At 37.4% G+C, this 72,089-nt stretch overlaps 2 protein-coding genes and 1 pseudogene across 2 annotated transcripts; 1 reads left to right on the top strand and 2 right to left on the bottom strand.

Moving 5' to 3' along the window:
* The first annotated feature begins 31,866 nt into the window (after positions 1-31,866).
* On the top strand, positions 31,867-37,061 carry LOC122671439. The gene is made up of 11 exons (XM_043868643.1): positions 31,867-31,952; positions 32,055-32,249; positions 32,353-32,437; positions 32,596-32,671; positions 32,795-32,971; positions 34,150-34,252; positions 34,515-34,624; positions 34,783-34,872; positions 35,026-35,106; positions 35,204-36,046; positions 36,863-37,061. Exons 1-11 carry the CDS (start codon positions 31,883-31,885, stop codon positions 36,953-36,955), a joined length of 1,923 nt encoding a protein of 640 aa, XP_043724578.1. The 5' UTR covers positions 31,867-31,882; the 3' UTR covers positions 36,956-37,061.
* A 3,098-nt stretch (positions 37,062-40,159) lies between these two features.
* Positions 40,160-61,487, bottom strand: LOC122671440 (PHD finger protein ALFIN-LIKE 2-like). Its single transcript, XM_043868644.1, has 5 exons — positions 61,238-61,487; positions 61,113-61,145; positions 60,618-60,840; positions 40,760-40,880; positions 40,160-40,670 (listed from the first exon to the last, which is right to left on the bottom strand). The coding sequence occupies exons 1-5, from the start codon at positions 61,335-61,337 to the stop codon at positions 40,419-40,421; spliced, it is 729 nt and encodes a 242-aa protein (XP_043724579.1). The 5' UTR covers positions 61,338-61,487; the 3' UTR covers positions 40,160-40,418.
* Positions 61,488-65,965: 4,478 nt separating this feature from the next.
* On the bottom strand, positions 65,966-67,006 carry LOC122672400 (annotated as a pseudogene).
* Between the last annotated feature and the right edge of the window lie 5,083 nt (positions 67,007-72,089).

Here is a 72,089-nt window from a genome sequence, read left to right as displayed (position 1 = left end):
AAATCAATGTAAATCTCCCGATACAGACGAGTCAATACCGATACCTCAAACCATGATTAAGCTATTATTGTATTAAGAGGGAAAAAAAACTTAAAAATGAAGTGGTGATAGTTATTAAAATGAAAAGGTGGGTCTAATCATGAGGTCACCCCACATCGAAAGCAATGAGAATCAGTGGGCGTTTTGCTTTTCTCTACCGTACGCGCACAAAGGGCAGATGTTTCCTCAATCACTTACTCTTGCAAAATCCTTTTAGTTAGGCTTTATGGGCTCGGACTTCTAATCAGCCCAATTAAATTCTAAGTCAACTCAGCCATGATTCATTCAATTCAGTTCCACTTGACTCGCTTTTCTCTAAACCTAGTGATTCCAATGATTCAAACTTGATCGGAACAAATGTGGGGACAAATGGAGGTCATTAGGGGATCATTGTTTCCTCTCTTCTTCGATGATCGAGGGGAAAAAAATTAATTTAGACAGAATCAGTGGGAATGGTTTAGAGGGTCTGAGTCTCATAGGAGAGATGATAAAAAGTCGCAATCTAGATTAGGGTCTAGGACCCATGATTCCGTAAAAACTCCACACCAAACTTATCTAATCAAGGGTCAGGTTCGTGTCAGATTGTTGTCCAAGAAAAATATTAGACACCTCGATGTACCTAGTTAAAATGGACTTCAAACCTTGGATATACTAAAGAAAAGAGTTTTAAGCCAAACAAAGCAAAGAAAATAATTAGTAGAGAGGGAGAAGAAGAAAATGTCACGACAATCCAATTGCACTTAGGAATGTATACGGGTACCCGAAAATCCGGCGCATCGGCATTCGTTTAAGGGTATCCAAATTTTTAGTAGAATAATCCAAAAAAAATTATCCAATCTGAATAGATATCCAACTAATGATATAGAGGGTTTTTGAACATTCAACAGGTTCTAAAGAAAGAGGAAATGAGAATTAATATGAGATTAAAACATGGATTGAGAGTGAATCGTATCAGTTTGGGAGATGAAGGTCTGGGTACAAAAGTCTGGGTTACACAAGTTAGTGATGTAAACGGATAGTCGAAAATCCAAATTAGATTTGCATCTGCATCCGTTTAGGGATATCTATATCCGGGCAGGAATATCTGGATCCGTCAATATCCGATCCGTTTACTTCGCTAGCTGCGCTTACATGGTTAGTATATTGAATGTAAAGCAAGCACGATGTACTGAAATTATAAAGCTATCAAAATATAGAACCTAGGCTAAGGTTAGACATGCTAGAAATTACAGAAACGCGATTGAACATATAACATAGCAAGGTAGGCACATAGGCATAAAAAAACAGAGAATAAAATTCATGTGAATGGAGAAAAAAACATAGAAATTCTGTGCACTTGAAAAAAAGAGTGAAATGCACTATGCATGAATATGAACAAAGGAAGAAAATCACGCAAAACGTATGGGGAAAAGAGGAAATTAAGTAAAAAACTCAAAAATATAAACTAAGGAAGCATAGAAGTATCATGGAGAGAACAAAGAATGAAGAAAAAAGATAACATTCAAAGTTTGAAAACTTAAGAGACATGCATTGAAATACATTCCAGGAACCTTCGGTCATCACTGATGAAGATGAAGCTGCTACCATCGCCAATCACTTCATCCATGCAGACCAGCTCTTTAAGCAATCTCTCATGGCTCTACACAAAGAAGCCCTTACTCTTACTGCACAGCATGGTCTACTTGCTTTTCAGTATATTGTAGCTGACGGCAAACGTATTTTCTTCATCCAATTTCCCATGGGCTACGAAATCCCTGATGAGATTGCAGCTACATCCCATGACTTGGTCCTTAATCTACAGAGACTCACTCTGTTGGATGTTTCGGTTGCCCTTCTCTATGAAGTCAAGGAGGCTCTTGCCGAACTTGAAGCTCTGGCCGCAGCTGAAGAAACAATTGCACCGCCACTCACAGCTTCAGATTTTCAAATGGATTCGGATGAACTCAACAACGGATCCGATTGACCTTTTGCTTACGTCACCACCTACGTCAGCAACGCATTATTAAAGCATCATGAACAGTTCCCTACAAAAAAACACTATTCATGAACAATGTCGGCGCTTCGCGCCTACCTTTACTATTCGGATATTATAATTTGTTTTAAGATCCGAATCTTCCTTATATAAGGATAGCTTTGTTCCTCTTTGGAGACATCTTCAGAACGACATCGGCGCTCCGCTCTCTCTACTCTCTGCTTTCTCCTTCTGCTATCTTTTATATCCTTGTAATAGAATTGGTATCAGAGCCTTAGTACGCTCACAACACAGCTCACCACAGAGACTCACTTAATTTGCTAATGTTCTAGGAATAGTATCAAGGATCTACAACAGATCGTCGCTCCTATTCTTTGGATTTACAGCAGAGTGAAAGAGGAGAACTTATCTCCAACTACTTGTATGGTAAGAAGTATATAAAATCTTTCTTTACTGCAGCTTTATTTTAGTATTTTGACTATTTCCTCAAGGTCGGTTCTACCGCTAACGAGGTGTGAAGTACCTTATTATGCTTTACTTTCAGTTTATTTCATTAACGATTCCCAGGCCATATATCCTGTAGTGGTGGATGTCCTGAGTACACTAAGGCTAGGTGCCGCGACGGTGTTTTGGACCCTTGTCTACCCATACTATTAGACGGGTTTAGCTCCCAGGAAATCATTTAGCGTTTTACGCTAAAAACAGAGTAATATGGCAGCTTCAAAATCCCCCTGTTCTGCCGACCAAGATCACCCATATCTACATAGTAAACATGCAACTTCCAATACAACCCTTAGCAATACCTTAAATTTTCTTGTTGATCTAAATATTTTACAACATGAAAAAATTACAAAAAAATTAGATAACATAGAAAAATTACTTTCTGAATCAGTTGACACACCACCTGTTCCTGATATTCCCCCACGGGCCACATTCTTATGTATTAGTACTCTCACTGAGGAATCTGCGTCTGATGATGATTTTCTTTATCTTAAGGAAATAATGGATCATTGGAAGGATAGATATAAAAATAGTCCTAATCCTGATAACCAGACCCGAATCTTTGGGATGATGCAATAACTCTATGCTAACCACCAGCAAAGTTTCGAAGCACATCAATTTGTTTTATTTTCTGACGACGATGAGGATACGATCTACAATGAATCTTCCGCGTCATCTTCCGAGTCTGACTCCATAGACTCAGAAATTGAGGCCGAACCTCCCCCCAGCGTCCATGAGGAAGGAACCAGTTCCAACACCACCTCAAAACACAAAATTGATAGTCATGATCATCTAAACGATGATGAAGACTTCCGTCCCCAAGAGGGTGTGCGTACATCTTTTGGTGAATCTGTTTACACAACAGAAACAGAGGGCTTTTACACCAGAAAAGATGACTTACATAAATATGGGTTAGCCACTGGAGGCACCTACCTAGACTTGACCCATATACCTTTCAAGGATTTTGATAAGGCTATAAACGAATGGGCACAAACCTTTGCCGTTCTCATAGCCAATAACAAGGCTACTTGGAAGCCTGAGAAATTCATTGAATACCTCAGTGGTTCCTTACAGAGAGATGTTCTGCAATTCATCAGAAAATTTGACCAAACTGAGGAAGGCAAACTCGCCAAAACCAACCTTGTTATTTTACAGACTAATTTTGAAAAAATTTTAGTCGAATTTGCGAAAATCATAAAAACAGAATTTTGTGGTTTTCATGCCCCTGATAAACTTATCGAAGATGTCACATTTAATTTAACCAAAATTAAGTTAAACAATCTTGATGAGTTCGAGGCTTTTTCTAAAAAATATGTGAGCCTCTATCAGTTACTTGATTTTGCCAAGTCTGAGTACTGGCGCAATCAATTCTTCCCTAAGTTACCCCCACCTTGGGACGAACTTTGTTACACTACCTATCCTGAATATATCAATACTACCAAAAGTAATGATACATTGGGAAATTGGATAAATTTTGTTTTCCGACATATTCTTGACCACTACCTTAAAGCAAGGGCAGCTAAAGCTATCAAGCACAAGATCACCCGGTCTGTGTAAAGATATGCTCAAAAATGAATTTGAATTTGGCACAAAACCAAATTATTCTATGAAAAAAACTATGACAACCAAACGGTTTTCTAACAAGAGATATAGATGGAAAACCTTTACACCAAAAGACTTTTCATCACAGAAAAAGGATAAAACATTTACTAAAAAACGGTTTATCAGCAGAAAAAATAATTCTTACACTAAGAAGAACAAGGCCAACTGTACTTGCTACTTGTGTAATGAAAAAGGGCATTTTGCAAATGAATGCCCAAATAAAAATAAAAATGCCAGATTTGGTACGGCTGGAAGAAGTGTTCTCTTTGTCACCATCCCAACGTACTGGTAATGGTGAATTCGAATCCACCAAAGAATCGCCAATTGGATGTGGTGTGAGCAACCATGGTGTGGATCATCATGGGTAATTGATCAAGGACCTGTGTACAGTCGCTTTGGAAAACTAACTGTCCGACGAGTCCCCATTCAATAGCAGCAATACTCCAGGGTTCATGTCCAGGGTAGAAGATAAGTCGATGTTGTTGGTGATGTGTACGAAAAATGCTTTTAGGAAAGTCAAGCATAAACTTTTTATAGAGAAAATATTGTTCTTCATCACATTGACGTTGTATAAATGGAAAGATCTCTCGGGGGAGAATATCTCGTGCTTTTTCATATAAACATATTTTCCTAATTTTATGAAAAATGGAATCTTTTAGATTATCATCTATAAAATCGGATATGAGGAGAAAGTTGTATACCTTCTCAGGAGAAACAATATCGTCCCAATCAATTTGTTTAATTGAGTCGAGGACAATGTTTTGCAAATCTAAGTGTTTTTGATAAAAAGCTCCTAAAGATTTAGAAAACTGTGTAAGAAATGTTCGGAAGGGTTTCTTCTGTTCGGACAAGTGTGCATGCTAAATTTTATTGATAGATTCATACCATTTGGTAGGTACGCCATCATGTCTGTGAAAATCAGTTGCTTGTGTAGCAGACTGAGAAAAAGAAGATGGGAGGTGAGTGGGCAATTGTTGTACTGCCTGCGAATAGCTGAGGAGAGGGACATTCCATAAATAATATGGATCTTGACTGTCCTGTTCTTGACTATTTTCTGGGTAGAAATAGGGACTGAAAGGTTGATAAAGAGGAGTGAATTCTGCTGGGGTGACAGGAATTCGCACATAATCAGACCTTTGGGTAGGGCTATATGCTCCAAATGCAGACCTTTGGGTAGGAACTGCCACTGCTGACTAGGGATCTCGGATGAGTATTCCTTGAGAGGAATTCGCACATAATTAGACTGCAACACGATCGGGTTGTATCATGCTTAGCAGTATGACCAATGACACCTACCAACCCCTAGGAGGTGCCACTGGCCATGGGTCACATCACCAATGGTGGGAGATTCTTCCTACCATCATAAGTGAAAGGAAAAACTTTTGCCTACCACCATGTGGGAAATGAACGTTACTAAACTGCATAACCAACCATTAGACCTTTCTTGTGTCTATCTATCTCCTCCTTCCTATAAAATGACATGTATACCCTTGTTTAACCTAACCTTTAAAAAAACTCCAAATTCTAGAAGTAGAATAATCGATTCAAGAATCCACAACAAATTGACAGACAGAAAAGAACATAAAAAATTGACATCTTAGAAAAATACAGCCGCGGTGAGCCCGTACATATCCATCCATAAATAATTATGGTCCGCACTTATTGGAACCGTTCACACGAGTTTATATAATTTTGTAGCACGTGTCTATTTATCTCTTGGCACTGACACTTTTGTAATCCAACATATTATTAGCCATAATTAATTTAAGAGACTCTTTTTTCTATAACGACGGCTGGTGGATGTACATGAAAGAAAGCTACCAATATATTTGAGTAGGGGCAAAAATGTCATTAAAAATGATGTTTATTAATTTGGATTCGTTAGAAACAAAAAATAATAAGAATAATAATAATAATAATAATAATAAGTTGTTGATCCATGAAGAAATCTTCACCTGCTCGTGGCCCTTTCTTGAAGTCACCATTTTTTGTTTAATATTTATCACCTTCAATTCGCGGGTACCTCCAATTCTTCTAATAGGAGAAGTGGATTTCATCTTGGACAGTGTTTTTCGGCAGGGGATAAGGTGGTCATCTCCACCCCCATATGAGGAATTAGAGAAATTAAAGGGGACAACGAATTGGAGGGGATAACGATAATTCATATCATAAATTTCAAATGTATCATCCTCAGTTGTGAAGACTCGTTCTAATTTACAATGATTTTCTCTGTCATCTTGGAAAGCCTATATATATCAATTCTGGTTATAAAATCAAAAGGCTCAGAAAATGATAAAAGAAAATCCTTGGCGATTGAAGTCTCTTGCCACAACACATTGTCATACATACTTCGAATGTATATATAAAATAAAGCATAAATATATGTTAACAATGAAATAAAAATCATATGAAAATAAATTACTTTAGTGGTTATGGGATGACATTCGGAGTTAAATTGATTTTGCATTACACGGAAGTCATTTTGATTCTAAGATGGATAGGAGTAACATAGTTTCATTAATTAGTGTCGTTCAATTTTAATTAAGTGGTAATGCAAATGCAAATTACATCAAAATAAAAATTACATTGGAAATTATAACTTTTATTGCAGTCTAGGAACTAGGCTACTTAATCCAAGCGATCACGTACCACCCCTGATCAAAATAAAACTAATTCTAACCTTGTGAAATCAACACACCAATTTGGCTATGGCTACGGCTACCCAAGGGTAGTAAGATGTAATTTGACATACAATATTCGAGAGAGATTCAGTTAGATACTTCTAATAGACCTAGATTTCATTTTATCTAGGCAGGAGATTAAGGTTTCCCTACTGATGGCAATGCCGAAGGTGGAGTTCCTTTTGCTGCTAATTAGATTTTATATCTATCTAGACAGTTAATCCTGTAATTTTTTTCTTTTCATTAATTTTATACTTCGATACATAGAAAGAAAATAATACAAAGCATTATATATTTAAACCTTTCAACTCTCACATTAGGGATTGGAAGTCTCAAAGATGAGCATGGATTTGACTCTTTGATATGCCCCTTAATTTAACCTTCTTTGAAGTCACATAATTTTTTTTTTTCTTAGTCAGTTCATCCAAACTCATTTTGGATTTTTCACTTGTCTTTTTGCTACTTCAACACTTTCTTTTGATGCGTGGGTGGGTGTAGGGGTACTTTAAATTATCCTTTTAACTTCGATTTCCACCACTTGAGAAACTTCAAAACCTACATAATTAAAGGCCAATATAGTTTAAGTAAAGTACAAACACAACATTCTAAACCAAACTCCTTATCCTTTGATTATTAAAGTGTAAACCTCTAATTATAAAGAAAATTAAACCCTTTTGCTCTAGACAAGACATGAATGATAGACTAACTTAGAAATATCTGATCCCAACTCATTAATGCCACATTGCCACATTCCATTCCCATTGAAGTGTTGTGTGATTGAATTGAATTCCTCAAAGTAAAGACAATTGCTCTCTCTCTTTGTTTTTTTTTAACACTTATCTTGTGTTTGGTATGTATTATTGGAGCACATTCACGAATTATAAACTAAGAATGCAAAATCAACTTAGAATACATATCAAATGCGACTTTGACAAACTAATATGGTGATGAATACTAAGAGCTTTTTAATTATTGGCAGTTAGTTTTTCCTTCTTGATTTTGGGCTAAAAGCATATATATGATCACTAGGGTTATATTTGGAAGGCAACAAAGAAATAAAATAAAATAAAAAAGAGGAGAGAGAAAAGGCACATCATTGATTTAATAATTACATTTGACGTATTGTGTTTTTTCTTTTCTTATCTTCCAATCGTAGTTTAATTGAATTACAAATTGATTTACCTAAAAAACAAGGGTAGAATCACTGTCAGCTACGTGGCCCTTGCACATAAGAGCATCAACGGAGGTGTAATTTTTTCATTTCAAGGGGACAAGGGCATCATTTGGCTTGAACCTATGTGTGGGCATAGGCTGCAAGTTGCCTATCTGGGATTTTTTTTCTTAAAATAAATATAATAATAAAAAGGGAGAAGGTTCTTTGAGCAAGAAGTATAAGGGAGTGCACCAATGAGGTGAAATAAAATGGTACCATATCAAGGAAGGCGACAAGGTCACTTCATGTGAGTAGGAGAGAAATAGAGATAGGTGCGAGTGTACAATGTCCCGGTGGTTCAAACAACGTTTTCCCTATCAAAAAATAGTTCAAACAACCTTTTCCCTGATAAAAAAGTATAAGCAACTTGGTGAAATAATGTTTAATTTTGATCCACCTTTGACAAAAAAAAAAAATCTTTTTATCCCGAACAACGTTATGACCTTATCCCTAGTAAGTGTACAAAAGCAGCTTGACAAAGTTACTTCAAGTTCGGTTTGCCACATATATATAGTTTTTTTTATTCCCCCATTGATGCAATATCAATTCTATTTTGCTTTCATTTTGATAATGTATCATATTTGCATTAAATCTTACATACTTTTCTACATGCTTCACTACTTTTGGCCTAGATACCTAGACTATGTTAGATTTATTTTTTTCATCATACCTGCTAGTTGGTAGGACTAGTTAGGATGATTAGTAAGATTATAAATTAATTAAATAAATTGAAAAAGATTGACCCCCCATAGGGCAAACTAGGTGTCTAACACCTTCTTAGCCCGTAACTTTAAACCTACCCAGAGATCTGAGCAGACTTATGGCTTATCCATTAGAATTAACTTTATTTCAGGAGAGATACATTTATAGATCCTAGACCCTTATTTACGTGGCAACTCCTTAAGAAAGCCTTTCACCCCTCTTCTGACTCCAGTCGACACAAGAGAGTTGATCACCGAAGGTGCATTTTTCATATTTGTACCTACAATCCCTCGAGCAACATTTGCACGAGAGATGGAAGCATAACGATCTCTCTGCTCACTAGAATTCAAACCCCCAACTCATAGAATATGGAAGAAACATGGAGGAGAGAGAGTATCTACCAAAAATACAGGAGAATTGGCTTACGCAAAAAAAATGTACTCTCTTCCTTATTTATAAAATAGTGAACCCTGATTCCTTATAGCAATCAATAAGTCAAGAGTAAACAGAGGTAGGATCCTATTGGGTGATCCCACTAAATAATCTCTACCTCTATCTCAAAGATATAGATATTTAATTAAGGGAATGTCTAAATGATACCTCTATACTTAGAACTGAATCTTTATCCCCTCCAGTTCCCTGCCCAGTCTAGTTCCCCAATGCCTCTAACAAGGGGGTGCAATGACCACCCTACCCTTGCCTGGACACTCTGTCTGGGTGGGATCCACCCCCTCCCCCACCCCTATTAGAGGCACTGGGGAACTGGAGGAGATAATTTTCCCTTAGAACTTGGCTATCATAACCTGAACTTAGTTGGATCTTTGATAGGCCTAAATGTTCTCTGAACAGTTTGCGTAGAATATGCTAGCACCTCTATGTCTATCTTTCTCTCTCACATGAAAAGACCTCTCTACCTTCCAATGTATGATATTGTTTTATACTTTTATCGCATATTATTGGTGCACTTCTCCATAGTTCTTGGTCAGAGAACCCTTTCCTAAAAGATAAACAGAGTTTGTATTAATAATGTATTAATAATTGTGGAGGGCTCCCTTCAAGTAGGGATGTAAATAGATATCGAAAATCCAAATGTGATCCGCATCCATATGCGTATAGGGACATATGTATTCGTTTAGAGATATCTGGAAAAAAATCCGTCCAGAATTAAATTTAAATAATTAATAATAAAAAATTAAATAAATAATGATCTTGAGGGTTTTTGAAGATTCAACATGTTTTAGAATATGAGGAAAAGAGATCATGATCTAAGATATATGGATTGAGAGTGAATTGTATCCGCTAGGGAGAGGAAGATCCGAGTTACACAAGGCAAAAATGTAAACGGATGGTCGAAAATCCGAATTTGATCTGCACTCGAATCCATCCGAATCCTTTTAGAGCTATCCGTATTCTGTCAGAGAATATCCGGATCCGATCACATCTGATCTGTATCAAACCGAATCCGATCCGATCCGTTTACAAGCCTACCTCCAACGCCAATGTGCAGTTTCATACCTTGGAAGAAGGGTATTGAGAGAAAACAATAAAAATAGATAGGATATATGAGACCTTTTACAGATGGTGGTGCTACAGTAATGCTACAATAATCTAAGGGGTGCCCACATACAATTTTAAAATTAAGCTGACATTGATCAAATCTTTTACCCATAAATAATTCCAAGCATAAATTTCATCTCAAAGGGATGAAGTTGTTTCCTTTAAAGAGGTGATGTAAAGGTAATGGAATTTTTTTGCTAAATGGGAAGTGGGAATTGGGCTGGTGCTAAGAACTTGCAATCATGGTTGTTGACTGTACGCAATGTGTTTTATAGGTTTATATGGTTTGAAAAAGTTAGAGGAGAGACTAGGAAAGAAAAAGGATAGGTCAGAAGGGGAACTCACAACTAGAATTATTCTCTTTCTCTCTCTGAAAAGAGACAATCAATCAAATTTTGAATTTTAATTTGTGGTGGCATGGAGTAGTTGGTGGTCCAAATTGTATGGTTCACAAACATCTTAATTATCAAAATTACATTTCGGTTTCTTATGTGTGATCTGTGGTGCAAGATAAACAAAGTTTCCAAGACTTCCATTTTTCTTGGTTTAGCACTTGCAATTAGGGGTGTCAATTCCAGGCCCAGCCCGATAGAATTGATCGAGCCCGCCCGACTAAAGCCCGGACCAGACCGGCACGTTTAGTAAGTGGGCGGTCCCAGTGTGGGGTTTTAGCCCGTAGGGCGCCCGATCAAACCGACCGATTCCAGGCCCGACCTAGCCCGACCCTTTAACTTTAAAATTTCCCTCCCCTTCCCTCTCCCAGTCTCCCCTGTGTGGTTGTGTGACTTGTGTTTGATCTTGTTATATGTTGTTTTCTTCTCATCATATCTTATCAAATGAAAATTGCTGGAATAATAAGCCCATAGTCCACACATGAAAATTGCTTGAGTAATAAGCCCACATAGTCCACAAATGAAAATTGCTTGAGTATAAAATGATCTTGTTATATGTTGTTTTCTACTCCATAATCCACACATTGTATCTTATTTCAATAAGTCCATTATATTCAAAATTGACTTGATCAAGATGAAATTGGTCGAAATGGACAGCTTGAATGGTGTTTGTCACTTTTGGATTTTTTCTTTAGCCCTCTGTGGCTGCACCGGTTAGAACCCGATTAAGGCCCATTCAGAGTTAAACATGTCCACAGCCCGGCTATGGCCCGATTATGACCTGATTATAGCTACCCGTTTATAGCCCGAACCCCGACCTAGCCCGACCGAATCCGACCAGGTCCGGCCCAAAAACTTAAACGAGCGGTCACAGTGCAGGCTTTTAGCACCGTGAGGCTCGGCTAGGCCCGACCGAACCCGACCGAGCCCGACCGATCGACACCCCTGCTTGCAATGATATCATTTCTTTTTGAATTCTCATGGAATATGTGAGAAGATTCTCTATTGTTGTTTTTATGTCTTAGACTTCATGTAGCTACTGAAGTCTGAGAAGATATTCACAAGGGACACGATTACTTGATTTTTAGAGGGTTCAACGCCAAACCTTAAGGTAGTAAGTAGAAAATGTTCCTCAAGTGTATGATGGCATCAAGGACCTGAACAAATCGGTGTGAAATTATACTTCTTTGACTTCCAATATTCTCCTCACGTGTGGGTGGAATGAGATTTTATTGTACATGTTGAAAGATAACGTGAGGTAAAGAACCAAGGAAAAATGAGCTCTGATACCATGTAGAATAAAACGGGACAACCTCGAAAATACCACTTGGGGGTTCCAACCCAAAATCTTAACCCATTTAAATGCAATTTTACTTGGGCTAGGGAGGGTCATCATTGTGGTTTTAGGCCAGACTCGTCACGTTATGGGTGGCAGAAACAAGTTCCAAGGCAACACTCTATGATTTGGGGAGGCAAATGGCTTGCTCTACGCCAAAAAGAGAAGGATATATGTGCCAAAGTGGAATAACTTATGGAGGAACTTGTTCCATGAGTACCATGACACTAAGTGGGCTAGGTTTTCAAATTTTTGGACAGGTAGACCATTAGATTCCTACTAATATGTCAAGTTTTAGTCCAAATGAAGTTTGCCAAGTGGTAAAATAAGGTTTGAAAAATCTAAAAAATGAGAAAGTGCACAATATTTGTTCGAGTACGGTACATGTGCATGAACATACACGTGGATGCATGCCAGAACACCAAGTGACCATGGTATATGGTTGAATTAGACAACTTTGTGGCCTATCCAATCATTCCCTTGTCCATCCAATGGTTCAAAATTGCACATCATCTTGTTATGTGGCAGAATTAAGGGTCCCTTGGGTTTAGGGAATTTAACCTTGCATCAAAAAAATTTCTACATATAAGAAAGTTATTAATATATATCATATGGCCGGGGAAAGGTACGCTAGCATTGTGCTCAGTACTGTGTCTGTCTCTCTCCTCGCCCCATGAAAAATTCCCCCCTCTCATCCCATCCCAGCCTCCATTGGTTGAGCTATTAGCTCTAGGAAAGCTAGCGGTGTGCCTAACCTCCGCCCATCTCATATTAAGGAGTGATGTTTGTCCATGGTCCATTCAGGAAATGATGCTAAAAAGCCCTAAATATTTGCCATATGATAGTTTAGTTGGTTCAAGTTTTGTGAAAATGTTATCCGAATTGTCATCAATCCATCTAGTAAGTTTTGGTTAATTCAGACCAAATGCCCCTACATATATATTTATAAGATACGTGGGCATGCAATTCCGACCATCAGATAGGGAGGTCAAGGTCTAGATTACCCTCCTAGTAATGTCATATCCTCTCCCTGCCCAATTTCATGTCCATGCACTCCTTCATAGTTCCACTAGCTTATGGGACGATACTGGTATCTGATTTTGGTACCGAATGCTAAATGGGACAGGACGATTCTGGGACGGGATTCCCAACGGTACCAGTACCGAAACTACTAGTACAGTTTAAAAAGAAAGAATATATAAGATCTTTTAAAAAAAAAAAAAAAAAAAAGAGTATAAGAATTACGACTCATTAGGATTTCATTAATTGCCTTTTGAATATGAAGAAGAACAACAAGTCAACAGCTGTAGGTTGAAGTCTCTCCTCATAGAACCTACTACAGTGCTACTCCCTCCTCCCTCGACCAACTACATCTACCAGGTTCTTCCTTTTTACATGTCATACTTCGTACCATACTACCATGTGACATGTGTGATAAATAGAGTTTTGTTTGGGAAAATCAAAGAGGAAACACAACGGGATTCTTCTATTTTATAGGACTTCTCTAGATTTAAAAAAATGAGAAGCTTATTACATATGATCTTAGGGAGTTTGAAGAAGTAAAACTATGATTTCATAATTTAAGTTGCTTTATAAAAATCAGTAGACAACTTAGATTTCATGATAATGAAAAAATTTCACAACACTAATAAACCTGCCTTGTTAAAAACAATTAAACTTCTTCCCCCTTTTTCTAGAGTTCCTAAAATCGTTTAAGAACCGATACCGCCCCGTCCCGCTAGTAATCAGGACTGGGATCTAGGTTTGGTCCCGTTAACTAAATGGGACGGTACTGAGATTGGTACTTTTAGTACCGGTACCGGTACCGTCCCGTCCCATCCCAAATACCAGGAACCATCCCAATTGACATCCTTAATTTTTTTATTATTTTATTTTACCACCTAGTTAAGATATGCGAATATAAAAACCTTGGTGTCATCCGGTTCATAGAATTTAGATCTCATTCGAACTGCCATGTGATAGATATTTGTTGTCTTATGTGAATTTATGGATAAGGATAACATGGCTAAGTGGGCTTCTATAACAAAGTCTCTGGCTCCTTAACCCAAAAAAAATTTTAAAAAAAAAAAAAAAACTCGACTAAAACACCCATTTTGATTATTTTTCTTGAGCATGACATGCAACGATTGATTATCCTTGGTGCGGATTTCAAGGGATCTTCTGTCCAAGATTTGGATTGGAATAAATATATAAAAATTCACATGAAGCTTATCTATGTCAATTAATTAAATAGTATAACAAAAAAAAAACTATTCTCGGAAGTTAGGGCTGATATGTGTATAAAATATTTCTTAAAAGAAATACCTAATACAACCTATTGGGGAAGCACCTCTTGACGTGGTGGTGACGGCTGTCAAATGCAGTAGAGCACTAGTCTAATTCCAAGGAGAGGTGAAATCGCATGGTCTGACTCTCCCCCCCCCTCATTATCAAATCGTAAGGTCTAATGAAATGCTTGTCTAGTCCTCTATCACATGAACTAACTCATGTATTGTCATATGATAAAAAATGAAACATTATATTTCATTAGGCATAATGATGAAAAATAAAACCCTTAAATAAGTTTTTCGAGTGCCCAAATGTCCTCATTGTGAATGAAAGAAAATTTAATATTAGAAAACAAAAATTTTAATGTCATAAAGCAAAAATACTAGTAACAGAAAAGTTCAATCAAGAGAAAGTGGCCGACACATCGCTGTCAAATCACAAGACAAACCTTTTATTACAAAGAAAAGGAAATTATCGTCACCACCCCCGAGTTACATCCTTATTTTAATGCAACCCTTTTAAATATCCAAATTAACAAAATTAATTCAAAATCTAACGGGTTAATTATGCAAAATATAAAAGATTAAAATACCCTTTACACTAAAACATAAAAAAATCAACCACCACCTCAATTGGAGTTGCTGGCATGTGGATTGCTCTTGTTTGCCGACACACCACTATCAAATCACTAGACGGGTCTCTTAAATTTCCATTACTTTTACCAAAAACAAAAGAAAAAAGATTTCCACCACGTGCTGTAAATGGTTAATTAGAAAGAAATGAACAGGTTCGAGAAGCAACATTTTTGCTCATTGATAGAGGCCCATGCCAATATAAATATCACAACCTTTCACTATCAATCAATTAAGAAAAGGAAGGAAATGAAAAGATTGTGAACCTTATGGATTTAACAATAATTTCACCATATCTATCTCACCACCCCTAAATGACATCTATTTTCACCCTCGATCTTTTCTTAGTGGACTTGATTGATACCTTGGAACCACTTTCCCCCATATGTAGCTTAAATGCTTTTTGTTATGTGCATGGATGAATTTAGCTGTTAAGAGCAGTAGTTTGATGGTCACACTGGTGGGGTTTAATTGGCACCATCTTTGGTTGACAAATGGGACCTTCATTGTCTTTAGGTGACTACGGCTATGACCTCACACCCCACCCCCAACTCCCTCCAATGTATAATGTTCTTGTTAGGATTTTAGGATCCAACATCTCAAAAACAGTTCCAAGTGTTTTTTCTCTTTTATATATTTTTATGGGTTGACTAGAAAAAAAAGCCCTTAAAAGCTTGTGCTTTATGCTTCCTCTCTTATTGTGATGTGGATCATGCTAATGAAACTTTACATGTGTGAACACAGTCAGCCCCATTGTGCTTACTTAAGCTGAAATGCTACTAGAATCTTTCTCTTTTTACTTTATTGGGGGTGGGGTCGTATTCCCTCTTGTACCATGTCTGTCAGACTCAGTTTTCTTTCACCTATAGTGAAGGAGAATCCCTTTATTGTATGTGGTTCGATCTCATCTAATAAAAGAAAAATAATAACTCTAGATAGGTGGAGGAAAATTTTCTCTATATCTTTTTTCTCTTTTTAGATCTTCGCACAGATCTCATCTTGATGAGAAAGTAAATAATCAATTGACATCAATCATATGTTAAGGTTTAGGGTTTAAGTATTAGGTTGCTTAAAGCATTACACCCTGTGTATCAAGTTTGAAATACTCAGGCTGCTGCCTCCAGCTAGTATTTATAAAAAAATTAGGGTTTAGGTCAGATGTGGCTAATTATTAAATTATCCCTCACAGCCTGAACCATAATAAAAGTAGGATTATATTAGAACATATAAAGGGATATTACCATAATATCCTTACAATCTCCTCCTATGTTCTACATATATCCACCACACATGTATAGAAACCATTGTTCAATCAGTAATTAAATCAAAATAGATTGAATAAGTTGAATATCAACAATCCAATGAATCAAGTAAGTAAACTTCAAGAAATAATACTAGCGTTTTAGGTCAAAACTAAACTCAACAACAAATCCGAAGTTTCACATGCAAGTGGTTAAACCAAAAGAAATAGACAAAAGGAAAAGTCCTTGCAATCCATGTGAGTTTACTCATCAAGTAAATCATCCTCATCAAGATCCAGATTCAACTGTTCTCCTCCATCTTCGCCATTCTCTGTAATTTGTCAAATATGAATTTCATAAGATAACATGAATTCAATCATTTGTACAATAGTATCTAATTCAACAATAAGAACTTAGTACATTCCATATATGACTGAAGGTAAATAAAAAATCAATAAGCATCATCATCAAGTTTCTTTACAAAAACTCAATCCTATATAGTCTCTATCACAAGGACCATACCATGTTTCCATTAGGAATACTGTGTTCGTCATATCAATCATAGATTTATGTTGTATCATCAAATCTGAAATGATACATTATACTATGAAAGACATGTTATCAAAATTGGAATGACATAAAGACTAGCACAATATCATTGAAACATATCAGACATTTTTCATACTTTTTTATGGAATAACGAAGTAAGAAAACTTCACATGAAAATTTTGCTACACCATCAAGTTTGGAATGGTTTCACAAACCCCCATACTTAGTAACCTAATTAAGTTATCTGAAACATATAACCTGTCCCGAATGCTTTCCAAGGCTAGATGAGATTCGAATAATTCAAAATAATACTGGGTTAGGTTAAGACCTGACTAAATGGTCTTTAACCCCATCTCTCCTATAATTTTGAATGTTCGATCTTTGTTCAATCCCTTTGTAAGGGCATCTACCGTATTATCATTTGATCTCACATCAATCAAGTGATAATCCCTTGTTCTGTTCGATAATTCAGCATGGTCTGTTTCAGCTTGATGTGCCTACTCTTACCATTAAAGAGTGAGTTATTCACTATCGTTTTTGTTGCTTGATTATCACAGAATATAGATATAGAGTTTAACTTAAAACTCCTCAATGGAATATCTATGATCAGATCCTTTATTCACTCTGCTTCATCTCCTGCAGAAGCAAGAGCATAAAGTTCTGATTCCATAGATGACAGAGCAATGCTAGTCTGTCTCTTGGACTTCTATGCTACAGCTCCTCCTCTTAGTGTAAATACATAACCACTGGTGGATCTATTGTCTCCCAAATCTGAGCACCAAGATGCATCAGAATATCCTTCCAAAGTTGGAGGATGTCCAGTATAACATAGAGCATAACCTAGAGTACCCTTAAGGTATCTCATCAACCTCGTCAAGGCATCCCAATGTTTTTTTCAGGATCACTAGTGAAACGACTCAGCATGCCTACAAAAAAGGCTATGTCTGACCTAGTGTAACTCATTGCATACATGAGACTACCAATCAGTTTAGAATATTCTAACTGATTCACGGTATCATCTGTGTTAGGTTTCATTCGTTTGTTATAGTCATAAGGTGTCTCAATCGGTTTACAATCACTGTATCCCCAACTAGAAAGTAGATTTTCAATGTAATGAAACTGACTAAGGGTGATCCCTTACTCACTGAAGCTTACTCTCATCCCAAGAATGGTGTCTACCACACTAAGATCTTTCATGTCGAATTCTTTGGACAATGTTTCTTTAATGTCACTCACCACAGAGAGATCAGAACCTAGAATCAACATGTCATCTACATACAAGCAAATAATCGCGACCTTGTTTGACTCAGGTAAAAAATAAAGGCACTTATCTAAGTTGCTGGTTTGAAAATCAAAACTCTTTACTGTCTTGTCAAACTTCTCATGCCACAATTTAGGTGCTTATTTAAACCATAGAGAGATTTGTTTAATTTATAAATTTTCTTTTCAGAACCTTCCATGACAAACCCTTCAGTTTGGTTCATGTAGATTTCTTCTATTAGGTCTCCATTTAGGAAAACCGTTTTTACATCCATTTGATACACAATATAGTGCTCAATAAATGCTATAGCAAGAAGAATCATTATCGTTGCCAAGTGACAGACCAGGGAGTAGATGTCAAAATAATCTATCTCACGCACCTAGGTATAGCCCTTAGCTACTAACCGTGCTTTATACCTAGTTATAGATCCATTTGGATCAAGTTTCTTCTTCAGTACCCACTTACATCCTATTGGTTTCGTCCCTCTAGGCAGTTCAACAAGGTGACATGTCTCATTCTGCATTAAAGAGCGTATTTTCTCATCAATGGCTTCTTTCCATAGCAGTGAGTCCCTAGATCTCATCGTTTTCTTATAGGTGGATGGATCGACTTCTAGATGGTAAGTCACAAAATCCTCACCAAAATTCTTGGGTACTTGATCTCTAGTAGATACTCTTCTAGATTATAATTCAAGGAACATTATGGGAGTAGTGTCAGAAACAATTGATTCAGATTCCAAAGGTGATTCTGTAACCATTTCAGTCAAACCAGGCAAGGTCAGGCCTTTATCTCTGAGAAATTTATCCTCAAAGAATAGAGCATCCCTAGATTCTATCACCACGTTGGTTGATAGATCCAAAAATTGGTCTGCAGCACTGTCTTTTGTACAACCTAGATCCACACAAGTGTTTGTTCTAGTTCCCACCTTAGGTCTCCTAGGGTCTTGTATCCTAATATAAGCTATACAGTCCCAAACCTTAAGAGTGTCGTATCTACAATGATGGTTATGCCATAGTTCATAAGGTTTAGAAATCAGTTTTGAATGTGGTAGTGTCACACCCCTATCCCGACAAGGGATAAAATACAATATCAGGGTATGATTGGGGTGACACGCGTCATCCCACCTCACCGCCAGATCTCGATGCAGTGCCAACTCACAGTCATAAACCAATATTACAATACAATAATATCGAGTGCGAAAGATAAAGGAATATTATATTTCCAACGATCATAAAATAAGCGGAAGCGTTCTGATGAGTTACCTCATGTTCACACGGCTAAGTGATACATAAATAGTTTGGATGGATATCCCGAATGACCATAGCATAACTACCCCAAAACAAGTATAACAATAAATATTTATATAAGGCACGTGGCCCCCAAAAAAAAAAAAAAGAAGGGAACAAGTCCCAAGTATCAATACACCCGTAGGCACAATCATCATGGGCAACAATCGCCATGATCCTCGCCACGGTCTCTGGCTCCACGGAATCATCGCATCAAAATCTAAAAAGAATGTGTACACGGGGTTAGCTCCATCGAGCTAGTGAGAGAAAAAGGGGATGCACAATCACACAATCACAAATAGTCCATGGTGCATGCCATTATTAATTCATTTACCACCTAACACACAATGCTAAGTCAATGGGTATATGCTACGCAATAACTCGGGAAGACACTGTGGATCCTTCCATTCTCACCACAATGCAACCTCAATTATTACTATGGAGCCCGCGCCGGTCGTAGTCATCACCACCTGCAGGCACCCGATAACCATTACTACCCCCGGCCCGGCCTCTCTAACTCTCCACAGCAGCGTGCTGGCTACCCAACACCTAAACCCCGTTGGTAAGGGTCGTAGCATAGGAACCGAGCCTAACCACGTATATACTACATGAATCCTATCGTGTTGAGAGGTACATCCGGTGTGTCAACGTCCCATTCCATCTAACACCCGGTACCAAAGACAACACGGCGCATACAGCAAGAATGAGATGTAATATACAATTCCACGATTGGGGTTCCGGTGCAGATTTCCCGCACCGTAACCCAACACAAATCCATATCATCCAAATCATCATCATCGAATAAGAATAAATGCAAATATGCAATCATGCTTGAATGATAATGTCACAATATAATTCATAAATGCATGAATAAGCAATAGTAAACAAGCTCAAACATACCCAAACCCACTCACCAATTACTTCAAATGGAATTTGTATAAGCTCAACGATTCCCAAAAATCACTCCATTGCACATATGTTGGCGCCTATGGAAGTGAATAAGAGTGTGAGAGAGTGTAGGGGAGGCCTCATAGAGAAACCCCACGCTTACATAAGTTATAAGCCTTAAAACGCATCGGAGGCAACGCGGACTCACGACCTTGCCTCCGACCTTCCCGCAGCTTAGGCCACATCGGAGGCAAACATCGGACTCACGCAGCCTTGCCTCCGACCTTGCCTCCGACCTCCTTCCCGCAGCTCGGGACACATCGGAGGCAAACATCGGACTCACGCAGCTTGCCTCCGACCTTCCCTCCGTGCTCGGGACACATCGGAGGCAAACATCGGACTCACGCAGCCTTGCCTCCGATGCAACCTAAGTGTGATTTCAAGGTCTTTAAAAGCCCAGGGTTGTCCCATTTGGTTCTCTAAGCCTCAAGGGACAAGGGAGGGGTGTCTTGGAGTCTATTTGGGTCTTAGAAACACCCAACATTCAAAGATTTAAGGGGGTTTAAAGGATCAAAAGCTCAAAAATCCAGATTTGGGGTTTTCTTTGGTGGTTGAAGCTTTAGAATCAAATAGATTCAGCAAGAGGTCAAAATAGAGGTCTTTATAGGATTGTAATGAAAATAGGAAAGCATCCTACAAGGGAAACTACACATGACTCGAGCTAACCCTTTGGGTTTCAAAAGAAATCCCCATCTTGGGGTGCAACCAACGAACCACCCAAGCTCAAACGAGCAAGGGGAAGAGAGAAAATGGGGGAAAAGGGCACTTGGCTTACCTGGTTTGAGGTACACACGATGTACCCTCTTTAAAGCTCCAAACCCAGAGCCATTTCCTTCTTCTTCTTCCCTTCCTTCTCCTTCTTCTCCTCCTTGCCGCCTCCTCTCTTCAAAGCTCTCCTCCTTTTCACGATTAGGTTAGTAAAGAAAAGAAAAAGAAAGACTAAGGAATAGTCTTACCCCCTCTCTCATATAGAAAATCACTTTTATTGGCCTATTTGGATAAGGCCTCATAAGTGTAGGCTAGGTCCGCTTTGGATAGGGTCAAACAACCATTCATCCCTACACAAGCTTTAAAATCCTAATTTGGGCCCCAAGGCCCACATAAGGTCAAGTTAATAAAAAGGGGTAAGGGTAGGGTCAAACATGACAGGGCACCAATAGTACCTTAGCCATAGGGTCTCACCCACAAGGGTCCTTGTCACAGCATTGGATGCAGGGTCGAGGCGCCAAGAACCTTGCCTCCGATGCGAGTAGGAAGGTGGTTCCCACCATAAGAGGTCGGGGCCTTTGGACCACACTTCGAGGGCTTTGAGAGGGCGTAAGCACACAACAAAATTTGGTCAACTACTTACCCCGACATGTCAAGGTGCAACCTCCGTGGTCCCGACTAGTTTCCACAGCAACTTCGTACTTGGTCAATATAGTCGGGTTTGACCACGGTGAGAACAACTCACCGGCATACGTGGCGTGATAACTACACGTCACGGGAAGAATTAATAATTAATTATACTCCGGGTGCGGGTATAACAGGTAGTCTATCTAGAATGTGATTTGTAGTCAACACTGCTTCTCCCCAATAGCAAGAGGGCATTCCAGCTATCAATAGCATGGAGTTTAACATCTCTGTTAACGTTCTGTTCTTTCTTTCAGCTATACCATTTGATTGAGGTGAATAAGAAGTAGTTTCAAGGATTATGCCCGTAGAGGCACATAATTCCTTGAACTCTGTCAATTTGTATTCTCCTCCCCTATCACTTCTAGATTTTTTAATTTTCAAGTTCAACTGATTTTCTACCCTATTCTTGAAATTTTTAAAATGTTCAAACGCTTCATCTTTAGATTTGAACAAGTATAAATGACAATATCTAGAAAAATCGTCTATAAATGTTATCAAATACTTTTGACCTCCTCTAGTTGTGTAGCTTTTAAAATCACAAATGTCAGAATATAAGTTCAAGAAGTTGAGTGCGCCTAGAAATCGGTCTGAAAGATTTTTTAGTTATTTTGGTTTGAGCACACACTTCACATCTGTTAAATCTAATAGAATTGTCTAATGGTAAATTATGAGTTTTAACTAGTTTTAGCATTTTCCTATAGTTCACATGTCCTAACCTACAGTGTAGTATTTTGGGATCAAGTGAAGTATGGTTAACCTGATTTATTATCTCATTAGCTAAACTCAACCTAAACATACCATTCAAAGAGTAATCACATTCAAAATAGAAAAAATTAATAGACAGTGTTACTCTACCACTATTAAAAATAATAGACATGCCAGCATCAAGTAAAATTTCAATTGAAATTAAATTCTTTTTAAAATCAGGAAAGACTTTAACATTTTTCAAATTAAGTATTTTACCTGATGATAGAACCAAGTTCGATGTCCCTTGTTGAGCCACTACCACGACATCTCCATTTGCAACAGTGACAATCTCTGCTACTTGAACAACATCAATTAGCAGGTTCTTGTTATTGCAAACATGACAAGTCGCTCCAGAGTCTAACCACCAATCTGAAGATGTACTGGCCAACCCCTTACCCTTGCTAACTATGACAACAAAGTTAGTAGGCTCAGTCTTGTCCACCATCATGTGAACTTTCTTCTTTAGTGTGTCAGTGTTCCCTTTTTTAGGACCCCTACACTCAATTGCATAGTGACCCCACTTTTCATAATTGTTGCACTTGCCCTTCTTTTTAAAGTTAGACTTTTTGGCTTCCAACTATTGGGGTTCTTTCTTAAGTGGCTTGGACTTCCTAGAATTTTTTTTGGGTTGTGAAACTAAATTGGCAAATGCCTGTTGTTGTTTCACCATCTCCAAGTTATTCTTGGCTCTGTTCTCATCTTCGATTCTAATGAATCATTTGAGATCATCCAGCGTCACTTATGTTTTTTTCCTATACATCTCAGTTTTAAAGGAATGCCAGGTAGAGGGTAACTTGAAAATAATGGCACCCACTAAGAATGCATCAACAACAGAGATATTTTCTTAGTTCAGTTTTGTTCTCAAGTTCTCAAAATCTGTTACTTGAGGAGTGATTTCCTTGTCTTCTTGAAACTTTAAATCCATGAACTTATCAACCAAATGGGTCTTTGATAGTTCCTCCTCTTTTTTGAATTAGGCATATAAATTGTCCCAAATTTTCTTAGTAGTCTTGAACTTGCTATATATTTCTGCAAGTCTATCTGACAAGCAATTCAACAAATAGACCTTGTAGAAATCCCCATCACTCGCTCATTGGTGTTCCTCAATACCATCATAATCATTGAAAGTATCATGTACGGTGTAGAATACATTCAAATATTTTAAATCGAACTAAGTCTTCCGCTTTCAGGCATTGAATTCAGATCCACCAAAAGATTCTAATTTGGTCATCTCAAACGGAACCGTGTGTTTCTCCATCTCAAATTATTTAGGTTTTCAAAAATTAATTTCAAAACCAAATCAAAAAGATCGCACTTGATAGGAACGAAAAACCTGAGAAAGTCAGAGACTGGCGAAACTGAGCAGAGAGAACAAATCCAAGAGAACTGTGCGGGTAGAGGCACTTCTTGTTCGCTTGTGCCACGCGCTGGTGCCGATTGCTGATCACGGTTGATGACTAAACCCACAAGCAAATTCTGACAAGGTGCTGCCAGCGTCTTGTTTTTTTTTTTTTTTTTTCTTAAAAACAATCAAAATCAAGCTTTAAATTCCCTTTGAGCTTTTCTTTAATCAACCAAAGGCTTAATTAAAGCTTACTGTCAACACGTCCTCTTCTATTTTTTTTTTTGTTTAATAATCAATCAAATCCGGAGAAGCTTTTGACTTTTCCTTTAATTAACAAAAGTTTTCTAATTACAAACGTGAAGACTTGTACGGATCGAACCTTGATATATAATCAAAACCAAAGTTCTCAAAAATCGAGCCTTGATGAAAGACAAAATTAAAACATAATTTCTCAAAGCCTGATCTTTAATACCAGAACCGTGGATGCGGAAGCTTTGAATGGTACCATCGAGACAAAATACCGATCAATACACACAAACCAGAGTTGTGACGAACGAGACGTACGATCACTAAAACTACAATTGTGACGAACATGACGTACGATCGCTAAAAACCAGAATTGTGACGAATGTGAAACACCAAAACCGATCTTCCTTCTCTAGAATCAAAATCTTGAATATCAAAACCAATCGCAGAGAAATGAAAATATTAATCCTTTAAGATTATTAGGGTTTAGGGTTTAAGCACTAGGTTGCTTAAAGCATTACACTTTGTGTATCAAGTTTGGAATACCCAAGCTGCTGCCTCCAGCTAGTATTTATAGGAAAACTAGGGTTTAGGTCAGATGAAGCTAATTACTAGATTGTCCCTCATAGCCTGAGCCATAATACAAGTAGGATTATATTAAAACATATAAAGAGATATTACCATAATACCCTTACATCATATAATGGATCCTAGCTACTGTGTCGTGACGCACTACACAAGACCCACAAAAATAATCCTGACTTCGGCATTCTGAGTGCTACTGGGAACAAGTGTTCTCCACACAAGATATATCCTTTGTACTTGTTCCACATAGTTTCCATGCAACCAAGAATCTGTGTGGAACAAAGTTTTGTTCTAAGCAATGATATCCTCGGTTTAGTACAAAAAATAAAGGTAAATTTATGAAACACCCCCTGAAAATGGGTCGAAAAATAGATCACCCCTTGAAATTTGAAAATACTCAGATCACCCCCTGTATTTGAGCCCAAAACTTAGATTACACCCTACCGTTAGTTAAGTGATGAAGCCAGCTAGTTAAATTTTTTGAAAACCCTAAACTACCCTTTGGTTAATGTGAAGTTACTTTTTACCCTTGGATCTAAAAACCCCAATTTTTTTTAAGATTATAAAGATGAGGAGAATCAGAGGGGAATATTCCCTCTTCTTCCCCAAATCAACAGAAAGACAAATGAAACCCTTAGGGTTCTGCCTCAAGGAAACGTCGTGAATGGCGGCCAAAACACCGTGACGGCGGCCCAATAATCCCGGCGAAGGGTGGTGATAGGCCGGTGACCAATCTTATGGCTTTAGACGCCGTGAATCTCCGACGATCCTTGCATCTCATAAAGATTCTTGAACTCCAACGAAACTGGACCCAATCATCTCATACGCCGTGAACACCTAAAGGAATACAAATGCACAAACTAAAATCCCTGTTTCTCCCACCACAAAACCCGAAGACAAATCAAGAAGTTCACTTTAGGGGTTCGATTCCACTAACCGAGAACCCTAAACAGAAAGAGAGATTTCGGGGGAGGGATTTCGAAAGAGAAAAATCAGGGGGAACGATTTCAAAAGAGAAAAATCAGGGAGAGAGAGTGAGAAAAAGCAGGGGGAATGATTTCAAAAGGGAAAAATCAAGGGGAGGGATTTCAAAAGAGAAAAATCAGGGAGAGAGTGAGAAAAATCAGGGAGAGGATCATTGTTAGAGAAGAGAGAGAGATTTCAGGAGAAACAAAAAGGAAAGAATTGCAGTCTTCGATTTCTGCTTCTGAAAAAAGAAATAGATTTCTCTGCTTCATCGTCGTCGATGTTGCCGTCGCGAGCTGAAACCGTAAAAGGAAAGAGAAATGCACTAACCTGTTTCGCCAAATGTTTACGGAATCGGATCTCAATCTAAAACGAAGAAAGGAACTGAAAACCCCAAAATTTTTCAATGGAGATCGTTGTCTCTTGGTTTTTTTTTTTTTTTTCCTTCTCTCCGGCGACTCTCCGGCAAACTTACAGGTGTGAGGAAGAGGATGAAATTAGGTTGAAGATGAAGGAAAGGGTAGTATTGTAAATTTAATTCTAATGATTTAGTACAAGGGTAAAATAGTCTTTTTACATCAATAACTAACAGCAGACTAACTCCGTTAGTGTAGAGGGGGTGATCTGAGTTTCGACCCATTTTCGGGGGGTGTTTCGTAAATTTCTCAAAAATAAATGGTACCCATTTTGGAAACCCTATCACGGGCTCAGTTCATTATCTAGTATTTTACACAATTCATAGTCATGAATTAATTTATCTATTTTGACTCCTTTACTTGAGAAGTCCCTTCATACGTCACTATACATTGTCTTATATTTCTTTTGTAATCTCACACATGGCAATCATATTGAATTCATTTTTACTCAATGCATATTACAAGAAAGTAATTGCCTTGAAGTTGTGTTGGACTTTTTCTCTTTCAAAGACTGTTAATTTTTTAGAGTCATTGGGTTTTGTTTATCCTCAACTTATTTGGTGTAGACCTAAGGTCCATTAACAATTACAATCCACAAATCAAACTTGTGTGCACATGCAAAATTTATAAATCTTGTTTTTCAATATGAAAAATTATCACCATCGAATAATAGTGATCTAGAGATATTAAGTCCTTCTAAATCATTTGCATTGGAAGAAGATCTCATAGAACTTTGACTCTTTTATGAAAATAAAAGTCTTTCAAAATTGAGCTCCCACTCTGATAACAATTTTGAAACAACCTAGAGGGGGTGAATATGTTATATCTAGTAGATTGTGTCCTCTACCAAAAAAAAAAGATTGTGTCATTTTTCAAATTCATTGTATAATTAAAAATTAAAGCAATAAACAACACACAATGGACATAAGATTTATAGTGTTCGACTTCAAGAATCTACGTCCACTCCTCTCAATACGTGATTGAATTCCACTAAATGTTTCTTTTCAATACAATAGGAGGGAAACAACACATTTAAACAAAATCTTGTTAGAGAATAAGAGAATTCTTTACACTCTTTTAAGAATAAGAGAATCTGAAATCTTTTAAGGATAAGAGGATCCGTGCAAACACCTAAGTACAGTCTAGGATGATGCACACAATCTTTTTAAGAATAAGAGGATCCATGCAACCACCTAATTACAGTCTAGGATGATGCACACTTAGTTTGATCATGAGTTCACCCAACTTTTATATCAACGCTAAGAAATAATATAAATCAATAAAGAAATGATTAAGTAACGATGTTACCTATATGAGGAAAAACTTCCCTTTGCAAAATGATGTGAAGATGAATGCATGCATACAAGCAATGAGGGATCAAAAGCTTCTTTTATATGTATAGAAGGAGAAAGTGGAATCTGAATCAATAATCCTGTGATCATAGAGCCACGGGAGGAGGGAAGGTAAAGAAGGGAAGCAATGGTCCACAAAATAGAACACCCAGATATCCTTCATTAACAAAACAGGGTGAAGAAAAGAATTCATTGCAGATCAACAAAAAAAAATTCTCTTGATTTCGTCGTTTTTCTCATGGCATTTAATCAAAATTGCAAACAAGATAGTAATACATAGTTAAAGTACCTAATGATATCATGATTCATGTCATTTAATCAAAAACTAGGATTATGTTTCGTATGCATTCTTAGAATGTATTCCAAGTCGATTTCACATTCTTGGATGATAAAAATAGTTAATTTTATTCATTCGAGAATGCGAAATCGACCGATAATGCATTCCAAAAATACATACCAAATACAGGATAGATACTTCAATTTCTCTTTCTCATTCATTGAATTAGATTTTTCCCTTTTCTTTTGTACAAAAGATGCAGGTAAGATGACACAGATCGAGCAGACCCAAACTACGGGCCAGATCCAATCTCCCCCCACCATCACCTAACGTTACAATACATATCAGATTTTAAGCGCAAGAAGTTGAAGAAAGCCCCAAATCGACAAAAGCTCATTAAACACTAATAATTCACATAAAATCTAGCAAAGGCAAAACTAGGGAAAATTTTGGAAAAGAGGAGGGGGGATGGGAGAACCCAATCCTTATCAACCCCGAACCAAGTGAGCGATGCATTGGCACCCACAAACTATTATCTCAGTTCCTGTCTTTCTCTATTAAGTGATAAATAAGAAAGAGAGATCAGCAAAGCTGGAAAAAAAAGAAAAAAAAAAAAAGGGTAATTTATATATACCACCCCTGAGGTTTAACGAAAGTATAATTATACCCCCCAGTTTTCGATAATTCTACGTCTCCCCTGAGATTCACAAACGTTGACACATACACCTATTTCTTCAGTTTATGACTAACAACGTTAAAAATATGACGTGAACTAGTAAAATTGCCCTTGAAAAAAAAATAATAATTAAAAAAAAAAACCTGCAACTCATTTTTTGCCAAATCCATTGGGGAAGATGAATTGCAGGTATCCTTATAGGCAACACCATGGAACCGATCCTGATCCACTCTCCTTCCTTTCCCTTGTCCATTTGCTTCCTTTAATGTAATCTTGGATTATTATTACACTTTTTGTAGTTCCCAACGAACGTAATTCATTCAAAGACACCCCACCACTACCATTAAAAACCTGCCTTTCTAAATCCCTCATCTTTGCAGCCTAAGCCTTTCAGACTCCCTCTTAGTATCCATTCAATCTCTTATCAGTGCAAAACGGAATCAACACTAATTAATGAAGGACAATTTTTGAAACTTGAAACCCTATTAAAAAGTAAAAACCTTCTGTGTCTCGTCATTGCACCCTAACTATCACAGCCTTTCAGACTTCCTCTGCAACCTAACTACATTATTTCAGGTGCAAAATGGTAACATATATTAATGATTAATTTCTGAAAATTGAAAACCTTCTTAAAGACAACCCACCATTACCATTGAATTCTACCATCTACCCACATCAATCAAGAATCTAAATCCCTATTAAAACCTTCCCTTCTCTATCCTGTCTTTGCATCTTGTACCTACGGTAGTATCTCTGTTGTATCCATTAGTCTGCAAAATGGTAATATAGTAATCGAACCCGGGAGAGAGAAATTAACGATTCTAACGAAAAAGACCAAACAAGTAAAGAGAATGGAATGAAGAAGAACTGAAACCCTAATGAATGGAAGGGTATATAAACCGATTGAAACCAAAGTATCTCAGAGGATCAAAGAACAACATCTCGAAAAAGCTTACCCCAAAACTCCATCTCTCTGAGGATTGCGAGAAACCTAAAGCAAATGGAAGAGGGAAAGGAAGGAGAGTGAATCAGGATCGGTTTCATGGTGTTCTCTAGAAGGATACCTGCAACTCATCTTCCCCAAACGATTTGGGGAAGATGAGTTGCAGGGTTTTATTTTATTTTTTGCAAGGGCAATTTTATCAGTTCACGTCATATTTTTAATGTTATTAGTCATAAACTGACGGAATAGGTGTATGTGTTAACGTTGTGAACCTCAGGGGGTACACAGAATTATCTAAAACTGGGGGGTATAATTATACTTTCGTTAAACTTCAAGGGTGGTATGTGTAAATTACCCAAAAAAAAACGAAGAAATAATGGATACAGAATTGAAGCCGACCCAATGATGCAGAACTCCTTGGAAGCATCAACGAAAGGAATAAAGCCGATGAAGACGAGTCACAGTTGTTGGGGCAGTCGTCAGGGAGAACAAGTGGTGAGGAAGAGTGCCGGCGGGGATCCGGCTCCTCTCCAGGGAGCTCAACGCCCAGGGAGTGCCCAGGGGGCATCCAAGGGTTGGCTGTGGCACAACCCAATGACTGGATGCCCCTGGGCTTGCTGGGCTCCCTGGAGAGGAGCTCAATCCTGCCGGCGGTGGTGGTGCGACCTTACAACAACAACTAGAGTTGGAATGGACGACGACAACTTAGGCCAGCTGAAGGAGAGCCAATGATGGTTTGTCGAGGTCTTCTCGACCTTCATCTGTTGATGCCGGGCAATCAAAATGTATGGCTCTACCTTCAGTTGCACAACGTTTCTCTCTAAGGTATCGGTTGAGGAAGAAGAAGAGATGTGTTTGGTTCTCTTATTTGAAAGGGTAGAATAGGTACGTCATACACCGAGAAAGGCAGACTTGTCTTTTAAAAAATATTAACCTGCTGACATCACTACATAACAGCCATTGACTAACAGTAGGGGTCGGGGTGTGTGTAATTTGTTTTCTAAAGTAGGGGAGCCGCTGATAAGTTCAATATTTCATGTGGATGCCTTAAAATATTGGTAAACCTCAGGGGGTGGCACTGATAATTTCTCTTTTTCAATAGCAATTCATACGTATATGCTGGGAAACTTGTACTTGTTTCCCACAAACTATCACAAATGTGACTATTTGATTAGACGGGGTAAGAAACTTCCAGACAACCTCATCAAATGCATTTATACTTGTCTGGTGAGGTGGCACCCCTTATTTTCCCACCTCATTCACTTACAAAGTCTCACTACTCCTCTTCTCTGGTGACCACCTGCCCCAGTGCCTCCTCTTTCTTCTCTGTCTCCGTCAAATCAATCAGGGCTTCTTTCCTATAAGTTTTTTCTCATATGGATGCATCTTTCTCTCTCTCTCACACCCACATTTATACCAAGTGTGCTATTCTGGGGAGGGGGCACTTTTCTCGACCACAAATCCAAGAAAAAACATACCAAATTATCATGAGCCTTCTGAATAATATTTGGAATCTCTATGTGATCAAAATTTTCAACACGTAGAACAATATATGTAATCTGTTGGGGCTTAATGGAGGATGTAACGCCATTCTGCCACAGCCAAAGAGAAAAAAAAAAAGTAAGAAGAGAGGGAAAGAAAACACAGAATCACCATTTGAAAACTAAAATTTTGGAATTAGGTGATAGAATAAAAACTAAAATTCTGTAATTAGAGAAAAATCAGAGATGTTCAAGTAACAGGGGGATTCAGGCCTCGGATAGGGCCCAAGTTATGATCGAATGTTAGTCCTTAAGGTACCCTTTGAATCCCAAAAATAGTGGCAGGATCTGATTAACAGATTTGCCTGAACCTACATAGCAGCTCTATTGCTGAAACTAGGACACAAAACAGGGGAACCACAAGTCTTAAATCATAGAAAACATGGTTTATCTATCAATAACAGGAACAAGATTAGTGATATCAAACCAACTCAAAATCAGAGATTAAACATTTAGTGACAACACTCAATAGATAAGGATAACAGTACCTATTTTGCGTAGAAAAATAGAGTATAAACAGCAAGAAAAATCCCAGCTTTACCACCCTTCGATCCAAATCAGAATCCCTCTGTCTTTAATGGTTTCTCACCCCATATTCTCTCAACTATGTGGAATAGCAAATTTCTTCTTCAATTAAATTTTTTTTTTAATGTTGGATTAGATATTGTTATTGATATTTTGATATGTTAAATGATAATCTTATGAGATGTGATGGGGTTTCTTTTTTATAAAGTGATTGTCTATATGCTATTATTTTGTTTATTAAGTAATGAATGTATGTTATATAGTTTAATATATGCATGTATTTTTATTAATAGAGAGGCCATATTAAACACGTATTATATGCCTGATTTTTAAAAAGTATTATTATCAACTGATCCGTTTAATTCTCGTACATATCCGTACCCGTTTGATTGTCGTTTTCGAACTTACTAACTAAGGTAGTGTTAGGTCCTGGCAGGGCGGGTTGAGCTTGGGTTTAACTTAAGACCCCTAGTGTTGGGCTGGGGGGGGGGTTTAGGGCAAACCCGGCCCGTTGACTCCCTGATCATCACTGACTCCTCTGTCCACTTTCTATCCACAGAGGTTTTACAGGAAATCGGAAATGCTGAGCTCTCTCCGAAGTCCTCAATCTCTTCCTTTGAATCGTTTCTTTTGCGTATGTACTGAACTTCGTCCAGATGCGATAGACATGGCGAAATACAGAGAAGTTTTTACGAGGAGGATGGCCATGGCAGGACTTAGACCTCATCACCGAATTGGTGATTCAATTTTATATTCTTCTGCAAAAATTTTGTAGAGGCTACTGAGAATGGTATTTCATATGTGTTCTTGTCAATGAGTTCAGTTGTGGGATTTTGCAGCTCTTGGAGTTTCTGGCGGACCCGACAGTGTAGCTTTATGTGTTTTAACGGCGGGTTGGAAGACTGATGCCCTAGTTGAAACTGACGAGGCCACTGGTTGCATCCATGGGCTTCTGGCTATCGTTGTTGATCATGGGTTGCGAGCAGAAAGCAAAGATGAGGCAAACTGTGTCCGTGATAGGGTCTCCAAAATGGGTACCATTTATTTTTTTGCTTTGGTATATGTCAATTGGTGTTTTGAAGTTCACTTTACTGATTTACTTTGTCTGAGTTGATTGTTTGTATGCATTTTGTATAGGAATCAGATGTGAGATAGCTCAATGTGATTGGTCGGTTGGTAGGCCAAAGTTGGGTCATTTGCAGGAGGCTGCTCGTGACATGAGGTGATTCTTTCCGAATTAATAATGCCTGCTATAACTTCTTAGTAATTTCTGAATTTTAGCACTTTGCTTCTTTTCTGTCTTTGAATTCATGATTGTAGCTCAATATAAACATTTATGTTTTGAGGTATTTCTTAACAGGGTTTGTTTTGAAATATCAGGTATCAAATTTTGCAGAATGTCTGCCTCCAGAACCAGATAGGAGTGTTGCTTATTGCCCATCATGCAGATGACCAGGTTTGAATCAGCTTTGTTTCAAACTTAGCTTCAAAAAAACAGTCTTCCTGCTATTGGTTATGGTGAAATAGATTATATTTTACTTAAATTCTGAACTTTTAGTGACTACTCATGACACTGCAGGCTGAATTGTTCATTCTCAGACTATCTCGCAACAGTGGTGTCCTTGGGCTTGCTGGAATGGCATTTACCTCTCAATTGTACTCTTCGTATACCTATTGTCCCAGTGTGAATTCAACTAATCGTGGGATTTTATTAGTTCGACCGCTACTAGAGTTTTCAAAAGAGGATATGTACAAGGTTGGTATATCGCATATCAAATATATGCCCAGGAGCAGCTTGTTATTTCTTGCAGGCTCTTTTCAATATTATGTGTTTTACTTTGTCCAAGTGCTAGGCATCACCATGAGGCTAACATAAAATGTACTAACACAATCAGAAAGTCCATCTGTGTTCTATGTTGATTCATTTGTAGAATAGCACTTACATACCACTTATGCAGACAGTTGAAAATGTGTTATGATGAGAAGTTATATATGTAATGTGATTATGGATTTCAAGTTCATGGTATCTGATTGGTGATGATCATGGTACTCTATACGTATAGTACAAATTACATTCTTGGAATCTTTCAAGTGTCAAGTAGATACACCTAATTGCAATGAGGTTAATATGGAAGATTTTTCTATGATACCTTCTGTTATCGAGAGAAAAGAAATTAGCAAGTAGTGGAATGGAAATATTTGCAATAATCATGGTGGGGGAATGTGAGAAGTAACTAGAGTATGCTTTGACTCAAATTTATGGGTTTGAGATGACAAACAAAATGGGGGGGGGGGGTGAACAACTTGATTTTATGAGATATTGGATCAAATGATTTGCTTCATAAGTAGCCATCCTTTAACAGGAAATGTTAAAATATGATGCTAAGTGAACCACTGAACAATGCCTTCCAATTGACTGATGTTCTCCCCATCTTTGAGTTCCTTGTGATCATATGCTTTCTTGAAGTGCACTTTTAAATGATCATTTGGTGGCTGATGATGGCCAAGGGTAACAATCACCTCTGTTAGCAAGTTGGTCCTATTACAGGGATAATAAGGGTATGAATGTGTACCCCAATCTTTAGAGTCCAGCTCACGTTCACGTACATGAGCGTACAAGAACGGCTCCCAGCTGTTCAGATGGAATCCACTTTGTGGGACCCACATGGATGGATTCCATATGAACAGCTGGGAGCCTCTCGTACTCTCACCTACGTGAACGTGAGCCCAACTTAATCTTTATTGGCATTCTTTGTGAGACCGTATTATCATCAATATAATAATTTAACTATTGGAAACCTCAAGCTTTTGAAGCCCATACTATCTGAAAGTTGTTTCAAGTCCTCCCACCCCCCAACATTCTTTGAGAGTTGTCTGTGGTGTTACCTTTTGAATTTGGCCTAGAGTTACTCTGACGATTTTTGTTTGGTGCAGATATGTCAAGGGTGGAATCAGGAATGGGTGGAAGATCCAACAAACCAAAGTCAATTATTTGCTCGTAACAGGATTCGTATGTTGCTGAAAAATTTTTCCTCAGGTGAGTTGTAATCCATGTGGCAATATGAATTGTATACTATGTAATGTTCTGTTTATCTTTTTTACTTTTCTATGAGGTGATTCAGATTTTTTCCCCAGTGTGAATGAGTGTGGATGTTGATTGTTCGGGGAGGGGTTGGGATTAGGGTGAGGAATGTGGTGAGACCCCTAAAACTTTCCCCATGGTTTAACATGGTTGATTTTCCTTTGGTGTTAGATATGCATGATCATCAGTTTCCAAATTTTAAATTCTTCATTTTCAGGTGTATTTAGATCTGAAATACAAGCTGTTATTTCTGCCTGTCGAAGAACACGTTCTTTTGTTGACCAACTCTGCTATAATTTGATAAATCAGGCTGTGACCATCATGGTTGTAAGTAGCTTTCTATTTGTAAATGTTATATTTATGCTTAATTTTGTGAATTCTTGATCATCATCTGCAGCATCTCTTTTGTTTCAGCATTTTGAATTTTAATATTTGTAATGACCTGAAGTAATTTGTTCCCATGTTTGCATTAACATTGGTTGCAGCATGGATATGCTGTTGTTGATTTAGAGAAGCTTGCACCATCAAATGTTAAGAACATATGCCTAACAAAGTTTGTTGCATTGGTTTTGCAGGTATTGCTTATTTTTTATTGTATAACCTACTATTTGCTTTAGTTGTTTTATACACTGAAGCATTTTTTCTGAAAATCTTGCCTATTAGTATTATTTTTTTGGTTAATGCTATAGCATGGTTTCACTGCTGACATTTTATTCTGCATCCATTAGTTCATCTCTCAAAGGCACAGGCCTATTCGGGGGAGAACTTCACAGCTGCTGTTAGACTACATCCGTACCTTCCCATGCAAGGTCAATTCAGCTTCACCATGCTAGTATCCATTTACATTCCTAATGGCATTATGGATTTGTTCTATTTGTTCATGGTCTAGTTTTGACAACCTTGTAGAGTTCCCTTACTGCAGCTGGTTGCTACCTTTGTGCTGCCCCAGGATCTAAAGGCACAAAGATCCTAGTATGCTGTTCACCTAATTCTCCTCGGCCAGCAAAGATAGAATCATCTTGGATATATTCTTGTGAAGAACAGAAGCACTGCGTACCAAGTGAAATAGATCAAATTATTGTTGATGGAAGATCGTATTTAGAAAAGTCCATCTCAGAGGTGTTGTTTCTGGATGCAACTTCTCCAGAATATCTTCTAAATGAAGCCAAGAGACTCAAGATTCTTAGCGATCTCTCACATAGAAGCATACTCTCATTGCAACAGGAGGAAATCAAGCATTTCAGGTCCAAAACTGAAGTTACGTCTGAACCTGAGATAATGCATGAACAGGAAAGTGTATCTCCAAGTGAACTACTAGAATCTGGGAATTTTTGTCACTTTATGAACAGATTCTTGGTCACATGGAAACTGTGGGGAACAAGTACAAAGGATCTATCTTGTATGGAGAACACTTGTTCCCAGTGGGACTCAGAATGCCAAAGTAAGGATTACTGTTGCGGGTCTTGTGTAGTGGGTCATGGCACAGTAGCTAGGGTCCGCTATATGATTGATGCTGATTGGTTATATCTATATAACCTATCAAAATGTCAAAAAACAGAAGAATGTCAACAACAGGAAATTCCCGCAGGCAGTAAGAAGGATCAAGTAACAGAAAGGACAAAGTTTTGTTCAGAGTATATGAGGATATCAGCTCAAATAGCTGTCAAGTCATTGAAGTCTATCCCAGTATCTGCAAGAAGAAGCCTCCCAGTCCTGGTCAATCCTCAGGGCCTATTACTGAGCATTCCGGTATGTTAAACTCTTATTTGTCCTTCTCTATATCTCGAGTTATCTATTGCATTACCTTCCAAGAAGGTGCCGGCATTCTAAACACTTCCAAAATCAAAGACTACCCTGAACCCAAACTGCAGCATAGTTGGAACATGTTTGCAGAATATATCAAGACACTCTTTTTGTTGGTACATCTCAGCATGTTTCCTTCTGTATTTCTAAAGAATTTGATTTTTCCGGCTGATGAAAGTTACTACTAGATTCTAGAATCTATTAACCCAGAGGATGTTTTGCTATTTTATCCTCCCTTGGCCCTTATCCTAATACTGCAACCACTCCTGTAATTTTCTGTTAACCTGTCTTTTCTTGGAACAATGAGCTATCAGAGCTAGAGTTTCTGATTTCTCTTTGGGTCAATTTCACATGATACTAAAATGCTCAATTTTTTGCCTAATTTCCTGAGGTTAAAGACAATGACTTGTTCAGATGATCCGCTCATCTTAATCATGCAGCATATAGCACCTTGGAAAACAATCGTTTTGTACTATGAGACCTGATGTACAAATTGCTTAACTAATTATATGTTTTTCCTTTCTTACCAAAAAAATTTTCACATAATACTACAGTCAATCCTTGTTATTTCATTGGCCTTTCTATCATGATTTTCAGTACGTTTCCTCCGCCCATCAATCTGGCAGGTATGCGAAGGTTCTGTCAATAAACAAGGCCTAAAGAGGCTACTTGAATTTCAATGTTAATTGTGTTTCTTTAAGTTTCGTGTATATGTACACCTTTTTCTTGGTATTGTGCTGACAAATTCATTTTTCCTTTCAGAGCATTTGTTTCAAGCATTGCCCTAATTTGAGAGCTTCTGCTGTGTTCAAACCAAGAGTACCCCTCGGAGGAGGCCATAGTTCATTTATCTAATATCTCAAGAGTCAGAAAGTAATGCCCAGCAAGTTCAGCAGCCATGGAAATGACTGGGGTTAGCTGTGGTTGTATTCATTTAGCCTTCTGTAGATAAATGATAAAATCACAGATTTCTGAGTTTACTAACCATTTACTAGGGAGAGTTTAAGGGAAACATCAGAGTTATACTAGTGATGTGAATTGCCAACCATAATCGTATTCGTAAGCGAATCAAACCGTCTAAACCAAGACCGATAAACCATTAATTAATTGGTTTGATTTTGATTTTAAAAAGTGAAACTGTTTATTAAATGGTTCATTTTGGTTTTAAGAAGTGAAACCTTTTAAACTCTGTTTTTTTAACCAATTAAAACTGATTAGAACAGGTCTGCTACTGAACCGATTAGACATCACTAGACCGATAAAAAAAACCCGGTTAATCCAGGCATTGTATATTCAAGTAAATCATTTTAAATTGTTTTTATTTCTTAAGTCATAATTTAAGCCTAGATGTGGTTCAAGCCCAGCAGCATCAGGTTTCTTTATTGGACTTCAAAAATAGGGTCGTTCTCAATTGGGCCCAAAAATGTTAACTCGTATAGAATCAATTGCTTAAGTTAGCCATGCTAATTCTCATCGAGATAAAAAAATTAAAAAAAAAAAGGTCAAAAAGAAATTTGATCTGAACCCAAAGCAAAACCATCTTACTTTCACCTGCCTTAATGACCCTTACGGACAAACTATTGTTCCTAATAAGAAAGGATTCTTCATAATAAAACGAAGGGATAGGGTTCTTGTGGTCAAGCAGGGTACGCTACCTTTTCACATTTTGCTTTTAAAAGAAAATCATTATATCTCTTTCTTTCAAAAAAATTGATATAAAAATGAAGGGGTGTTGTTCTTTGTGCCGCAGCGTAGGCTGCGCCCAGGCACATGGGGGTGGGCGCACTGACCACCCTATCCCCTGAGTGGAAGGCCCATGTGCCTGGGTGCAGCGGCCCAGAGAATACGCCTTAGGTTACTTGCTGCTTTTGCTTGGCCTTTCACCAGTTTTTAATTTCTTTGTTGATTGCCAGTGGTAGGCATTGTTTCGTACCTCTTGTCATTTCTTCTACTAAATTTTCCATTTTAAAAATAATAATTAATGGGTCCTTCTAGGTGTCACTATGCCTAATCAAGTATAATACTTCGCTATTTGCTACTTGGAAGTACATGAGTCAAGGCCATGTGATAAAAAACCAAGCAGGCATCTCATTGATAATAATTTTTGCTAAATGAGTTTTCTTTCCCGTCATTATGCCTAGTAAAATATAACGTTTCATTATTTGTCGCATGACAACACATGGATTAGTCCGCGTGATAAGAGGGTCAACAAACATTTTATTGATATAGTTTCCACTTAAAACAAGTGGAGGAAGTAGATAAAATTACAAAAGATCGCATTTTGTATTTTATATTCATCTCCATCATATGATATTTTGATAATTTTGCAAAACTTTGACTCAGAATTTGAACATCTTTACTTGCTTACTTTGGACTAAATTTGCTCATTTGTGTCTCTCTCCCTGTTTGTATTTTCACGAAGGCATTTCAGAATCATCTTACTATTATTTGACTGGAAAATAAGAAATATTTGAATCCACTTTGTGCTAGTAGTCAGGCTAATCAATAGCAGTATTCAGGTCCTGTCTGATGCACCATGCACGGCCCTACATGAAACCTTTTGTCTAAAATTATTGTAAAATAATCTTTATCATTATCTCTGCGAGGGCATTAAATCAGGTTGTCTGCTTGTCTTGAACTCTCCTATCCCAGGGGGACATGAACTGATACAAACAATGTGTGGGACATGCAATGCAAATTTATAAGCTGCAGTAAAACAAAATAATGAGAACTGAGAAAAGTTTTTCTTTTTCCTTGTGCTCCTATTTGTGATTGTCTGGCTGGTGATCTTGAGGTTTCTTCTATGTTCTTTTCCCATTAACTAGTAAAAGGGCATACCAAAGGGTAAAGCAATCCCCACACACAAGCTGAATCTATTTACAGAGTGAAGCAAATGAAAGAACAAAAAATAAAATTCTCAAGTGAAACAAATAAAAGAACAGAATAAAATTTTCAGTTGATGCAATCTGTACAGCTCAAACAGTTTGTTTCCACAAGCAGTAGACAAGTCTAAAATCATTTCTTCCCAAAAGTGAAGAACTTTCGAGATCCTTTCAGACACTTGGCAACAGTGGCATGAAACGATCCACAGATCACCTCAGGGGGCTGGCCAGGACTTGTTGCATGCCTTTCTCCAGCATCTCTTACTACGGTAAATGAGTTGCATACAATATTATGATAAGAAGAAAAAGTGAGATCCTGGAAGTCATCAATGTCTAGTAGCTCTTCAATTCAAGGGGATCACCAAATCTTATCACTTGCCTTGGAGTTGGGAAGTTCCCTAATACTGACTAATGCCATAGTATAAGGAAGAAGAGAATGGGAACTAGGGTTTTGTAGAAGAGATGGGGTTAGGGTTTCACAAAAGAGATACTGAATTTCTCACAAGAGATAGTTGTTTTTAGCTTGTGAGGTTGCGATGGGAGAGGGTCACGAGAGTCATTGGGGTATTTTTTCACATTTGAGTTTTCACAAAATCTGTTCACTCGCTTAAAACACTCTTTTTTCTATCAAAAGTACTTACTGAACACTTTCCAAACCGGAACTATTCTCTCTGAGCAAGAAAACAGCCAACGTACCAAATGCTATTCTACTCGCAATCAACTCCCGGTGAGCAAGAAATCAATGAGATCACTTTCAGAGAATGTAACAAACACAGCCTAAAAAAATGCATGTTATCAAGTCAAACCACCGAATTTCACATGTGGCCAATCCTTCTACATGGCTCAAAAAATGAATGCATGTTGTCCGAAACTTGCTGCTAGAGGAAGAAAAATTGTTGAATCAACTTTTCAGAAACTTACATGAAGAAGCCCTACTGCACTGCAACTTGACACTAAACAAACGGTTTCATGATAAGGCCCGTCCGCAGTTTGTGCCTTTGAGGTCCTACCAAAAGTGGCCCCCTGTTTCAGATATAAGCGCCAGTAGCTGAAGCAATTTCTGCACCAGCAGTGGAGGTAAAGGACTTGACACAAGCTTTCCGACTAAAATGCCAATAACAAAACAACGCTTGCACAATCCTGTAACAAACCCCCACCCTGAAAACAACCCCGCACATAAAATCACAAAACAATACACATTTCTTTAAATTGCATGTGTATATATAACAAAAATATCTAACAGAACAAAAAAAAAAATTTAACAAAAAAAACACAGATGAAAGGACAACAACAGGACATTCAAACCCCTTTAAAGAGTCTCGGTTGAAATGAAAATTATCACAGCACCAAGAATATTTGCTTGTCATACATACTACTGCTACTGCTACAATGTCAGCCACCAAATCAATGTTATAACCTTGGATCAGGTTTAGTGACTACTGTCTGCCCCTCTTCAAGCTGCAAGAAGGACACTTGTACTGCTTTATGCTTTCAGCCTTCGCAGGTGTAATCTTGACACATTTTCCATGGAACCACCTCTCGCAAATATCACAGCCAATCCAGAACTCATCAGCATTGTAGTTCCCACCACAACTCCCACAAAGGGTTTCACTGTGTTCATCTTCATCCTCCACATAGCCCTCATCAGCTGGTTTTGAACTGTTCTTCACCTGTCCATCACTTGATCTCTGCCAAAGATGAGAAAATAGTTTACAGAAAAAAAATTCTGAATATCGAGGGATTGATAAGAAATTACAATATAGTTATCTTGTCTCACTTTTGTGCCGAGTCTAGATTTGCTTCCACTATCTGCACTGGGCTTGTCTTTCATGGGCTTCCTTTCAGACACAACTTCAAAGATGGTGGGAAGATCATTGATCATACTAAACAATCGCTTCCTGTCAAGTGAATGCCACAATGTTTCTGAGAGAGTGTAGCACTCCCAATAACTTTGTTTGAAGCAAAAAAAGCTTCCACAACCAAAAGGAGCACAAATATGTATAGCATGTCAAATATGCACTGCACAAAGCTGACTTTGCCTTACATGGCAGACATCAAGAGAGGCCAAGTTAATTATAACCATTAGTCATTGAAATACTTTTCCAAATGGCAAAGGAGAGAGAAATTATGGAACTGAATCCATGCACATGTAGACAATTGGTTCAAATTCTAAACTAATCAGCAACATGACCAACCAATGTGATCTGAATGGTCGAGACATTTCAAGTGATTGCAGAGAAAATAAATCAGCCTTCCCCTATTCTTCAAGATTTGAATTTTCAGCATGTAATACGTGCATAATGCTTCACACATCTAAACAAGGACTAGAGCAGCAAACACATTTTTAAAAAATTAAAAATAACAAAAGCATGTCACCATATCACCATAGCCAACATATGTAGTAGACTCAATAACAAAAATTCATTTACACTTCCATGGTGGGTGGTCCAATATCCCCGCAATTGAAACATCCAACACTTCTATGTAATGTAGAGCAGTCACAAGAAATAACCAATCCACAAGAGGATCGCAAACTCCAGGTCCAGCAATAACAAAATATTTCGATTGGTTCTCAGATTTGTAGGAAATTTCAGAACAATAAAAGAAAAAAAATAAATCGAAGGGCAGAAGAAAATGGGGTAGTCTCTCTCAGACTCGGGTCTCTCACCCACGGCCTCTCACCGTATTTTGATCTCTCACCATACTCTCTCACAGAGCAAAGCACAAAGCTATGTTTTTTTTCTTAATCTCATTAATCAAATTCTTGTACAAGGTTGTAGCCCCTTACAAACTCATATAGAAGACTGAAACACAAATGGAAAGGCCTAACTCATTCCTTAACTAATAAGGTAACATAAACTAATTATGAAACTAAAATAATGAAAGAAACTGACTCAAAACAGGATTCTAACTAAACTAATGAAGTAAATCCCGTTTTCCTACTTTCTACACATATTTTAGGCCCCTTAAAGTGGCCCATTACAAAGAAAGGCCATAGGATTGAAGGCCCCAACGCCTACATAACCCAACCCATAATAAATAAGCTCTTCAGTTGACTTATCTGCATCATTATGTCACAAACATTTCTACTTAATTGTTCTTCCTATTTCCATATTTCCTCAATTTTGTTTTATGTTGTCAGAAGTTAGCGTCACATGGTTCAATAAACTTTTGCCATCTCAAACACATACTTAATTTCACATGCTGCCTGAAACTATGAAGTTACTGTCAAAATCCAACTTAGAAATATGAAGCGAGAAACCTTTTAAAAGAAATCTCAGGATATCATCTATCAAAAAATTACAACGCTTCTTTATTCTATGCAAAACTAGATCAAATCAACTTTTTCATACACATGCACATGTGAAGAGACATACACAGAACGAAGCATAATTGTAATCCTTACAGAGGTGAGTACCATAATCTCTAAGTCATGAAGGGGACAGAAATAACTAATGGGATTCTTAGACACCTAAGGGATTAAGGTTAGGAATCCTTTTGTTTTTCCAGAATCGCAGCATAAGGAACTGAACCAGTAATGGAGATCTTTAATAATTTAGCAATCACACGTCTGATGTGGCCAGAACACAAGTTGAATGATCTAACAGGGATGGGGAAACTAAGCAAACAGAAACTGATTTAGAAATCTGAATAGAAACTTAACCATCATAGAAATGAGAACTAGATTAAGAAATTATTAATCAAAATAGTAATCATAGGTAAGTAGGAGCATAGTTCGAGAACTAGCGAGATCTCGCCGAGTTTCTCGGTTTTTCGAAATCCTAAGACGAGACTGCCTACGAGTCTCAAAATGTCAATATCTCGCCGAGATCTCGGTTTGATCTAGAAAAATGCTCATGTAGGTCCTTTATATGAATGCCAGATCTTGCTGGAAAATCTTAGTATACAGACACCTATCTATGCCAAGAACCAAGACAAACACTTATTTATGCCTAATATCATTTAAGTAAATGATTTACTTAAGATATTACTCATAAATAAGCAAATACCCCCTTATTTGAATCCAATAAAAATAGTTAAAAAATAAAATTCCAAAAGGAAAAAAAAATCAACCCCCCAGTTCAAGAACAAAAACTGGATTTCGGCGGTAAGTGCAATTTTCAACTTTCTAATGCTGGGGTTTTTCTCAAATCTAAAAATTCCATAAATCTTATTATGGTAAAACATTGCTAAAAACCAAAAGTGCAGTAAAATATTCATTTGTTTTGATGTCCAAAAAACTATTTTCATTCCGAGCAATTTTGACAGCATTTGTGCACACCGAATTAAGTTTGACCGGCAAATAACTCTTTCAATATAAATCAGATTTTAGCAATCTTGGACTTTTTAGAAAGCTTTCCATCGAGTCCAATATTGCTAAAATCTGATTTATATTGAAAGAGTTATTTACCGGTCAAACTTAATTCGATGTACGCGAATGCTGTCAAAATCACTTAGAATGACAAGAGTTTTTTGGACATCAAAACAAATGAATATTTTACCGCGCTTTTAGTTTTAGTAATGTTTACCATAATAAGATTTATGGAATTTTTTGATTTGAGAAAAACCCCAGCATTAGAAAGTTGAAAATTGCACCTATCGCCGAAAATCCAGTTTTTATTCTTGAATTGGGGGGTTGGCTTTTTTTCTTTTTGGAATTTTATTTTTTAACCATTTTTATTGGATTCAAATGGGGGGTATTTGCTTATTTATGAATAATATCTTAAGTAAATGAAATACAAATCATTTACTTAAATGATATTAGGCATAAATAAGTGTGTTTGTCCTGTGTCTGTCCTGGTTTCTAGCATAAGTGTCTGTCTTGCTTTCCCATTAAGTGAAACTCCTATTTGGACTTTGTTTTTGCAAAATCTTATAGTGTCATTGTGTTTAAATGGCCTAAAATAGGCTGAATACCAAGTTTCAGACCCAAACTAAGTCTAAAACCCACCGAGATGAGGCTTCAAGTTGAAAAAACAAAAAGTGCACCAACTCGGCGAGATCTCGACTCGACTCGGTTTTTCAAGGGTCTAAGTTGGCACCGAGACCCGAGTTCTCGAACCTTGAGTAGGAGTTTAGGATTGAACTGATTGATTATGGGGAAAAGTAGAAAATAGAGAAAAGAGAACAATAATCAACCAGATTACCAATCTGGAATCCACCAGACCCACTTCTGAATCCACAGAAGTAACACTATCGACACCTCAAGAGTCAACACCAGAATCCACTGAGCCAACCTGAGATCCACAGACCAAAAGTAGCAGCAAGGCCTTTGTATATTCATCAAATAGTGGAGGAGACTAAAGCCTCTTACATGTTTAAATAAAACTGAATCAAAACAACCCATACTGAATAGATAACCTCTTCCCTCGCAGACTAAAAGGAGAGTCCCTAACTGACTCAAATAACTTAATAATAAAAAATAAACAAGCCAAACTGAAAAGAAAATTTTCTCCATCTGCTACGGCTAGCCTATTGGAGGAGTCTTAACAGACTTAAGACACTTTGAAAACAGGTCTCGAATTTATAATTTTTTATCCCAGACTTTACAAAACAAAATAATAATAAGAAACTAAAGAGAGATAAAGACTCAAATAACCCACGATTCTGGTTTAGGGAGAAACCATAACTGAACCAAACTACTGACCCTCGGGCCAGATTTGACCCAGAAACTGAACCAGAAATTGGTTCAAAAGTGAATCAAAACCAACCACAGCTTCTTCTTCTCTTCCTCTTCTTTCTACCAGCAGCTGAAGACTGCATCATAAAGGAGTGATTAAAACACATCTACGATACAAGAGGTGACCAGTATAATAAAAAGTCTCAACGGAAGTCTGCTTACTAGATATCATAACTGGATCAGAAAACCCATAAGAGGGATGCCACTCAGAATTTGAGACTACATAAAATCATTAAGGTTTCAAAAAAAAATTGCCTTAAATGGTGAACCAAAAAGATTCCTGGTTGGGTCAACCAAGATTCCTTCCACTTCCTTGTAGGTAGACCTATTTGTGGCAGGTGGAAGGATGCTGTTGGCAATTCCAACCATTGGATGTCTGAGGGATGTCTAGATTGATCACATGTCAAATTGCAGCCCCAAATTCTATTATTTAACCTTCTTTGTAATGGCATACCCTCCCATATTAGTAGATGTATCCCCTCAATAAGAATTTTTCAGTGCTTCATTTTTCCATGTAGCAAATTCCGTTTGGACTAAAACTTGACAAGTAAGCATGCAGTCCACTTGTCTACCAAATTTTGGCCCCCATACAATGTCACATTGCATAAATAGGTCTTCCAGCCAGTGGAACATGGTTGGGCCAACCAGAACCAAAATTAAATGATAATACAAAATACGCTTGCACTAGACTTTAGAAACTTTGTGTACAAAGTACATTGGCTTCTCTAACAAACAATAAATTTTAGGGTTCTCCTCCCCCCCCCCCCCCAAAAAAATTGGTTGACCCGCTAGCTCCAGGAGTGCCCAACCTCCTCCCTAAATTTTATTTGGAATATATTGGGCTAATTTTAGAGAGAAAAGCCTAGGGTTCGGTTACATATATGTTGGGCCTTTGCTCCAAAGGGTTTTTTTTGTAATAGGCCAATTTCATGGGCTTAAAATATGGGTAGGAGGCATAGCTGTCAAGCCATCACCTAGGCATCAAGGTGCCTTGGTCACCTAGGCGCCTGTTGGTGTTGCCTTGCATCCAAAAGACCCCTCCAACGCCTGACGCCTATGGTAGGAGGTAGTAAAACGGGATTTACTTTATTAGTTTATTTAATTAGAAACCTATTTCTTTTTAATTGTTAGTAAACTGTTTTAGTTAGGTTGGATTAGCTATCTCTGAGTCCAGCCTTGTTTTAAGTTGCTTTCCTTTATTTTATACAGAGTTGTAGTTAGTTAAGATTACCTCCATAGCAAGCTATTATTGGCTGGAGGAGTTTTAGGCTTAGTTTGAGTCTGTTTTTTAGTCTTTCGCAGAAGGTTGTACGGGGCTTCAACCCTGTGAATTTGATGAATGGAAATTGGTTTTTGCCTTTTGGTTCTATGTAATTCAGAGCTCTTTGTTGTAGTGATTTAGTAGAAACCTAGCAGTGACTTCAAGAAAGCTTGGTGGTGATTCCAAGTTGGGGTTTGATGGGATGCCAACCCCGAGGATCAGGTGGGATTCCTGATTCATATCCTTCTTCTTCCTTTTCTTTTCCATCAATTCACAGGTCAGATCTCTTCCTTCTTTCTAGCTTTGTTTAGCTAGTTTAATTATTAATCTGGTAGTCCAGTTGCGGCCTTTCTTATTTCATTTTTCTGGTTCGGTTTCTAGTTTAGGTTCTAGTTTCAGTTCAGTTTCAAAAGCCCTAAAAATCCAATCAATTTCAAGAGTCCTAGTTTGTTTCTACTTCTTAAAAATCTCTAATTTCTGGATCAATCTTTCAATTCTGATTTTTTATTTAAGTTCAGGATTATTTTTACTGTTTAATCAATATATCAGTCCATTAACTGATTCCTTTTTGAGCTCCCAAAGACCTGATATCGAATTCTAGTTTCCTGCCAGAAGTTCAGTTTCCTATTTCAAGAAGGATTCTCCCGTATCTTAAAATATAGTCATTGGGTTGCTTCCTAATTTTGATGGTTTGTTCCTACACCTAACAGAGCATTCAACCAGAATTATACCAAGATCAGACTAGTCTTCTTTCTGATAGTTGTTTCTCTTGAATTCTAGTTTGTTTCCTTTTTCTACGATTCTGGAAAATTCCCGGTTTTCTAAACCCTATTCCTTAGGTGGTTAGAATTGCCATTAAATTGGTATCAATAGGGTGCTGACCTCAAACCAGTGAGATCCAGTGGGAGATCAATCTGCAATAGGATCGCAGGTAAGGGATAAAACTCAGATTCAAGAGAAAATCAATAACTCAGCAAATGTTAAAACTCAGATTCAAGAGAAAATCAATAATTCAGCAGATGTTCACATAATTATGGTCGAGTGTACTGTTCTTATAGTAGAACAGTTCCACAGAAAACGAAAGATATCTGATGATCCGATTCTCAACAATAAAACAATTCTATTGGGAGTAGGAAAGTTGGAAAGCTGCAGAATTTGATAGGCAGATTTATGGGGTTTCAGATCAGAATATAGCAGTGCAATAACAAGCAGACAAAGAATAACTTGAGACCAGCAAAAAGAAATCAGAATTAAAGAATTTTGAGTACGAGAAGGATTTCTGAAATTGATTGATAATGCAGGTCTGAACACAGAAAGAAAAAAAAAAGGGGTGTACCCAGTGCACAAGGCTCCCGCCACTGCAGGGTCTGGGGGAGGGTCATAATGTACACAGCCTTAACCCCCGCTACGCGAAGAGGCTGTTTCCAGAGACTCGAACCCATGACCACTTGGTCACAATGGAGCAACCTTACCGTTGCACCAAGTTCCACCCTCTCGCAGGTCTGAAAACAGAACAAAAACTATATTCTGATTCAGCAATAGCAGTAGAACAGCAATCTGAAACTAGATCTAGAAAATCAGTACAGAAAACCAAAATCTAGAAGTATAGTAGCACCAGGATTTCTTGTTACGATTGGAAAGATTAGATTTTAAAACTGAAACCAATCTTGTATTTAGAAACAGAAATCAGGTTAATAAACTGTGCGCTGGAAGAAAAGAATATGATCAGGAATCCCATCTGATCCTCAAAATTGGCATCCCACCAATGACCAAACCCCAAGTTGGAATCACCATCAAGCTTTCCTAAAATTATCACCAGGTTTCTACTGAATCACCACAGCAGAGAGAGCTCTGAATCTCACAGAACCAAAAGGCAAAAACCAATTTCTATTCATCAAATTTGTGTGCAGGGCTGAAGGCACCTTACAACCTTATATAAAAGACTCAAAAACAGACTCAAACTAAGCCTAAAGCTCCTCCATTCACTAGCTTGCTATGGAGGGTAGGCTTAATTGACTAAAACTCTGCATTAAAAAAAGGAAAGCACATTAAAACAATACTGGACTCATAGAGACCTAATCAACCCTAACTAAAACACTTTAATAAAAAATAATAAAAGGCGTACCCAGAGCATGGGCTCCCGCCACTTCGGAGTCTGGGTAGGGTCATAATGTACACAGCCTTACCCCTGTTTCACAGAGAGGCTCTTTGCAGAGACTCAAACCAGTGACCAGTTGGTCACAATGGAGCAACCTAACCGTTGCACCAAGGTCCACCGTCCACCCTCTTAACTAAAACACTTTAATAACAATTAAAAAAAAAATTGGACTCCAACTAGACTAACTAATAAAGTACATGCCGTATTACTACCTCCTACCCATATTTTAGGCCCACTAAAGTGGCCTATTACAAAGAAAACCCATTGTGTGAGAAGTCCAACATATATGTAACCCAACCCAAGCCTTATTCTTATTTTCTTTGATTTATCTGCATCAACAGGCGATCGAGATAGATTCAACTACACATGTAACCCTATAGGTTATGCCTGGGATATCAACCTTATAAGATATTAGGATAGCTAATATGCTTAGCAAAAGGGTGATGGAGTTATGAAAAATACTAGGGTTTGGTTTGAAAGAAATAATAAGGGCTTATGGCACTTTCGCATAAAAAAGAAAGGCAAATATATACATATCAGAGTGAGAAAATTAAGAAGCTAAGCAAACAAAATAATAATTAACGGAAGCTTAAACAAAGCTTTAGTAGGCTACAACATACCATGGAGCTAAGGCAAGAATTTTACAAGTAGCCAGCTGATATAATCCTTTGAAGAGATAATTCTAGGCCCTTTAGCAAAAAGAAAAGTAATTGGCAAGCAGAAAAGAATAGAATATTTCATGAAAGGATAAATCTCCATTATAAGACCCATATATAGAGAGCTCCCTATACAGTCCACCTGTTTGAGCTACGTGGAGGACCCCTTTAAGTCAAACCAACCGTTTAACAGAAAGGCGCATCTTGGATTAGGCACATACCAAGTTTTGGGTCCATCTCCACTACATGACCCTCCATGTATTGGCATATCTCTTTATATTGTTCAATGGTTGACTGAAGTTGTGCAAAGTTGAATTTTCAACCAGTTTTTTAAGCTTCATATCTCCACATGGGAAATTTGGACTGCACTAAAACTTTCCAGACTGATTAATGATGGACAATATGTGCACAAAGTTTCAGGGCCAAATTCAAGAATCTACAAAGAATATGCTCCTGATTCAAGAAATAGATGATTACAGAATACAGATCATGAATACAACAGAACTACTCAAAAGAACCACCAAAGCATATGTGAAATTAAATAATTAGGGTCAAGAACAAAAAGCAATAAAAGAAGTCTCATAAAGTATAATCAGATCTGAACTAAATCTAGAAGCAATAATCCTAAGGTGCAATGAACAATGGTGCAGTGATGCAGGCCAGCTGGCATCCAATTGTGCTAGCTGTCTAACCTTGTAATTTGTTTAGGTTTATTGATAGTGGGCCTTATTTCAGTCATGGGTCTTACTATGGAACTGCTCTTATGCCATTAGATATTTTCTTCAGTCTTTACGAGAAGCAGACCAATTCATGGGTCTCCTTCAAGGAATTTCTTTAGACTAATTAGAATTTCTGCTTTCAATAAAATAATCTGAATAGAAGAAACAGGAGTGGGAGGGGACAAATTTCAGTTATATCTTTTCAAGACGCTACATCAAGGGGGCAAATCTTTTCCATGTAAGTAGATTTTGGAATAAATGGAGAAACAGAGTACATGCTTCTTTGAATGGACAGTTGTGGTGGAGAAGATTCGGACAATGGAGATCCTCATGCAAACGGGATGGTCCATTAGGAATGCTTGTAAGCTTTGTGGTGATGCTCAGGAGAATTGATGTAGATAAGTCACTTAGGGGGCTTTCGATCCAACTAAATGAGCCCAAAATATGGGTAGAAAGTAGGATAACGGAATTTACTTCAGTAGTTTAGTTAAGAGTCCTATTTTGAGTCTGTTTTCTTTATTATTTCACTTTCCTGGTCAATTTATGATGCCTTATTAGTTAAGGATTGGGTTAGGCCTTTCCTTTTTAGTGTCTAAGTCTATTTTTGAGTCTTCTATATAAGTTTGTAAGGGAGGCCAGCATTGTACTGTTGTACACCAATTTGAATAATAGAAAACTTTGCTTATGCAATGTTGAAATCCTGATATAATAGGTGAGAGGCCTAGGGTGAGATGCCCATTCCATTTCTCCATCCCCTTCCATCGGTTCTTAATTCCAAACCCTAATTATGCCCTAATCGATTTTCAAGTCTACAAAGTTGCTGGGATTTCTTTCAACTGATTGTCACATTGATTTCTTGAAGATTACCACATCAAGATCATTGCTGTTTCAACATGTTCCAAATTTGTGGGTTTTTATTTGTTACTTCAACCAAGGAAATTGTTCCCTCATTTGAGTTCCCATTGGTCTCTTGGTTTCCTCATATGATTTCTCATTTATTGGAGGGTTTTCTATTTGATCCTGCCTGGGATTAGACCTATTCTGGTTCCAGTCTTACATTAAGAATTTGCTGCAGAAGTGTGGAAAGCAGTGTTCTTGTTGATGGGTGTAAGTTGGTTTTTCCAAAGATCTCTTCTAGAATCAATGGTTGCATGGGAAAGCGGTCCTTTAGAGTGGAGGATGGAGACTCTGTGGAAAGTTATTCCTCATTCAGCAGCGAGGATTGCATCAAAGTCTAGGAGGATGAGCTTTGCCTGGTCTGTTGTTCCTGATTTTAGATATGTTAATACCTAGGCGGTATGAGATCGATAAACTGAAATTTTTATTTTTATTTTTTTTTTTTTTTTTTTTTTTTTTTTGCATGGAACGTATTATAATATGGTCATGTATTTGTGAGAATGATTTTGGTAGTTGGTTGGTGTCATTGCTCTTTTTTCTGCGCAATTATTGGCCATAAGGCTTTGCTCAGCTCCTGAGTATATAGGCTGCTTTCTTTTGGTTACGATGGAATTTCATTTAGAGAACAAGAGAACTTGAACGAACCACCTACGCTTCACACCAGAAGGTGTCGATTGGATCAAAGTCATGGTTCAAGATTTCGAGAAATATTGCCTATATATCGGGATATTTCGGACATCTCGACAGTACCGAGACGAAATGGCAACGCGAAATTGAAAAAGTTCATATTTCGGTGATATTTCGTGATATTTCTTGTGAGTCTTGCACTCTTGTGGGTTGTGAACTTGTGACTTTGTGTATTGACTATTGAGTAATGAGTATTGACTATTGAGTATTGAACTATTGACTATTATGGAGTTTATGAGTTATGAGTTATGAGTTATGAGTTATGGGTTATTTTTGTTTCATTACTTTGTTTAAATTTCTTATGTCTTTTAGTACCTAATCAATGTGTATTTAACTATTTATACATCAGGGTCGGCGACCGTATACTGTCAATCAAGGGTGCAAACCCAAAACATCACTTTGAGTTCATTTTTTTTGCAATATGAAGGTTTAAATGTGTTTATTTAGCTAAAATAAGGGTGTACATGAAGTATTAAGCCTTGATATGGCCAAAAACCCACCGAGATGGAGTGCTAGCAGAAAAAATACCATATTTCGACGATATTTCGGATATTTCAGCCATCTCGACCAGCCCGAGACACCGAGATATCGCAAGATTTTAAACTATGGATCAAACACCAATCCCACCAACAAAGCACCCGGGCTTCCCACCGCAAAGTATCAATCGGATCTAACACCGATCCCAACAGCCTTGATCAAACACAAGACAAAAATCTTCAATAGAGAAGAAGATCAGCAAAAGCTTTTCATTACTACCAAAATTCGTGTTCAATACTCCCCCCCCCCCCCTTTCAGCCTTATATAAAGACTCAAAAATAGACTCTTACACTAAAAAGGAAAGGTCTAATCCAAGCCTTAACCTATTGGGTAACCTAAACTAACTACGAAAGTGAAATAACAAAGGCAATAGACTCAACACCTGGCTGGACTTATAGAGTCCTAATCCAGCCCAACTTAAATAGTCACATGACCACTTAACCAAGTCAAGTGATCACTTAAGTGATCACATGACCACTAATTACAAAAAAATAAAACTCAGGAATCCCGTATGCAATCTAATTACCCATATTTTAGGCCCATAAAAGTGGCCTATTACATTGGAAACCCATGGGATCAAAGGCCCAACATGTATATAACTCAACCCTAGACTTATTCCTAAGCAAACAAGCCTTATTTGATGATGAATCTGCATCAAATGGTGAATATTGAAGAAAGAGAGAGAGACCGCAAAGTGATTATTTTAGATATCTGGGATCAACCATAAATAAAGAAAGCGGTATAAAGGATGATGTTTCAAATAGAATTAAAGTGGGATAGATGTAATGGAGAGGTGTGTCTGGAGTGTTGTGTGATTATCGTATCCCTCTCAAACTTAAAGAAAAATTCTGTAGAACAGTCATACGACCGGCTATGATGTATGAAGCGGAATGTTGGGCAGTTAATCATAGTTGTCACATCGTCACGGCGATCCAAGTCGGTGGAGGGGTGTCATGTCGATATATCGACATATCGCCCGCCATGGCGTTGCCATGGCAATCATATCGACCATGTTTTATTTTTTATTTTCTCTATTTTTAATGTCATTTAGTATGCTATAATATATACCCTATAACATCAAAAATTAACATGAAAGTGTACTACTAATCTACTATGGTTTAATTCATGAAAGTATAATATCCATTAGTATATATGAAATCATGGATTATCAAATAATTGATAGCAATAGTCTTGCTGATAATAAAGTTGAAAAATCATGAGAGTTGAGATATGATTCATATGAAAGTGACTACAAAAGTAACAAAACAAAAAAACAATTATAAGAAAGTAATTTATATTGAGTGAATAAAGCTAATAAACAACCCATCTAAATAAAAAAAATATTTTGCTGATGTGAATATGTGATTGTGTATTAGTGTTTTCTGTTTGATTTTTTTTAATTTTTTTTATGTTAAGGAAAAAGCATTAAAATAAAAAATGGTTAAAAAAAATTATTGTTAAAAAATTAAGTTTTATAATCTGAAACAACCATGTCGCCCGATATGGCCATATGTCGTGGTATGGCGTCCATGGCAGCGCCATGACGACGACATGGAGGCCATATCGGTCGATATTCTTACATCATCCATATCGATGGTCGATATGCCCACTTCTCCAGCGATATGCCGCCATGGCGTCGATATGGCGACGCCTTGACAACTATGCAGTTAATAAATGTGACATAGATAAACTAAGTGTAGTAGAGATGAGGACGTTGAGATGGATGTGCCGCAAATCTAAGAAGGATAAAGTAAGGAATGACCATATTAGAGCTGAGTTGAGAGTTGCCCCAATACACGATAAGCTGTAAGAAAGTCGTTTGAGGTGGCATGGCCATGTTCAAAGGAAGCCTTAGGATGCCCCTAGTATGGTGGAGTGATCTGATCCAAATCGAAGGAACCAAAAGAGGTAGGTGCAGGCCAAAAATGACCCTAGGAGAAGTAATGAGGAGAGACATGCATAGTTTAGGTCTTGTTTCAAGTATGACCTCGAATAGAGCTGATTGGAGGGCAAGGATACATGTAGCCGACCCTATTTAGGTGGGTAATCTCTGAGTTGTTGCTGATTTTGTTGTGCTCCTTTCATTGTATTTGTTTTATTTTTCGTCTTTGGCTTTTCTCGTATCCATGTGGCCAACCCCATATACTTGGGATAAGACTTAGTTGTTGTTGTTGGTGGTGGTGGTGGTGGTGGTAGTGAGAGGGAAACCACAAGTGAGAAGGAGATAAAAGGGAGTTAGAGAAGAAATAGGAAGGTAAGAAGGACGGGGAGATGTGAGAGAGTGTTCCAAAAATGAGTATGAGAGAGGGTAAGAAAAAGGAGAGTTGTAGAAAGAGAGAAAGTAGGAGGGACCGAGGGAGGTTGAGAGAAAGAAGAAGGAGAGGAGAGAGTGCGTCTGAAAAAAAGAAGGAAAGAGAAAATAGGAGAAGAGCATGAGAGAGAGAGAGAGAGAGGACCTAAGTTTTAGGAGGAGGAAGACTCCCTTAGTGCGTGTAACCTTGGATTAGGACTTAAATAAACAGAGAGAGAGAAACCTTGAATAACGATTTCAGTTGAGGAAAACCTAAGGGCAATGTTAGTTAGCTACTCCAAGGGATAAGTTAGGAAGGAGATACATAAATAAAGTAAAAAAATAAAAAAAAAGAGGGGAAAACCTCCTATGCATGCAAGGCCTTGGAGGGGGGCTATTTTAAGGGAAAAAATAAATATATAAGGGAGTCTAGCTGAATTGAGTAGACACACAAAATTCTGAAAGGAGGAGAAGAAGCAAACTCAGAATCGGTTTCAGCTCTCACGTTAGTAAAGTGTAGATTTTTTTGATTCGTTCTTTGATATAAGTGCAACCTAGAATGGGGATGAAGGTCCGGTTAGACTCATGGATTAATGTCTGATGTTACTCCTTTATCTGGGTTTCAAATCTGAGAAACCCAACAGGGAGTGTGATCTCTTTAAAACTGAAATTTCGATACAAGGTTCATGAGTGACTGAGTCAGTTATTCTGTTAGGACAAATTCTGTCCGTCAATCGGATGAATCTCACTGTGGGAAAGGACTTTGGACCCCAATTTGGTGAGAACATATATGACATGTAGATAGGTTCTACCAATTTTGGGCTCAATTCAACCTTGTTTGGTATGCCTACTATATGCAAACTCGGGTCTGGTCTGCTGTCAGGACAGAATCTAACCCTGAACTTAGGGAAGATAAAAAAAACTCGACTTATAATTGGAGTTTGGAGTTAAAATTTGGTGTGATTGACTATTTTTTAGTCTAGTTTCATTCTGGAAAAAATTGGGAGTGATTTGAATTTGGAAAGTGGTAGTTATGTATTGTTTAATTTCACGGTGGAGATTTCCAGCAGAATCTGTGCACTAGGTTTAGGATATATGAGATGGTAGAATTTGAAGCTGATATTTGGTGGAGAATGTGACCGAAGGGTAAGTTAGTTCTATGTAAAATTTGGTGGTCTCAGGAAATGAGTAAGGGAGTGAAACCCTAGTTTTTCCGGACTGTTACAGACGAACCTGACGGCAGAATTTTGGCAGAATAGTATAGGGTGAATTTTGGAGAGGGAAAGGGTGTTTAATCTATGTAGGATCATGATAAGAAGGGTACTGAGGTTGAACTATATGTTCGTATATACGAAGAAATTGATTGGTGTTGACGTTGACAAGATTGTTGTTTTAAGCAACAACGAGGTGAGTAGAACTTGGCATATCTTGATTATGTACTTTTGACCCTATTGCATGATTTCACTGATGTTTCGTTAAAGGTTGATTATGTATGCTATGTGATATTTTGATGAATAACTATGTAAAAGATTTTTCAGCGTGTTTTGATGCATGATTTATGATGAGGATTTATGAGGTTTGATCATAGACTTTGGTGAGTATACACCTATGGATTTTGCTATGCATATGCTTATGAAATGAATTTATGTATTGACTCTGACAGTAACCCTTTCCAACAGGGGGTTAGGTGTTGGATGAGGTATATGTATACACATTTGATGATGGGATGAGTCGTTTGATGATGACATGAGTTTTATCCACCTAGCCAACAAGAACTTCTTTTGATGAGGGCTCCATTTGAAATGGAGTTTACCCATTTGATGATGGGACAGTTTCGTTTGATGACATCGTCGATAGGCTACAGTTGATAGGATACCTCACTCGCTTGTGTGCACAATAACAATCAGTCTATTTTGTTGAAGCAAAGGATTTTACATGTTTCAACAATGTTTTATGTTATGAGGATTTGCATGTGCTTTGGTTGACCCCGGATGTTTCACATATGTTTTTACAAAGATGATACTATATGTTTACCTATCTAGCATGGTTGTGCCTTCTTTCTCTCTCACTGGGATTTGTAGCTCATTCCACCAATTTGTCTTACAGATCAGTAGAGGTGTTAGCCAGCTCGGAAGGGGAGCTAGTTTGGACGGGCGCATTATTTATTTACTTGAGTGCTCTTCGACAGTTGATTTATGATTCAGCAAACTTTGGTTTTAGTTGGATTCGATGTAATGAGTTAAGATAATTTAAGTTTTAGCCGTCACCAGACAATATCAGACAAGGTGTTTGAGGTTTTAATTTCGTTGTTCGGATGTTCTCATTAACCCTTATATTTATGGAGGTTTTCGTTGTGTTTTAAATTTTAATGAGGGCTATTTTTGGGATTTTGAGGAATTTATTACCATGGAATCCCGATGAGATATGATTGCATGAGTGAGGTCACAGGCCCTAGCCCTACCAACTTCGGGGTGTGACAATAAGACTTCCATTTTACCAAGAATTACCCCCCTCCAAGTTTGTCAAACAGGAATGGTTCACAGCACTCAACAATTGTTGAAAAAACTCCAAACACCTTAACTGTCTAGGGATCACAAGCAAAATATCAATGAAATACAAGGGCATACGAAAGAAAAGCGAACCAACTCAACTGAAAAAAAACTTAAGAGTCAACAACAAGAAATCGGTTCTGATTCCACACTATCTAGGTATGCATCTTTCATTCAAACAAAAGAACTCATGTATTTTCTCCCTCAGTTCAATGCAAGACATTTTGGCTTTCCTTCTTCCTTTCAAGACCTTCATTCATTTTGATTTCCTCGTTCCTTTTGAGACCTTCAAGTTCCATCACATTCCTTCATCTCACTGATTACATAACTAAACAGCGATCACCAATTGCTGCTACTACAGGTGGCAGTTTACGATGCTGTGCCAGGCAGCCCAGGCCCCAGGTCTGTGAAGCTCTGTTAAATAATGTCATATCTACGCATTCCTAAGTATTTTATCATATGAAGTGAAGTTGGTTTAGCTGGTTTTAGGGTTCTAACCTAACTCAAATCACAAATGCTTCTTCTGTTCAGAGAAACAATTGTAGTTTCTATGAAGTATATATGATGGATATTAATATCAGGAGGCCAAGCTTATTACAGATATTCTTTACTCAGGCCGACCCAAACAATGTCCAGGAAAGCCAAAGTTGGGCATGCCAAACCACTGGTTGCCACCCCTAGTGCTCCCAAATCCCAATGTATATCCATGAATATTTTCTGATTTTATGCTTCCTACTCCAACCATTCGTCCATTCATTACATGTATTTTTGTTTCTTGGTTATCCAACATCATCCACCATAAAGCATGGCTTATCTTAAAAGAGGAAAATTACAACTGATACTGTATTGTCATCTAATGGAAGGTGTTCATGTGCATGTGTGCAGCTCAAACAAATTGGATGCGAGATCTACAATATGCATCTAGCCATATCCAACATCCACAACATGGATTAGATTATAAAAAACATAACATAAACCTAGCTCTTAGATGTACCAGTGATCAAGCCATTATACTGATCCGATTGATTAGACTTGAACATCACTTATAATTGTTCATTTGGAAAATCATACTAATTAATTTTTAGCATATCACACCTTACTAACAAATATTTGGCATGTCAGACCAACTATATAACAGTCTAGTGAGTAACATCTTGTTCAAATGCAACATATAAGAAAGACAAAGTAATAGATGAAGTACTTCCAAGTTTGGTTCCTTCAATCAACTACCTGAATGCTCCAGACCAGTCACAACTCCTCAAGCATAAAACACTTTGATAACATAATGATTTAAGCTTTTCAGAACCTTTACACCCAAAAATTGGGTTAAAAAAAAAAAGAAATATTTTCATCCACTTAATGATTCAGGATGGAACTCAGAAAAAGCCCGAGTACCATGCACTCAGCAAGGGAGAGTGGTAAACTTCAATCAACACCAACATATGTTACAAAAACCTGAAGAGGACACCAGTAACTTAAAATCCTTGACCGGCATAAAATCTGCAACTGAAATCATGCCAAATAAAAACCCAAAATAATAATTTATATGCAAATAAAAGCAAACCAAAATCCCAACAATCCATGATATAGTCTCTTCAGTTTTGTTTGGAGCTCGTAATAGGGGAGGGATTTTAAGATATCACGCTGGAGAGAGATTCCTCTGTTGAGTGGGAAGTAGAAAGGATGATCCATAAAGAAATGAAAATGTCATAAGGCACATTAGATACCTTGCATCTTAAGCAAATACCTCATCCAAAAGAAGGCCAGGATCAGCAAGTGACAGAGGATATGATGGCCAAACAAGCAGTTATACGCCAAGAATGTGTCAGAGCATTTGTTTCCTTTACAACGATTTAGTCATGTGCTGTCTATTGTATGTTTTAGTTGTAAAACAGTAAAGAAAGTACAGCAGTGAAAAAGAAAGAATAGAGCATCAAGAAGAAAAAAGCTGCAGTGAGTAATCGATCTCACTTTAGCTGGTATATTAAAATATAAAATTTGTTACAGTCATACCAATAATACCCCTACTTACATAGTTATATACGTATGACTTGGTCAACAAGGGCACCTAATTGAGCCCATCCCTCCCTCCCTCCTTCCCTTTCCACCCCCATTTAAAATGTGCAATCGATGTTGTGAAAGTTGAAAAAGGAGTGTGATTAATATCAGATGTAGACGGGGAAAAAGGTTCAAGTTGGGTTTTCAAAACTACAGTTAAGGGATTGGAAGTATTTGAAATGATAGCGGTTCAATAGGTTTGCTAGCTGATTGCATCACTAAGGGTTAGGGTTGAAAGAATGCTAAAATGCAAATGCAGTCACGTTTCATGAATTATTGAGATGAAAATCAAGACTCCAAAGTCTTGGGGATATTAAATGGGGTTGCATACTGGTCATGGAGTTCACTGGTGAGTTTAGGGATGAAACACTGGAGGTTTATCAAAAACTGGTGGCAGGAAATACTAAAATTTGCTTATAAATGGCTTAATTTTTATCTTTCAGCAGTGACGGTACGCCGGCTAGAAAAAGGTCTTGTTATTCATGTTGCTGGATACATATCTTAATTGCAATGTCGTAGTTTTATCTTTTGTTATGGGAGTTGTCAACTTAGACTTCCTAAGCTGCTTGTTGTGAAGCTACCATATTTGACAGGGATGAACTTGGCACCATGAGAATCCTCAAGGTTTTACAAGAAACAAAGGAGATCCAGAGGAGCTGTCAAAGGTTAATGCAGAGCAAAATGTAATTCCACAATGAAAATCCAGGAAAGGAGAAGAAGGACAAGATTACCAGTATCCCAGTAAGGTTACCTAACCTCAACACTAAAAAAAGCTTCTATGGGAAAAAAGGCAAAGCCATCAAAATAAAAATCTTCATTGCAAAAAAAAGTTGCTTACAAGTAACCAGCCTTCCCTTTATAATAGAAAGAGCGCAGACTACTAGAAGCATAGAAACTAAGCTCAAGCATCAAAAAACCCATGCATAAGTTATTACAGATGTTGAACTTATACCACTTAGAAACTCCAGCTACTTTACACTTGGCCCCTCATATAAATCACATTCAAAAAAAAAAAAAATCTTAACTAATCTGTACTTGGATCTTCCCTATTCTAACACATTCATCCATGCACTAGAGAAGCAATATTTATTTATTGTAAACATCCTATATAGAAAGGGCACAATTATAATCTATACTCAAGCCTCAACTTTTACTAAACCATTGCAAACTACTTTCAGAATAAAATACATATAATACCATCAAAATCCTACAAAGATATGATATCTAAAATGGCTAGGAAATCAAAATTAATTATATTCTTCCCCCAACTAATCAAAAGCTTGGAACTCATCCTAAAGAATTCAACAAGTAAATAAACAGAAAATTTCATTAACTGGGAGACAATACAGTTCAAATTAACCAAATAAATAGCAGAACTAGGTACGATATGCCCACAGGACCCCAAAGAGTAGGAGCAGTGAAAGGAGGTTGAACCTAATAAGCTTGACAAAATTATGTGGGAGGAAAGATAATGTTGATGATCATCACTAAAAGGCTTCTCTACCAGATTGAAGGAATAACATACAATTCAAAGTAATAAATACAGTGACAAAGGAAGAAAAGTGCTGAGTCAAAGGTTTGGCACAGCTCAGAGGGGCACTTCTATAGTTATGTCACAACAATCAACAAACTATGCCATAAGCCTTTTAAATATAACGCTTTGAAAATCTGAGTTTGACATTGACAATTAATTACAAACAGATCTTTTACAGGCACTATTGACTATTGCAAGAAGGCTTCACACATAAATTCGGAGATTCTTCTCATAGACCCAATACTAAGTTAAACCACGAAATGGAAGATGTAGGATATCAGAATGATATGATAACATACTCACTCCCATCTACAGTCAACTAGGCTGAGGTGGTGTTGCATTTAACTCACCATGTATTATGCCTCTTAGGTTGCTCCAAAAATTAAATTCACCATGTCAACTATTACTGGGAATTAAGATCAAGCCACCTCAAATGGTAAACTATTCACGGAATTAAGACATTTGATGCAACAAAACCAAGTCAGATGCTCTCAAAAAGCATGTCATACTTACGAACATCAAAGAACAAGCTACACCAACACAAACATCAGTAACAATCCACCACAATCATGGTACAAGAACACATATAAGGATCTAAAGAGCCAGTACCTTTCATTGCGATTCAGGCGGGCCCCAAAATAGAAAGCCACGGAGAGCAACCAAGAATCACTGTGCACAGCAACCAAAGAAAGCCAGTCTTTGCGGTTCATCCCATCTCTTGCGAAATTGATCCCTAACGCTGGCTCGGGCAGCTCAGGCGGAACTTCCTCAGCGGGAAGAGTGACTTCCCAGCTCTCATTCGGGTGTCCGTACAGACACAAATTTTCCTTCTCTGAAAAATTTACGAAAAAATAAATAAAAAGAAACAGAACAAACGAAAACCTTGAATTTTTCTCTTATTATTCTAATTAAGCTGACTTAAGATTTAATAAAGAAGAAAGCAAATAGTGCCAAAGACACCAGAAGGACACAACCAAAACCCTAATTTCACACAGCAGAAAAAAAAAAAAAAACAAGAAGAAGAAATTTCCATAAGCGATTCGTATATACATCTGTAAACAAAAAGTGTCGAATAAATTTAAGAATTAATAAAATTGAACGTACCTGGATCGCAGAGTGCGTAAAACTCGTCGACATCTAAGAGAAAGGAAACAAAAATCAACAAAGATAAATAAAAATAGAAAAAAAAAAATCAAAGATTGGAACAGAAAGGTTGCAGAAACGAGTACCGTAGGTTAAGGCTCGAACTATCCCAGCCCTTCGAGCACTGTAATCTTTGAAGATCTCTTCTACTGTACGTGGATTTGAAGTAATGGAAGCCATTTCCATGCCCTAGATGTCTGATCGATCCTTTTTTTACAGTAAACGTTAGGAAAGCAGATCGATTATCACGGAGATCAAAAAAGTTTCGATGAATTAGAGTTGAAGAGACAGTGAGAAATACAAGCGGGCATTGTTCGTAAGGTGTTGGAGGCAGAGTTTCATCGTAACTGGTAAGAGCGAAATTCCGAAGCGAAGGCAACGGGTTACTCTCTCTCTCTCTCTCTCTTCTCTCTAATTTGCGCTGGGACGTAGGAACAACTCTATGTTGACACGTGTAAATGGCGTTGAAAATGCTCTGGCCCGGTCCCAGCATCAAGCTGTTTTAAGCCACCGGAACACCAGTTTAACCGGTCAAATCAAGTCAATTGAATCTTTTAAAAAATGGGAAAAAAATGCTAACTGGTGGCGTTGTGCTCCGCCCAAACGCTGGATGAAGTGAATTTACCATGCAGCCTAGTGAAATAAAAAATCTCACTCAGATAGATCCATCTATGCGCTCTCTCATTGGCGCCACCTGCGCGCTACTTACCCAGACAGTGATTTCTTGCCCTTTAAAGTTACATGTTCTATGCTTAGATTTTTCTTCTTGTTTTTTTGAGAATGTTGTGACATTTCACCGTTCACCACACCATCTTATGGTTCAGAAACCCTATAGGGTTGAGTATGTACCCCAAAATATGTTCTTGATACCTTCACACACGCATCTAAAACCTTGCGAGGAATAGATTCTGATTCACCATGGCTTATGAAAAATTTGGTCCTTTCTTTTTTACCACATTGTTTGCTTATATATGGAGCAAAGTAAAACTAGGGGTGTTAAACAATCAATTTTTGGTATTTATTGGTTCAAATAGAAACTGAACAGTTGAGGTGAGATTTGGTTTCGGTTGGTTTCAATATTGATCTGATGGGTTTTTATTGGGTTGGTTTAATAGGCTATTACAAATATGTTATTAAATTGATATTGTTTCGGTATTTCATATTTATAAAATAGAACCGAGTTTTCCTTCAACCATGGTGAATAGAAATCCATTAACCAAGGTAGGTTTAGATGCGGGTGGGGGTATCAAGAGGGTATTTTGGGGAACATACTAAAATCATATAGGGGTTTGTGAACTCTAGGATGGGGGTTGAATGTTGACCAAGTGATGGAGGAAAACTTTATCCTATAAACTGACGGGAAAAAAAAAACTAGTCTTATTTTTTTTTTTAATAATTTTGTTGGTTCAGCCTTGTTTCGCTTGGTTTTTTAGCTTCGGTTGGTTTAACGGTCAGTTTCAGTTTGTAGTAGTTTCAAAAAAAACTAAATCTTAAATCGTTTGACAAGGATTTATTTTGGTCCGATCCATTTTTTTGGTCTATTCTGATCAGCCCAAGTAGTTTGGGTTAGATTTGATGCCTCTAAGTAAAACAATAAAGGGAGAATCAATTTTAAAATGGAAAAAAAAAAAAAAAAAAAAAAAAAATGATACGCAAATAACAAAAGCATTATATTTATGAAAACACAAGAAAAATTGGGGAGAGGACATTGGCTCGAGGCATTTTCTTACCCTAAAAAAACAAGGTCACCTTGCATCGTCGAACTGACTAGAAGATGCAATTGGATACTTCCTTTTAAGGGAGAGCTAATTTTTCTTTTTTGGTGGGAGGAGGAAAGGAACGAGAATTGTATTGATAATAATATGAATGAATAGATTTGCAACAAATTTACATTCTCATAAACAGACCCTGAAGCCATAGAAAAAAATCTCGCTTTCGCCCAGTTCCGAGACGAGATATGGGGGTACTTTAAAAAATACATGATTTCGACCATGTTTCGTAGGTGTCGATGTTATTTCAACCAAAACAGTAGTTTTGGTCGAAATATAGTTAAACCAACTTGTACCAAGCACTTAAAGTACTTGGTTTCAATGGAAACATGCCCATTTGTGCAAAGTTTCGACAAAAACTCCCATATCTCGTAGGTTTCAACTAGGAGAGGCTATTTTGGCCCAAATTTTTGCATTTCTTCACTTAACTTGTACAAATCTTGCATCTAAGAGATTTATCAAGCATCCTAGAGTGGTGTTTGAACCTTCAATCTAAGAGGTAATAATGTTCTCTTCCCAAAATTCAAAATTTTTGTACTATTTTAGGAAATATATGGTAGAATTCTTTAAATTTTATATATGTTAATAGTTTGATCTCCAACTTTACGGAGCCGAAATTTTTTTTGGTGATTGAATTATATTATTAATTTTCTATTTTATAAATACTATTTTTCTACAACATATATTTAAAAAAATATGCCTTATATATGTTGGATGAACATCAATTTAATATATATTAGACATTGATGGCCGATCTACGGTGTGACTATATCAAAAAAATTTTCTCTTTTATTTCTTTAATTAATTTTTTAAAATTTTAAAAAATAATTTATGAAATTAAAAAAAATACATAATAAATAGGAGAAATATGTTGTTTTAGTTTTTAAAAAGATAGAAAAAGAGTGAAAGTTTGTAGAACATGTTTTCAGCTGTATTTGATTTATAATGGTATGTCATTTAATTAATTTATGTTAATTAATAAATTAGTATTTATTAAAATAATTTTAAAAGGACAAAAAATAACATAATTTGGGGGAAATTTAGAATATGTTTTATTGTTATTTAGGAGTGTCATATTTATAGTGTTCTTGTTAATAATCTGTTCTTGTTGCAACAAGTTTTTAAATCCTAAGTATTGAAATATGAGGAACTTTGCATGGCAGCATGGGAGACCCCTTTCAGCTGACAAGAAGAAGTCAGAATGTATTTATTGTAGGAAATAAATAATGGGAGGTGGAGCCACTAGATTGAAGGCACATCTTACTGGTGGAGATAGGAATGTGATAGGCTTCCTTAACGTGCCAAGTCAAATAAAGTTTGTCGCGGCACAACATTTGAGAGGTGGAATAGCAGCTAGGAGGGAGAAGAGAGTAGTCAGGGAGGAGTTTGAAGAGGCATGTCTAGAGTAGTATCCTGAGTTAGGGGGATGAGGATTACGATGATGAGTTGCCAGATGAGTTTGATGATTCTGAAACTACGGAAGAGGTTGCACAATTGAGGAGGACAAAGGTGGTTGTAAGTACCACGGTCCTGATTTTCTGTTCCACCGGGGAAAATGCTCATAGGAGACGCATCCCTATCAGGGTTTCGTGGTCTTATAGGGGATTGGATCATGCTTCATAAAAAAATGTAGTCGCCACCTAGGATTAAGGCCTAGGACCCAATAGGTGTAGCCCTATCTGGTGTGAGCAGAAACGGGCTACGTGATTCCATATGGTCTAGTCAAAGCATGGGTAAGGAGTCAAATTATAAGTATGGAAAGGTATTAGCACTCCACCTTGCCCTGCTAAACCGGTCTTTCTATTGTAGATGTCAAATATCGAATGTTCTCTTCTTATGACGTATTCACAATATGATTATGTAACATACATTTTATCAATATGTACATTATATACATTAACATGGTAAACCCAAAAAGACTACATTGTGCCGATCTAAAATACAATGATTATACCTTTATATTGAGATTTCTTGACTGTCGATAATCCACCAGCTCAGGTGGAGACAGATGAATGAATTGTCGTTGACTCCTCAGACAGAGTGATGGCTATAGAAAAGGTACTTTCACTACCTGTACATGAACAAGGTAACGACTGAAAAGGGGATTTTTCGTTACTAGTGTAGACAAAGTAACGGCTTAATCTGGGATGGGGACGATCATCCTTCAAGTAGGGTAATTAAAGGATCTAGCCATGACTTAGTAGGATCTTCACTCAAAATCACTAAAAAATGGCTTCATAGGGGGAAAAGGGGTAAAAAACAAGGTTGGGACCCTCTCCCTCACTCTATTTCTTCATGTTTGAGGGGAGGGAGACCCTCCTATTCATAGGGGACTACCTCACAACTGTGGTGCTGTGGATAATGTCATCTGGGTGACCCGAACCTAAAGATTCATCTTTTTTGCAGTATGCACAACACCGTGAAAGACATCAATTCTTGGGTTTTTTATGGGCTTATGGGCCTTTTTAGCTGTTTTTCATGGGTTTTTATGAGTATTTTGGGATTTTTTAAGGGTCATAGGTGCGATTCCTTCCATCTGTGTCCCGTTGTCATCATTGCCAAGGGTGATGGCAAAATTTCAGTGTCTACAATGGCAAACAGAGAGCAACAACGGATTGATGATGAGAGAAGGTTACAGATGACCAGGGGAGCTAGTTCATCTAGACAGGTTAGAGATGAGCCAGTGCCATAGCAACCACATAGGAGGAGGTTGAGACTTAGAGAGCCAGAGATTCCACTAAGGAGGACCTAGAGTGTGAAGGCCTTAGAACCAAATCCAGCCCCAGCCCCACGACCTACACCCCCACCCCCCCAGTGAGGGCCACAAATATGGAAATACTCTAGACATATCTTGCACTCTTTCAACAACGAGAGTTTTTTTTTTTACAACATTGTTTTGATTACAACCATTTGGAGCAACCAAACAATACTAAATTATTTACATACATAGAATCATAAATCACTTTAAAAATTACTATTGTTGTTATAGCCTTCTACCTCACCTATCATCCCCTACTCAGAATATCAAGCCATTAATGTTACAGTTCATGCCTCACCATTCCTCGTTCTACTTGCATTGGCTTCTTCACTGTCAGCCTCATTTGCTGTATCATATAATGCATGAAGCCCAACAAAAAAGTAATATGTAAGCAAGATCACTAACCAGATTGCAAATCTTATATAAGATTCCACATCAATTGAACCCAACAAGAACACATTAACAACAATAGAGATTGATGGTATCCATCGAAACCATGACACACCCCACAGATTTGCCCTCTTTACCTCCTTAAACTTCAACTTCAAACCAAATGTTGCCAAGAACAATACAGCTAAAGTCACCACATTCCCAATCCATCCTTTATCATTAATTGCCCAACAAATTGACGTCGCAATTGAAGAACCAATGATCAATGCCAACAACCCCATAAGCATATTCCAGTCAGTCTCTGGCGTCTCTCCGATCACATATTATCACCTCACGAGGCGTAACGACAGCAAGTGCAAAGATGAATAGTGTGGAGATGGAGACAAGGTTGGTTAGAACTTCAAGATCAATAACAAGGCAACAATGAGTTGGCCATAGTCATGACGATTGTGACATTCATAGGTGTCCCTGTTTTGCCATTAATGACGACTAGCCATGGTGGTGCCATGTGAGTCCTTCTGATGTGCGTAAAGTAATGAGCTTGGCCAATAATGTTAGCCAATAGAACAGTAGTCATCCCTTCTAATGCTCTCAGAGCTACAATGTATTTCACCCAATCCAACCCAACAGCCTGAAACGCAATTGTAAAGGGGGCATCAACGTTGACATGGTGAATGATTGCATAAGGCAGAGTGTCACTACAAGAAGGTAGTAAACAAATATTGACTGGAGTTCTTGGTTTCCTCTGCCATAATTGCAGCTCCATCGAATCTTATATAAGAGAAGAAAAGCACAGAAGAGGCCTTGAAGGGAACGAAATCATTGGAGAAATTGAAAGGGTTCAATAACGAGAGTTTAAACAAAAGAAATTGAAACAGATATGGACTAATGCGAATGAGGAAGTGAGGATTGCTTTTTTTAAGTGGGAATTTTATCATAACATGCTAGCCAATGTCATCCAAGGACCATACTATCAACATATGTTAGATGAGATAAGTAAGGCAGACTCTGGAGTAAAGGGACCAACACCATATGAGATGTACAATGTTTACTTGCTCTATCATAAGGAAACCTTGATGGAATACATTGATGGGTTGAAGCCTATGTGGAAACATTATGGAGTGACTGTGATATGTGATGGTTGGACTAGACCCACTTGACAGTCCATCATCAACTTTGTGCTGAATTGTGATGGGAGGATTGTGTTCCTCAAGTCTGTTGATGCATCTAAGGAAAAGAAAGATGCAAAATATATTTTACAAGCTGTTAAAATAAGTAGTGAAGGATGTGGCAGTAGACAATGTGGTGCAGGTTATTACTGACAATGGTAGTAACTTTAAGAAGAAAAAGTGATGAACAATCCCAGATACAAACTCTTATAGACACCATGTGTTGCTTACTGCATCGATCTCATATTGAAGGACATGGGGCATTTGAAACTTATAAAAGTGCTGGTAGAGAAGGCATAACAAGTGAGTACCTACATTTATAATCATGAATTTACTCTGTATATGTTGAGGACCAAGTGTGGTGGTGACCTAGTTCAGGGAGGGATTAGACGATTTGCAACTAATTGGATTGCACTTTAAAGCTTTGAGTGGAAGAAGGTCAGTCTTAGGTCGATGTTTGCTTCTGAGGAATGGTATAATTGGGAGGGGTCTTCAAGTAGTGGAGGTAGGATAGCCTAGACCACCATTTCTAGTGACAAGTTCTGGGTTGATCTGAAGAAGTTTATAAATATCTTAAACCCAGTTATTATAGTGTTGAAAATGGTGGATCAATAGAGGAAGTCCACTTTACCATACTTGTGAGCAGCAACTGATATGATGAAGATGCAAGTTGAGGCAATTTACAGAAGGGATAATCAAATGTTTCTTGAAATTATCAAAGATCGATGGGAGAGGCAGCTCATACATCTACTACATAAGCTGGTAAATTATTAGTTTATTAACTTCAATTCAATTTATCAATGTGTCATTGTCATTTAGTCTCTTATTGTAGAATTCTATTGTGTTCAGCATACTATCTAAATCCTAAGTACCACTACAAACTTTGATTTAAAATGCAGCTAGATTTGATAAATGCAGTTCACAAAGTGATGGAAAGGTTTGAGCCAAATTCAACTACCTAGTCCATCATCAATGCTGAGGTGAAAACTAGACGTTATTTAGTAAGTAAAAATATATTCAATTATACCTGTTGGTATTGATGCTAATTAAAATGATAATGTCAGATGAAAGCTTTTCGGGATGTCACTGGGAGTTTTGACCGATCAGTGATAATAGCCGCTTAAGAAGGCTATATTACTGGTTAGTATGACTGAATTAATTTTTTCATTTATATTTAAAAATATAACTATATACCCTTATTTACTATTATCTAACAATAATCTTTAATACTCTTTTGTAACTGAATAGTGGTTGCAATATGGCAACGATTCACCCAACCTATCCAAGGTACCACATAAAATACAATCCCAGACATGTTCTGCCACTGGATGCAAGTGTAATTGGAGTCTGTTCAACCTCATACACTCCAAGAGGCGAAATCGATTGAGTGCGAAGAGACTATAGGACTTGGTATATGTGCATTATAATATGAGATTGAGAGGGAGCACATACAACTTGACATGGGACATGATACAAGCCTAATTAAGTTGGTTGACATATTCCATGTAGATGACGATGATGAGGATGGGGGTCGACCCAACAATCATATTGCTTCACAGATGGGTTTTAATATCGATGATTATATGGCAATAAAGGGCAGAGTTCATTCGCAGACCCATGTCCATTCGAGTCACACCTGGCAGTAGTGGAGTTGATGATGATGAATGGTTCCATTACTGTAATGCTACTCGACCACCTACTCAAACTCAAGGCCATGGTGATGATGATGATGATGATGGTGGTGGTAGTGGTGATGGTGATGATGGTATGAGGACTAGTGGGTATTATGATGATAATCTTAGATTAGATTCTTTATGCAATGAGGATGATCAGATGTTTCACAATAAGAGGCAAATTTAGAGCCGGATCCACAGAGATTCACAGGGGAGAGTTAGTTTACTCATGTAACACAAGATGAGAATCATGGTGCATATATCTACAGTCGACATCCTCGCAAGCATGGACTTGGACCTTCTGATGAGGCATCTGAGATGGATATATCTAGCTTGTCTGGAACTATGGAAGTCATGAGTTTGAAAGAAACTAGAGGATCTGGACATTAGTGTGCGCCATCTTTCATAGCAAAGACCCTCCAGCACAACATCATGATAATGGCTTCGAGAACGTCGGATCAACATCATATGGTGGGTATGGATCGTATGGTGGATATATTAGTGGACCATCCTTTGAGAGCACCCGTTCATTTGGATATGGGAGTGGTCATGATACATTTGCTGCTATATATGGATATGGGGATAGGTCAGATGCTGGGTCATCTTTTGTCGACAGTATCTTTGGGTATCCATCCCAGCCATGTGTGTCGGCTCCACCTTCTTATACTCTTAATGAGCCTTTCCTGGATTGGAATATTTCAGACAAGTTGATGATGTGGCTTATCATTAGGCAGTGATGAACTATTAAAACAATTGGACCCAAAACATATCATGGAATACGTATATGGTGTATTCAGAGGAACGACTCCGAAATCTTCAGTGGTATTGCAGCTTGTGAATTAGTCAACCCACCAAGAAACTCCGCATGGAATTGAGAAAAGAACACCTTAATATTTATTTTGCTAACATGTATTATTCAGTATTATTATACTTTAACTTTATGTGAAGTAAGTATTTATAATACCAGGTTTAGTGTACCTTTCAGCGTACATTAGTAAACTTGAGTCAATAACCAAAAGTACCATTTTGAGTGTTTTTTTGTGTGAAAATTATTCATGCATTATATTTAAAATATAAAAAATAGGTTGTATACAAAAAATTCAGACCTAAAAACCCATTTCTGGTCCTCGAAATCATAGTCTCGAGTTGGTTAGGAAAAAGTACTAGGTTTCAACAATATCTCAGTTTTTGGCTAGTTGAAACCCGAAATTTTGAACATTCTCTGAAGCATTTCTTGCATTAGCATTACTAAGATTTTGTGGGAGCTCATTAACAACCAAGAATTGCTCGGAAGAGAAGGATTATATCTTAGATAAAAGACAAGCAAATTAATGATAATTGGTATCTTGGTTTGACATTGCCAACAAGCAATTTAATGTGAATTATAATGTACAATAATATTAGAAAAAAAAAATTGAAAAAACTCCCTAATTGAAAGGTTTAAAAAGTCAGAATCATACATGGAATCGACCTCTATCGATTCTGATTGAAAGTAGGCTGGAAGCAGCCTTAATACTACAAATTGAAATCACAAAGAAGAAACAAATATTTTCACAGGTCTGTGATTTTTTAAGTTTTTTTATTTAAAATACATGTAGATCTTACCACAAGAGGTACGTTACATTGATTTTTTTTTCTTATTATAATGATTAAAGAAAAAAAAAATATCAAAATCAGGATATACATTCATGGTCTATTCAAAAGTGCATTAACGAAATCAAGGTTGGCTGATTCTGATCTGATTTCTAGAACCACGCCTAATTACACCTTTTGGTATCTATGGCTTTGAATAGTTGCTTCTTTTTTTTTTTTTTGTTAATTTGTTCATAACCAAGCTGGTTACAACAACTTTTTTTAAACTGTACTTTTAAACACTGGGCTAGTTATATATCGTACCTAAAAAGTGGGATAGATTTGTAATTCTGCTTCAACATTTACTTATCCCCTTTTGATGCATTAGTTTTTTTGGTAAACATGCATTAGGGTATTTTAGGTACATATTTAAATATAAATTACTTCATTTATTTATTTTTTGTAATATATCAACTCTTTGTTCATATGTTATGTTATATGTTTACATTGGTTCATATTATTTATTGATTATTCCATGCATCCAGTTAGGATTTTGCATATTTAACTAGCTAGTAGCATTTCTATAAATATTGCCTATTTATTGTATTCTAGTTTTTTTTTTGTTAAGTATACCAAGTTTAGTCTTTTTTTATACATAGAAACATCTGCTTGTAGGCAAACACATGGGACACTTTCTCTACTTTAATTTTCATTTAATATGATTATATTTTGTGTCATTTTTATTATCGAGAAAAAATATTTTGTGCCATTTTAATTAAGTAAATATGAAGACTGGTTTAACCGGGTGGATCGATATGCCTAACAGCTTCCTTGGTTTGCAACCTAACTCGAATCATAGTTCTTTTGGTTTGAAAAGTCTCTATTGAAATACCATTTCGAGTCATATTTTTGTGGGTCTTAGACCCTAATCTAAGTGATGAATCTTTTAAATTCACCCACCAAAATACATATCTTTGTCCACCCATCTTCCTTTATTAGACAAGAGCAAGATAAAGATTTCCTTTCGAGATGATGGGGGATCAAAAAACCAACTGTTCTCACAATACCTTTAATACTTTTAAAACGTTCCTACAATTCATGACGACAACTTATAAGCTACCATTAACAAAATTGCACCTCTAGATAAAGGAAAGGGTCATTTTTCATATCATAAAATCTTCCAATCTCAACCCAAAACAATGTACTTCTTCCAATAGCCAACCCCACATTGATAACTCTTATTTTTCCACATCCTAACCAATTTGAAATAAATCCTTTAGAAGGGAGTGTGGGTCCTCGACATGAGGATCAGTCTCCTGCCATCCCTCTACCACCACTACCCCCTATATGGTAGACCTTTTGATAATCCTCCTTATGGTGTTGATACAGGAGCTAAACTTGATGTTAAGACTTTTATAGAGATAACAATTCTCAATAAATTTTTTATGTTAAGACTTGAGCAAGGTCAGAAAAAATCTTGTTTGCTGAGATAGTGTTGAAAGGAATGACTCGAATTTGGTGGATTAAATATCAACAATTGAATCAGATTGAGACATTGGTTTGGTGAACACATGGACAGAACTGAAAGAGCTCATGAACAAGATATG

This window comes from Telopea speciosissima, chromosome 8, assembly GCF_018873765.1.
Source record: "Telopea speciosissima isolate NSW1024214 ecotype Mountain lineage chromosome 8, Tspe_v1, whole genome shotgun sequence".
NCBI lineage: Eukaryota > Viridiplantae > Streptophyta > Magnoliopsida > Proteales > Proteaceae > Telopea > Telopea speciosissima.
Note: the sequence above shows the minus strand (reverse complement) of the source record. Positions and strands in the feature narration are given on the sequence as shown.

Bases quoted from the DNA above. Each gene is read 5' to 3' on its own strand.
- LOC122671439 (XM_043868643.1), top strand. From the start codon at position 31,883: ATGGCGAAATACAGAGAAGTTTTTACGAGGAGGATGGCCATGGCAGGA. The intron at 32,672-32,794 runs GTTTGAATCAGC...ATGACACTGCAG, and splicing joins CCCATCATGCAGATGACCAG to GCTGAATTGTTCATTCTCAG. The intron at 34,253-34,514 runs GTGAGTTGTAAT...CTTCATTTTCAG, and splicing joins GCTGAAAAATTTTTCCTCAG to GTGTATTTAGATCTGAAATA.
- LOC122671440 (XM_043868644.1), bottom strand. From the start codon at position 61,337: ATGGAAATGGCTTCCATTACTTCAAATCCACGTACAGTAGAAGAGATC. The intron at 60,841-61,112 runs GTACGTTCAATT...TAAATTTTTCAG, and splicing joins TTACGCACTCTGCGATCCAG to AGAAGGAAAATTTGTGTCTG. The intron at 40,881-60,617 runs GTACTGGCTCTT...TTCACTTGACAG, and splicing joins CGCCTGAATCGCAATGAAAG to GAAGCGATTGTTTAGTATGA.